At 40.1% G+C, this 72,089-nt stretch overlaps 1 protein-coding gene across 1 annotated transcript; it reads right to left on the reverse strand.

Annotated features, from left to right (window-relative positions):
* Positions 1-897: 897 nt before the first annotated feature.
* Positions 898-59,501, reverse strand: LOC124139625 (urea-proton symporter DUR3-like). Its single transcript, XM_046506853.2, has 7 exons — positions 58,492-59,501; positions 32,546-32,789; positions 21,080-21,196; positions 9,740-10,373; positions 6,731-6,896; positions 5,187-5,602; positions 898-4,472 (listed from the first exon to the last, which is right to left on the reverse strand). The coding sequence occupies exons 1-7, from the start codon at positions 58,623-58,625 to the stop codon at positions 3,811-3,813; spliced, it is 2,373 nt and encodes a 790-aa protein (XP_046362809.1). The 5' UTR covers positions 58,626-59,501; the 3' UTR covers positions 898-3,810.
* Between the last annotated feature and the right edge of the window lie 12,588 nt (positions 59,502-72,089).

Consider the following 72,089-nt stretch of genomic DNA (forward strand, 5'->3'; position numbering starts at 1 on the left):
ATTCGAACCCACAACCATAGGTTTCTGGCGTGCCCAAGGGACGCAACTCTGCACAGCGAAATGCGGCGCCTTAGACGACTGGGCCACCCCATCTTCGAGAGGCAAGAGAGTTAACTGACTATTAAAGTCCAGTGTCCACCCTTGCCGAACCAGGCTGGTATTATGGGGTTAAATATTGGATGGACTAACGAGTCTATGCATAGTCCACACAAAATCTCGCAATTCGTTGTCAACAGATATTTTCGAAACCTTTTCATGTTTTTAATCAAGGTGCTCGCGTGATTTGATGCACTTCGCGATGTAAGACCCGTTTTATCACAATATAGATCTTGATTACCGATCAGATCCTCTTGACTGGGCGCCGCCATTTAGTTTGAAACAAATGCAAATGGTGGAATCTGATTGGTTCATAGGAGAAGCTCAGAAGGGACATAACTCATAATAACCATTGGTGGCGCTACGATCGAGCCCAGGAATTCTAGCCAAGTTCGGCAAGGGTGGAAACTGGACTTTTAAAGTCAGTTAACTCTCTTTCCTCGGGAAGATGGGGCCACCCGTGCCCCCCGTTAGTTTTCGAACCGCTGTCTTATGACTGGAATCATGCAAAGTGCGGCGTTAAACCAAAAACAATGTTATAAAAAATAATTCTTTAACTTTCATGATTTTGTTGCTCCAAGTACATGAAGAGGAGGATATCACCATGTTCACTTTCTTCATTCTTGTCTTGAATTACCGATCCATTCTATCGATATACGGCACAATCATTTAGTATCTACTCTTTTAGAATAGTCATCAATAGCTTCTAAACAATAAAAACCGTATTTGTATCCAACAACTTTATTGCTAGATGTAATCAACAATTCTACTATACCATCAACATCAACAATGACGTCAGGAGACGCTTATTTGTACTTTATTTACCTAAACTAGTCATATGGGAAACAGTATTAAATAACATCACATTTGAACAACATTGCATATATCAACAGCAAACATTTGTTACAAAATCCTGTACCAGCGGGAACAGATATAATAAAATAACACCCTTCGAAGGAAGAGAGTCCGTCAATATCTGTGAACAAATTCCGAATCTAAAAATGCTTCCTTCGGTCTGCTGAAACCGATGCTCCATTACCGTCACGTACTATAGGGAAGAATTGCTCTCTCCCTTTTGGCCTAGAAGAAAACATGTCTGAAAGAGACTTGGTCACGGAGTCTAGAGTAAATGACCAATCGAATGTGGTATGAAGTGCTTTTCTCTAATGATCATCTCACACGCAATATACACATATGACCTTTAACAAGGACTTCAGAATAATAGTGTGTTAATTGCTTAGTTAATTGTAAATCCGTTTGGTAATATATAAAAGGGGCTTGGGCGCGTCTGTCCTGTTCGTTCCTACATATTGTTGCGTTTTAGTATAAACATACATACCGTTAACTTTAAACTAATTATCTGATGACATTAAGTAATTTTTCTCTCACTTATTGGCTGAGCAACTTTTTTGGAAACCACGTGACTGGAATTTGGCATACTCATTTTCACAATAATATTATATATTTTGTCTACAGACTTCCTCGAGCCGGGTTATATGGAATGAACATACATGTTTTTATAATAATAATTGATTTTTGCCAATAATATGTCTACAAAACTAAGTATTATATTTTGAACACGTTCTTCAGATGAGGTCAACTCGGGGAGAACAAGACAACGTGATATGCCGACATCGGTAATCTCCGGTAGCACTCGTTAACCTTCGGTGTGAATGATCTTCCGATAGGTTAATATGACTGAAGTTGGGTTTACTCTGTACGTATATCAAAATGCAAATTTAAATTGATATGCATAGTACGTTAAGTCCGGTAAAGAAAAGGACATTGCTTTTCTAGAAACATTTCATCGACAAGAATACCAAAATTGATGATGATGTTCACAAGTGCTACTGGGGATGATATATTCCAGGATAGTGCACAGTTTATATAGTAAGTTTCCTACTTATCAGTCAGTACTGAATGGAATCATCAACCTTTTCAAATATATTATGGACTAAGTTTGCACATCGTTCCAAAAAATCACCCTACTGCGTTTTTGTGTTGACGCAAGGCATTTTTAATTTGAAATTTGACATTCGGGGGAATCCTTACGAACATTATATCAATCTTGACGTCATGTATGTCAATAATGACGTAATTCACGAGGAGATTACCCCGCCACGTAGGTTAGTCTTATCCTGATTTTACGGGGATTCCACCATGATGATATTCATTTTTACCTTGACGTACGGCAAGTTCCTCCACATACGCTATTTCCAATTTTGACGTACGTGGTTCTCTATGAAGATATAAAAAAGAAAAAAAAATCTAACTTGACGTACAGTGTTTTTATCTTAATCTTATCAATTTTGGCTTGACGTATGATGTGTCTACCCCAACGTACTGCATTTCGGTCTTGTCGTACGGTGTCAACGTACCAGACTGTTTTAATACACTACCCTATCTCACCACACTTAAACCTTTACGTATGATGTGTAAACCCAAACGTACTGCATTTCGGTCTTGCCGTACGGTGTCAACGTACCAGACTGTTTTAATACACTACCCTATCTCACCACACTTATACCTTGACGTATGTGTCTACCCCAACGTACTGCATTTCGGTCTTGTCGTACGGTGTCAACGTACCAGACTGTTTTAATACACTACCCTATCTCACCACACTTAAACCTTTACGTATGATGTGTCAATCCCACGTACTGCATTTCGGTCTTGCCGTACGGTGTCAACGTACCAGACTGTTTTAATACACTACCCTATCTCACCACACTTATACCTTTACGTATGATGTGTCAACCCAAACGTACTGCATTTCGGTCTTGTCGTACGGTATCAACGTACCAGACTGTTTTAGTACACTACCCTATCTCACTACACTTAAACCTTTACGAATGATGTAAGGAAAACAATTACGACACCCTATGCACCGTTGATATGTCATGATGTGAACGTATGAAGCATAGATACATTCCCATGTATCTCATGTTAAAATGTTATGTAGATGAAATAGTAGTTCCTAGTTACACACAAACTGGGTACATCCAAATTACATCCATGATGGTCTAGAAATAAAAACCAATATCAAAATATGAACGTACGAAATAAGCTTTACAATAAAAATCCTTTCACAGTATCGTCCTCTAGGATGAAGATACACAATTACGCTATCAATGCGAAATTTCTAGTTTGATTGATTACTTGAAAGATCGCCAGAGATTCACATGAAATGGTTGAATATAACACTATGTCTACCGACTTACCTAACACACGCCAAGACACCTACATATTCACGTGTACGTTGATACGGACACATATCAACTTCATTGCTATGGAATACACTCGTATATTTAACCACGTGTACATTGCTAAACTACGATCTCATCTAGTGTTGTAGGGTACGTAAGCGTACTACCCTCAGCCTGTCATGACTAACCACTGTCTTGGTTGGAGATGGAGACCCCAGTGAATACAGTATTCATTTACACAAACAGGACAACCATTTTTTTTGGCATGCGCGATGCGCGATGACGTCACTTCCGGTGGCTGATGTCCGGTCTGGTGGCCATTTTGGTTTTTGGAGGACATTCAGTCACGTTCTTGATAACCGCTCCGCATCATATTTCATTGAAAACCATAACCCGCACTTACGAGAGAATTTGTGAGGTTGTTGTCCTACCTCCAAAATACAGCTAAGTCACAACCAAGAATCCGAACAAAACAATTAGCTATTGTCATGTTCCGTGGCGTACAGCTTCATACATGCGTAGGCTGGTCACTGTTCCCAACAATGTCGTAATCCTTCACAATAAGTTCATTGCATTCTGGTATAGGGCTCTTTATCACCTGCGTATCCATGCCCTTGTTTTTCCTACACTGCTTAATGATCCGTGAGATCTCCTCGGCTGGGGGTGCAACGATGACAATTATTGCCATGACGATGGCCCAGATTTGAGTGAATGTCACCCACATAGAAAACTGGGTAAAATCCATATTGGGAAAGCTAGCCATGATGCAAGGAATCACCAAAGCGAAAAGGGCAATGGCACAACTCCCAGCGATGTAGGCTGTGGTTTTGGCCGACTTGAACGCGCTGAACATCTGGTCGAAGGATGGTCTCCCTTGATACTCGTAGCCCTTCAAATCCTCACGGTAGTTCAACTCCCAGGGGTTCAAGGGGTTGTCGATGTCGTACATCTTGTACCATTCGTGATTCTCGTCCTCGGTGGACGAGATCTTGTGCGTCATCAGAGAGCCAAGGATGCAGACGATGAGGCTGACGCCGAAGCTGCTAGACGTCCCAGCGAGGATGGCGTAGTCTTGGACAGTGTTTAGGAGGAATTTGTTGAGACCCCCTTCATAGAAGGATGCTGCTATCAGTGTAGCGCTGATTCCACACACGAGCCCGCATAGACTGCCTAGGGAAAAGAAAATGGGAACTTCAGCGTCTGTGACGATATCGCATGACGATACATACATACATATTTTGTTGTGATGGTGAAACAAGTTTCTGGCAACAATCATCATATTATGGGAACATCTAGCACCATGTCGCAAGTGAATGAGTGAGTGAGTATAGTTTTACATCGCTTTTAGCAATATTCCAGCAATAATACGACGAGGAACACCAATGGGCTTCACACATTGTACCCCTGTGGAGAATCGAACCCAGGTCTTTGGCGAACGCTTTAACCACTAGGCTACCCCACCGCCCTTATGTCCAGGATATACACATATGACTCAGACCATGTTACTGTGTGTAAATTTGGTTACTACTCAAGTTACAAGGAATTTAAAAATTATGCTATAAGGTGAGTGAGTTAAAATTTAACGTCACATCGGTATTATTTCAGCCACATAGCGACTTATGCTATAAACTAACACTAGTATCCTACTTGGGCAAGTTACATTACGAAGACAACTCTTGGCTATTTCACCAATCAGTCATTTTGGTCGATTACATGAAGCTAGTTCATCGCCATGTGTGGTTCACGGTATATAATGGTCCAGCAGCTGTTTCAATTTGTTGAAATATGCACAAATAATTTAATATCTTTTTAAAATATCGTGATGCTTATTTCAAGATGACAAATATCGTAACGCTTATTTCAAGATGAAATGATCAATAATACCTGCAATAAGCCCTTTCCCCGTGGCCTTCACCCACAGAATGGACAGAAGGACTGGCGGGAAACACGGGATGGTTGCTATGGCGCCGGAATAGAAGATCCAGTTGAGATCCATGCCTGATTCGAACACAACCAGTCCCAGAGGGATAATGCCGATCGTGACCCAGACAATGCACATGTTCTTGAAGTTAATGAGGTAGTCCTGATATTCGCGGTACTTGCCGTGTGTTGGGCATTTATAACTCTCGGTCGCCGAGTAGGACTTTTTGCTACTGTATTTCTGCAAGTCCGTCACACAATGGTGGCAACGAGTGGCGTCAACGCATGCGCAGAAGTCCTCCCCGTCATTGTTCTGTTGGGTCACAGATTCACGTTTTACCCTTCCGCACAATATACAGTGCACACTTTTCAGGTTATATCTGTAATGTGTGATACAGGTAAATGAGAGTGACTATAATATTCAATTTTTTTTCTATAAACATGAATAAAATATATAATACATACGATATTGTATGCAATGCCACGTATGCTCAAGATTTATTTATTCAAAATAATATATAAAACGTTAACGCCAGAGAATAACAAGTCTCGATTATCCACCGAAACAGATTACATCGGCGTGAAAGACAAAACAGCGGTGAACTTTATATTAATAAATCACTGAAAGTCAGTAATGAAACCAGGGCCCACTTGCACAAAGCGATCTTAGCGCTAAGATGATCGTAACTCCCATACTTTAACATAGACTTACAATAGTCGTAGCACAAAGATCGCTTTGTGCAAGTGGGCCCCGGGCCCCGTTCCACAAAGCGATCTTAGGGCTAAGTTGATTGTAACTCACTAAGTAGGCGATCTTAAATTTTTGTTACGATCAGCCGCCCGTTCCACAAAGCAATCTTAACTAAGAGAGTTGTAAGTTAAGATCAAAATGCTAAGTTGCCCCGGACCAACTTAGGATTGCTAAAATCGATCTTAAATATTGTACCATAAAAACAAAGATGGCGATTTTTATTATGGTGTGCAAGGAAATGCGTCGTCTGCTAAACATGACCAAGGGAAAATTTCGTATCTTTATGGCTGAAGATTCCGATCTTTGTTAAGATCGGCTACTTAAGAACTTGTAAAGTTACAATCGCCCTAAGATCGCTTTGTGGAACGGTTGTAAACTTTAGCTAAGACAATTTTAGAATCGACGTGAGTCTCTAAGATTGATTGTAGTTATGATCGCTTTGTGCAAGTGGGCCCAGGTGTTCGCGAAAACACGTCGATTTAAAGTTTGTAGACGCATGACATACTACCATTGCTGTTTATGGCGTCATGCTATCAATCACTTGCGATAACGTCATAATTTGACGTCAGTTAGACTGATACATAGTACAGTCATGGAAGGAGATATAATGAAGGAAATAGTCCATTACTACAAGTACAAGAAAATATCCTCATCCCCATGTCACCTTAGGGACATCTGCAGTCGTAAACACGGCGGCCATACATGAGGGATGGAACTCGAGACAAAGTTTAATCTACGTGGACGATGTCGCACTGACCTGAAGGGGTTGATGTATGTCTGGTAGATGTCGTAGACGATGATGGAAGAGATAGCCATCACCTCTCCCGACCCCGTCGACATCAACGCCATTGCTCCCATAGTCAGGACAAGTATTCCTCCCGCCGACCCCAGAATCTTCTCCGCTATCAGGGGCGTCACCAGACCTGTAGATGACCATTTTTAGATAAATTATATCTTGGTTCTGAGAATACTGGACAGAATACTGAAATTAGGAAGTACTCGTATTGTTTACTTTTAGATAATACTAGTGTACATCTATCCGAAAATATGAAATGACAAAATGGAAGTCTTTGAAAGGCATTTAGAAGTGATACACATGAGGAAGAGAATTTATGGATTTCAACTTTTTTATTATGAGGAACATAAAGTTTCCTTCATCACCTAATGGAGTAAGCACGTAATCCGAAACGTTGTGTTCCTCAAAATAAGGGGGCACGGGTGGCCCAGTCGTCTAAGGCGCCGCGATTCGCTGTGCAGAGTTGCGTCCCTTGGGCACGCCAGAAACCTATGATTGTGGGTTCGAATCCCGGTTCGCCCCAATTATGTTTCTAGGTTTGTCAGCACCATACCCGTGCTCTTGGGTTTCACCGAAGTGTAAAACGTCTTAGATCTGCATCACTTCGGGCTCACCTCCCACATTAAGCTGACACGCCGTGATATAACTGGAATACTGTTAAAAGCGGCGTTAAACCCAACTCACTCACTCACTCCTCAAAATAAAGAAGTTGACATCCATAAATTCTCTTCTGATGTCAAAGCAGAGATGCATAGTACTTCGTGCTGTGTTTTCATAAATTGTTATATTTTGTTGAATTTCATAAATTTACAGTACCAAATACAATACTTTCATTTAACGCTCAAACATAAAGTATACTTAATTTTATTTTACATTCAACTATAGAGGGCAGGGCATGTATACACAAGTAAACTGTGGGCCAAAAAAAGCATACTCTTGAAAATTGGATTTGACCACATAACAAACTTTGCCAAAACATTACTTAGGTGAAAACAATCACGAAACATTGCAAAGTTGGGTCCAACACTATGATACTCGTATCAAATAAATCACCATCGAATAACCACTTCTTGATTGTTTAATGTTTAACCACTATCTAACATGGGTGAATAATTTCTTTTGCCTATCATTTTTTATAAAACCTGTCAAAATTACCACTTCTGAAAATTAAATTATGCTTGTTTAGGTTCTTTCTTGAACGATGTGCTATGTACATATTAATACGATTTTTTTGCAAATGAGAATTATGAGATTTGGAGGGATCGTGAATTCTAACTGAGAGCCAAGGATTACATGCTGTGTAGTAATATTTACTTTAAGTAAAGAGCTGATGTTCAACCAGTGTTGAAGGTAATTTTGCTGCAATCGCTGAATAGGTCAAACGTCTCTATCTTCTTGTCACAAAGATTACATTAATTACCCGTCTACGTATCATATTTATAAAATCTATTATTAGTTCACAGATGTTACAGCAGATGTAGAATTGTATACTTGAATTATTGGAGTACATAGCATCAGAAAGGAATGCTTATAAGAATTCGTTAAATTCTGCTGGAAAGTTTTGTTCCTTTAAGATATTTTCTCATGTTAATTTTGTATATATTTGTCCAGTAAAGAGTTTTAACGTATTGGGTACCGTTTGCGTAAAAACAAATCCTTAATCACATGGTGTAAACATATATACACAAATGTAGCTATTAATGTGGTTAAAATTGTTCAAATTAACATATTAACTTCAAATTAACTGTCTCGTTTTGTTGTTATTTGAAGACCTTCATAATGCTTGTCGAACAACTTTATATATCGACCAACCATTTCTAACACATTTTAAGAACAGCTTAAAGAGGCTGTTGTTCAAGTATTGGTAGTTATGCCTGGACATATTGTCAGCCAATTCTGAAAAGATTAGCCAATGTTGTTGACTGTCCAACTAAAAGTGCCAAAAATATTTCCAGAATCATAAAAAAAATTCTGTTAACAGGAGGGTCCATTGTACTATTCCGACGATAAGCGTTTATGAATCACCATCAAATAAAGAGGATCCCGGGTGTTCTCGAAAACTAAGTGTATCCTGCCCACCCGGTGGCACCCGTCATAAATACATGCAAACTTAAGGCAAATTCACGTTTATGGTAAAAGTCAAAGCAAGGAAGTGCTTCGGAAATAATTTTTGTTATTGATGCGTCAAATTTGTAAAATTTAATGTACCCCACACATCTATCATAAAAGGTTTTGAAAGCTTTACTGAGGCCTTGAAACCCTGACAAAACAACTTTTGAGCGAGATTCGTATGACGCTTTTTGAATTCGCCGTGGAAAGAGCATGGTCGATTGCTCTTTCTACGAAGATTTCAAAGAGCGCAGTAACAAAAGGCTGGAGCTGCAGGAATATTGCTTGACATAAAGGGAAAGTTGAAGTCATCTCTCCTTTCAGTCCAGTGGAGAGTTTTATGGAGACGTTATCAAAGAACCTAATAATTGATATATGTTGCTTTTAATACTTTTCCCCATAGTTGCCATATTGGGAATAGTCTCACTGTGACATCCGAGTGAGTGAGTGAGTATGGTTTTACGCCGCTTTTAGCAATATTCCAGCAAAATCACGGCGGGGGACACCAGAAATGGGCTTCACACATTGTACCCATGCCGGGAATCGAACCCGGGTCTTCGGCGTGACGAGCGAACGCTTTAACCACAACCCCACCGCCCCGTCCTGAATCAGCGACTGGAAAAAGCTCTCTAACATAATACCCTAAGCATCTAGCATCTGTGACATCCGAACCATCTAAGAATAGCCTTGTCTTGTGGTGGCCCAATAATATTACTATCCAGACTGAAAAGCCATTGCAGCCATCAAGTCCCCATTTCTACCCTTGTCTGCACAAAACCCAACATTTTCAAATTGGAATTTCACTGAACATTGTCCTGCGTTGTATTTCAATTTAATTTCATAATTGCACCATATTTTCACCTTCATCTATTTCTCCCGGAAGGAGCATGTGACTTCCGTTGGTGGAGCTGATGGCGAGGTAGGCCATCCCTGTCGTCGTCGCCATCGTTGAAGGGATGGAGAACCACATGAACCCTGCCAGGATGAAACCCCACACGCCCTGCACGGGCTTAGCCGCAATCCTGCTCTGCCAGGATGCCTGGTCGCAGTACGTGACAGCTGACGACACGAACACCTCGATGATGCCGTACAGGAACGCCGACATGGACCTGAAGGAGAGGTAGCCGTACTCGGTGTCGTCAGACGCCTTGATGCACGACACCGCCTCGTACATTTTCTCCACGTTGCCTACGCTATCAAACTGTGATTCCGAGTTGTGGAGGATCTTCACCACGAACACGATGAGAAGGATGAAGACGAGGCAGGCGTTGAAGTAGGAGACGTAGAAGGTGGTGCCAAGGCCGCCGATGAGGGAGTAGGAGCCGAAGAGAGTCGCCATGATGAGGACTGAGAACTCGTCCGAGGTGTTCTTCGTGAGGGACTGAATGACTGCCTGTCCAGCAAGGATGATGCCGATGGTGATGACGAGGTTGGTGAGGAGAGCAAACACGCAGAACACCTTGTGGGCCACGGAGCCGAACCGTGCGTGAATGATCTGCGAATCGAAACATAGATACTTTAGTATATGAAACATGTATTAATGTGAGACACGTCTCAAATAAGGCGACCATACTTGGAAACATTCTTTCGGATCAGGTTTAAAAAACAATTATTTGTTTACTGGATTTCATGAAAATAAAGGTACTGTGTGTTCCAAAATATTGTTTGGCTCTTTCTTTCAGAGGAAACATTATTCTATCCCGAATCAGTGAGTAAGTTAGGGGTTATGGCCGCTTTTTTGCAATATTTCAGCAATGTCATGACGGGGTACACCAGAAATTGGCTTCACACATTTTACTCAAGTGGGGAATCGAACCTGGGTCTTCGGCGTGACGAGCGAACGCTTTAACCACAACCCCACCGCCCCGTCCTGAATCAGTGACTGGAAAAAGCTCTCTAACAATAAGATAAAAGTGTACAAAGATCGATTTTGACGTTTCTTAAGACCATCCCCCATACATTTCGGGATCAGTTTAAAAAAATTCCCAACACGATATATGTAAATGTGTCCTGCTACAAATATCTTATAGCAGCTACAATAAGAAAACAGATCGTTACTTCATCTAGCCACATAGAACACGAGTCCGTTTAATTGTACGTGGCAACGAAGTGGTAACCACCGACTGCCTTCAAAGAGACTGGTATGACTTATGAATAATAGGAACTGCCATTTCGAAAGCCAAATCGATATTCACTTCAGAAAGCTAGAAAAATGTAATCTTTAAAATAGCATTCAAGAGTATTTTTCCAATTAATAACGGAGCAAAGGATACAAGGAATTGGACATCTAATTCAATAAACAATTGGATGGTTTCGGAACGTCCTTTTAAAGACTTATAAATAGTACGTAAACCCGACAAGTCAATAAGGCATTATACTGCTAAAGTGGCTTCAGAGTTTAAGTTACCTTCTCTTTTATCAAAAGAAGATAATGAATATGGACTAGGTGCGTTTCACTTTAAAAGCCTGTGATATTTTGTGGTTACCACGCCTAACGGTCATACTACCACGCATACTCTGATTTCTTAATTGATCCAAGATGAAATCAAAGATAAGGAACCGGCGCTTTCATAATGTAGATCTGCGTTAGTCTTGAGGCCATGTGGAATCTATGCTCAATCAAAGTTCATCAGTTATTAAGTCGAATCTTGACTACAGTGAATGGAGAATCTGAAAGCCATGGCGACAACCTGCGCCTATCCCTTCGCCATGGCGGTCGATAACTAACTTACCTCTTCCTTGCCATTGACGTGTCAACTCCCATTAATTGCAAACAATAAGAGGCATATTTCAAAGAAACTCCATACTGAAGTGAATGTGAAGTGGGCAGAGAAGATTGATTATCAAACCGTGTTTCCGATTTCTGTTTGCACTTTGCGCCCCGCAGACAAACAAACATGGCGTATTTGACGCCTGAACGAGATCTCGCGAGTTTTGGCACTTACTAGCATATTATACGGGTAATAAAGAGATGTGACGATCAATTCATACTGTCTATCAATTTGACGGCAAACAAAACTACTTTCCTGCTGGTCTATAATTAGGATACGGTGTTTCAACATCGAAGAACAAAGGTATCGATCTGAAAGTGATTTGTTCTAAGATTTCCTTTCCAGATTTATCGCCATGTTGTAAACCACTCACACCATGGCTGACTTTTCCAACCAACAGTAAATACCTGATTTTAAATGACACATTCATTGACATTTTGTTCCTTTTTTATTATTTTGCAAGAAGCGGTTTCAGATCGATAAGGAGGCTAAATGGGTCTTGTAACCTACATTATTTATTTAATCATCCAGTACCGACGATATGTATACGGGCTGTCCCGCCCTTGGTCATCATCAAGCGAAAACGCTCTTGCGAGTTTTTGAGGGCGCTGGGGTAGCCCAGGGGTTAAAACGTTTATTGTAAAAAAAACCCAGAACCTCCGGGTTCATTGGCCCAAACTCACATTTTGGTCAACTCGCAGGTTTTCAGTCTTACATCTGGTATGTTGCATTAACGATCCAGATTATATGATAAGCATTTGTTTGTGAATCACTATCAAATAGTGATGATACCAGGAGTTCCACGATGTTTGCAAACACACGCAAAGGCAAGGCAAATGTTCACCCGAACAAACACGGGACTATACACAAAGGTCTGGTGCAAACACGGGACTATGGTTTGGTGCTGATTTTATATCTTGATCTTGTAATTAGTTTAATATGTTAAACAGGAAATTATCTCAGGTGATCGTTTACAGATTCGAGTTAGCAAAAGTAGACTTGAAACACTTTATCGGGCAGTCAGTTGGTTTCTTTGTAACGTTCATCATAACCTGTCGAGATGGTTTTAACTCGAGGTCGATTGATAAACATCGACATGATTAAAGGATGTCACCGAGCTATACCTAAAGCCTGGACGATCTAAAGTAACACGTGACCTATATATGTGAACATGGAATTCCCTTTTTTGCACGGCACACCAGTGTTACAACTGCCACGTTAGACATGTCAGTAGAAAAAAACCCAAAAAACGTTGGTAACGTAGCCTCGTTTTTGGAATTAAGCAGCGTTTGGAATGGGTCCTCGATGATTACCTTTAAAAACAACAATAAAAAACGTAGGGTTACTCGATTTGTTAATATTGGAAACAAGGCAATGGCGGAGGTGCAAATGGGAAGTTTAAGGGAGACTATGCTTAAGCGAATTGGCAGTTCCAGTGTATATGTAAAAGTTACAGTCAATGTGTATAATGACTGAAATTACGCCAAAACAATTCAGTAACTTTACAATTATTTTTCCATTTATTATATTTTGATAACGAATTCCAACATCTTTTTGCTCTTTTTCATCACCCAGAGCCTGAAAATGATAGGTTAACAAAACAACGAAAGTCTGTGTATATTGAAAAAAATATGTTTTGGCTCCTAACCTTGGCAAACTTAGTCTATTGTGGTGTTTTTAAGCCTTTTTGAACTTCTTAATAACTTTCAGTCAATCTGACGGAATTTTTGTTGTTGAAATGATTGAAATATTTTTTGCGTTTTGCAAATTACCGAAGTAAAAATTTTAGTCATTTCACACATTGATTGAAGCATAGGTACACCAATCAGTAACCCTAATGGCACAGAAAAAGTCTCAGTTTCTCAAAAGTCAGTAACTCTAATTGACAAGAGGGCACTGCTGTCCAAGTCGTCTAAGGCGCCGAATTTGCTAAGCAGAGATGCGTCACTTGGGCACGCCAGTAACCTATAATCGTAGTTTCGAATCCCGGTTCGCCCCGATTATGTTTCTTTTTGTTTCTTGTTTAATGCCGCACTCATCCATATTCCAGCTATATGAAGACGGTCTGTAAATAATTGTGGACCTGACAATCCAGTGTTTAACACCATAAGCATCGATTTACACAATGGGAATACGATGACATGCATCACCAAAGTCAACCAGCCTGGCCACCCGATCCCTTTAGTCGCCGCTTACTACAAGCATGATATGCAGAAGACCAATTCTATTCCGGATCATCACGAGTACCAACTGCAATGTCGAGATTGAAACTAGCAGTGTCAGAACCGCGGAGACTATATTTTATTTTTTTGTAAACGTTTGATAATCACGACAATTACACTGGAATCGGTGTTTATTCCAATGGTGAAGGCAGATAAATGGTGTATGAGTTTACAACAGAAGCAGGACATGATGTATTCTTCATCTCGCTTGATAGATATCGTACGTCGGCGAATGTGGATTGATTCAGCAAGCCTTCTTTCCGTGATATCTTTGATGTTTCTTCTGCTGTTGCGGCCATGTCCCTGTGGAAGAAGTAGTTTGGGCTTACAACCACTGAACAACGGAGCAGACTTCAACCAGTTTTTAGTATTGCTGATTTGTGTTCTCAGATCTGTGTGGTTACAAAACCCGATGGCTCGGCAATATAGGGTTTCTTACAGTTATGCTGGCTGGTCCCTTGGGGTGGGGGGTTTGGTTGGGGTTTCAGTTGATGTCCCGGATGTTCTTCCTGGTGATGTAAGAGGACTTCTTGTACACAGTCTCTTCTGCATGAGATGATGATCTGAGAAGAGATGCGGTTGTGAGTGATCTAGTGTTGACTAGGATCTGGCATATATGTTTCTTGGCTTGAGGATAATTTTCATTTGGCTGGTTACTGAACGGGTGAACACCGGTTCATGATTTGAAATGTTGAGCTCCGTTTATTTCAGGCAAGTCGGTAATCGATGTGTTGATTCATTGCGTCAGTTTAAGATGCAACTGGCATTGTCATGACTCATGAAGATCGAGATAATCTTTTTCTTGACTTTGGGGTCATCTTAGTGAAAGTCACTCACTGGTCATATTTGGGTCTTGTTCTCCCCGGGCAAAAGGTGTTTCCTGTTCCACTTTGTGACATCAGATCTTTTGATTGGTAATAAACAAAGAAACCGGTAACTTTGTAACGCCGCATATCAATATTCCAGATATATTACTGCGGTCTGTAAATAATCTAGTCTGGATCAGAGACAATCCAGTGATTGACATCATGAGCATCGATCCACGCAATTGGGATACGATGACATGCATCAACCAAGTCAGCGAGCCTGACCACCCGATCCCGTTAGTCGCATCTCACGACAAGCATGGTCACCTTTTACGTCAAGGTTGCTGAAGACCTGCCCCTCCCCGGATCTTCAAGGATCTCAACTTTGTAAAGTAGTGCTTTGTGACAAAGGGTTCCCGTAGGTAAATTCTTACGCTTTATATTTTTTCTATCTTTAAGTAATTACTAAGCTTAAAGACAGAGGTCAAAGAAGCAATTTTCGTAAAACACTTCTCGGTTACTTTTTGCATATAAGGATGTTTTAGGAAGCATATCACACCTTGGGGAAATTGTGTCATCTCAACATAATACAGCACATGAAATGTCACTGCCTGTTGAGTTTCCTCGGCCACTACCAGACTTAAAGTGGATGATGAGTATGGTCTTTATAATGTCGAGTGCCATTTGAAAGGTTACTTAGCTTCATACATTCAGCTAACACTGCAGTGTCCATAGTCGACTGTGTGCCATTCGATCCTTTAGCTTATGTGGCTTCCTGGACGCTGCAATATTCCAGCTGTATGACGGCGGTGTGTAAATAATCGAGTCAGGACTACACAATCCAGTGAGTGGCATCATGCGCCTCGATGTCCGCAATTGGGATACGAAGACATGCATCATCCGAGTCAACGAGTTTGACCACCGAAATGAAATACTGTTTTTTCATCAGCCGTTTGCTTCATGAGGAGTGGCAGGTTGTCTGCATGCATTTAGTTCAAAGATTGATAGTATGTTTTGCCCGGTACTGTACAGTGTGAATGGATATGCATCCCTGTACAACACATCTCTGTGGTCGAGGAATCATATATTTCACAGCTATGCCATGAGCTCAATTATGTGTAGAAAAGATACGATTTTATCTCATTCCATTGCATATACGTTATGCTATAATCTTTACTGCATTCAGTTCCTCTGTACATTTAAGAGATAAACACATTGTTTTTTATATATAAATGTTACTGAGTAATTTTCCCCGTTGCGCGCTCTCTGCACGTGAACTAACATTAGGGATTGAGAAAAAAGATGTTGATCAAGAAAAGTATCCAAAACGCTATGAAAAGTCATTCAGATTTCCGAAACCCAATGCCATTTAACAGCGTTTTTCAACCAATCGGATACACGCACGCACGCACGCACGCACGCACGCACGCACGCACAAATTCATTATACAATCAAATCTACCGTCCACTCCACGAAAAACAAAACTCTGCAATAACCTGATGACGGATGACTCTTACGCAAGACTGATCCACCTCGGATCCAAATACAAAAAAAACATAAACCAGAAATGATTAACACAAAACATGATGCGTTAGAAATTAGGTGATAAAAAAGAATATTAACGATGATATCAATATGTTGGTGGGCATAGATGGAAGAGAAGGAACCGGTGCGTCACAAACCGGACCCACTGACCTGCCCGGTCAGTTGAGGGGTAGTGAAAGCGCCATCATAATGGCACATGTCAGGGCTGCCTCCTGACGCCTTGTTCACAATGGGGTAGAAGAAGTCATCATCGGAAGATTGCTAAAGTTCGTCTTTGATCTCATCAAGTGGGCGATTGACATGTGAAATACATTAGGTGCAAGAAATTCATCAGTACTTCTCGTTGTCTGACCAATGGAATATTTAAGCTTTGAAATGTCCTTGCCTTTTCCAGGTTCAGAGGTATGGTGCGATGCTGTTTAATGCAGTGTTCTTGGCTCATTCGGGAATTAAATCATTTGAATTGCCCAGGCTACTGCTGACTGCTTGAATACGGATTGAGTGAGTGAGTGAGTTTTGGATCTGTGACGTCTTTAGCAATATTCCAGCAATATCAGAGGCGTGGGACACCAGAAATGGCCTTCACATATTTGAGAAATCGATCACGGCCCATCGGAGTGGCGAATGGTCGCTTAATCAGTGGCTAGCTTACTGTCCCTTTATTAGTAGGATGTTCGCCAGATTTCACAATATATTGGGGACACTAAAAATGGCTTCATACTTTGTACCTATGCTAGGAGTCGAAAACATACAAGATAGATAGCAGGCTTGATTCAAGATCAGAATTTACGGGTATATGTTTCTGTGGCCTTTGTTTTGGGGGTATTTAAGAATAGGTTGTGAATAACATGCATATAGTGAGTGACAAACGTATGGGTTTCGGCATGCAATGACGATCCCATTGAAAAATTATATTTCGCAACAAAAGCCTTCTCTTTTAACCTTCTCATTTAGTCTGGTTCTTGGTTTTCTCTGCGCAACAACAACGTTTGACAATGACATATTACCTTCGAGATATGATATTTCGTCATATCACCAAATATACTGTGAAAAAGGTCAAAGGGCAAACAATGTCTCAGGGCAACCTTTAGAGTGAGTGAGTGAGTGAGTGTGGTTTTACGCCGCTTTAAGCAATATTCCAGCAATATCACGGCGAGGGACACCAGAAATAGGCTTCACACATTGTACCCATGTCGGGAATCGAACCCGGATCTTCGGCGTGACGAGCAAACGCTTTAACCACTAGGCTACCCGACCGCCCTGCAACCTTTAGAGTAACCCAAGCACCGGGTTGTCCTTTAAGAAAACAGCTTTCTGTGTCACTCAATTATGAAAAGGTGGAATCGATTAATTGTCCCGGTGCAGATGGAGTGTTTTGTACTGTGTTATGTTCAGTTTACAATACCCCGATGAACGGCAGTTGATCCGTGTCTCGCTGTTGTATACTCCAATACTCTTGTCACGAAAGTATTGACCCTCGATCAAAGTCTTCATTACCCTCGGTAAGCTCACCTTCTTGTAATTACATTCGTATGGATCCAGCTGTTTAAGTTAAAACCTCGTATAATCCGCAAATACTACTCAACGACACATCGGAACAGCGTGATGTGCTATCTTTTAATAGAGATAGAATTTTTTGTGTACAAAAAATATATATATTTTTTCGTTATATAGAGATATTCAAATTTGGCGATGCATTCCGATGTTTAACTTACTTAAGTGTTTTAATGTCAACTGAAGGACACAGCTGTATTCTCGACTGCAGATTCAAGTTATACTGACTGATGACACAGCTTCATCGATCTACATCTCCTCTTAGTTCATGTATAGGTATCTCAGGCGGTATTGTCTCGAGGGAGGTCGGGTATACAATAGCCTGGAACATCCACTCAGTGGACGATGTAAGAGGGACTTAGGGTACACTCGGTACAGATATGTGGTGAAGAGTAGAAGACACAGTAGTAATAAACAGAAAGTAAGTCTAGGATATACAGGAAATATAGAAGCGGGAGACATAGTATAGTGAGGTTGAGATATTGTACAGTTAGAGTGAGATAGAGTATATAGGTATGAGATATGGTACAGTTAGAGTGAGATATAGTATATAGGTATAAGAGATGTACAGTTAGAGTGAGATATAGTATATAGGTATGAGATATGGTACAGTTAGAGTGAGATAGTGTATATAGGTCTGTGATCTGGTACAGTTAGAGTGAGATATAGTATATAGGTATGAGATATGGTACAGTTAGAGTGAGATATAGTATATAGGTATAAGAGATGTACAGTTAGAGTGAGATATAGTATATAGGTATGAGATATGGTACAGTTAGAGTGAGATAGTGTATATAGGTCTGTGATATGGTACAGTTAGAGTGAGATATAGTATATAGGTATGAGATAAGGTACAGTTAGAGTGAGATAGTGTTTATAGGTATGTGATATGGTACAGTTAGTGTGAGATATAGTATATAGGTATGAGATATGGTACAGTTAGAGTGAGATAGAGTATATAGGTATGAGATATGGTACAGTAAGAGGGAGATAGAGTATATAGGTATGTGATATATCAATATGAAATCAATATTAATTTGTGTTATGCGTGAGTAACAGTATAATTGTGAGGTAAAATGCAGTCTGTGAGCAGATAGTTGGGTTAGTGTGAGATATGACGCTGTAGGTATGAGATATAGCACTGTGTGTGAGATTTAGTATGCTGCGACAAGTGTGAGATAGTACAGTTAGTGTGAGATATGGCGGTATAGGTATGAGATATAGCACTGTGTGTGAGATTTAGTATGCTGCGACAAGTGTGAGATAGTACATTAAGTATGATATATAACGCTGTAGGTATGAGATATAGCACTGTGTGTGAGATTTAGTATGCGGTTATAAGTGTGAGATAGTATATTAAGTATGATATATAGCACTATTGGTATGAGATATAGCACTGTGTGCGAGATTTAGTATGCTGCTATAAGTGTGAGATAGTACATTAAGCATGAGATAAAGCACTATTGGTATGGGATATAACACTGTGTGTGAGATTTAGTAAGCTGCTATAAGTGTGAGAGATTACAGTAAGTATGAGATATAACACTATGTGGGATTAAATATACTGTAATAAGTGTAGAGTTAGTGTGAGATATGACGCTATATGTATGAGATATAACACTGTATGTGCTTTGGTATGCTATTATAAGTGTACAGTTATTGTGAGATATGACGCTTCAGGTATAAAATATAACACTGTGTGTGATTTAGTATGCTATTATAAGTGTACAATTAGTGTGAGATATGACGCTTCAGGTATGAAATATAACACTGTGTGTGATTTAGTATGCTATTATAAGTGTGCAGTTAGTGTGAGATATGACGGTATAGGTATGAAATATAACACTGTGTGAGATTTAGTATGCTATTATAAGTGTGAGATAGTACAGTTAGTGTGAGATATGACGCTGTAGATATGAGATATAGCACTGTGTGTGAGATTAAGTATGCTATTATAAGTGTGAGATAGTACAGTTAGTATGAGATATGACGGTATAAGTATGAGATATAGCACTGTGTGAGATTTAGTATGCTATTATAAGTGTGAGATAGTACAGTTAGTATGAGATATGACGGTATAGGTATGAGATATAGCACTGTGTGAGATTTAGTATGCTATTATAAGTGTGAGATAGTACAGTTAGTGTGACATATGACGCTGTAGGTATGAGATATAGCACTGTGTGTGAGATTTAGTATGCTATTATAAGTGTGAGATAGTACAGTTAGTATGAGATATGACGCTGTAGGTATGAGATATAGCACTGTGTGTGAGATTTAGTATGCTATTATAAGTGTGAGATAGTACAGTTAGTGTGAGATATGGCGGTATAGGTATGAGATATAGCACTGTGTGTGAGATTTAGTATGCTATTATAAGTGTGAGATAGTACAGTTAGTATGAGATATGACGCTGTAGGTATGAGATATAGCATTGTGTGTGAGATTTAGTATGCTATTATAAGTGTGAGATAGTACAGTTAGTGTGAGATATGGCGGTATAGGTATGAGATATAGCACTGTGTGTGAGATTTAGTATGCTATTATAAGTGTGAGATAGTACAGTTAGTATGAGATATGACGCTGTAGGTATGAGATATAGCACTGTGTGTGAGATTTAGTATGCTACTATAAGTGTGAGATAGTACAGTTAGTATGAGATATGACGCTGTAGGTATGAGATATAGCACTGTGTGTGAGATTTAGTATGCTACTATAAGTGTGAGATAGTACAGTTAGTATGAGATATGACGCTGTAGGTATGAGATATAGCACTGTGTGTGAGATTTAGTATGCTACTATAAGTGTGAGATAGTACAGTTAGTATGAGATATGACGCTGTAGGTATGAGATATAGCACTGTGTGTGAGATTTAGTATGCTATTATAAGTGTGAGATAGTACAGTTAGTATGAGATATGACGCTGTAGGTATGAGATATAGCACTGTGTGTGAGATTTAGTATGCTACTATAAGTGTGAGATAGTACAGTTAGTGTGAGATATGGCGGTATAGGTATGAGATATAGCACTGTGTGTGAGATTTAGTATGCTATTATAAGTGTGAGATAGTACAGTTAGTATGAGATATGACGCTGTAGGTATGAGATATAGCACTGTGTGTGAGATTTAGTATGCTACTATAAGTGTGAGATATAACACTATGCGTGTGGGATATATCACTCAAAGTAAGATTTAGCATAGTATGTGTGAGCTTTAACACAGCAAGTGTAAGATATAACACTATAAGTGAGAGATATAGCACTATAAGTGAGATATATAACGCTATAAGTATAAATCATCACCTGCAAGTATGTCTTGGCTCCCGGTGCCCGTGTTTTGAACTGTACAGACAGCATAGGGAACACGAAGATATTCGCCATGATGCCAACAGCATACCAGAAAGGTCCCGCGATGCCATTCTGGAAGAGAAACAACGAGAGATAATTTATTCTGTGTATCTGCAAAGCATAATTAAATATGTGTGATACACTCCCAGGGTTAGTCCCTCTACAGACCCCAGTGTATATATTAACAACACAATTCACCTCACTTCCAGCGTGTACTCATACCCATTTCTTTGCATTTTTAAAATTATCTTACCAATTCTTGTAGAGAGTATGAACTGCTGGAAATACCACAGCGCTACTTCAGTAAAAAAGTACAGGATCTACCAAGACTTACACCAAGCGAAGTTGTATTGGATAGTCTAGATCTTATTACCATTCAGGCATACATTGATAAACAAGCTCTGCTCTTATTTGGTAAACTGTGTCGATCTAGCTGTGACTTCTATTTCAAACAACTATTTATTGGCAGACTTGGGCAATACAAATGTCAACCATATTTTGATAAAAGATGTTATAAATCTCCCTGTTTTAACATGCTGCGTATGTACATAAATACGATCTTTTCCATGTCTTGAATGATTATATAGCTAATTGTAATGTACCACTTAAATGTAAATGGACTAGTCTTGTGCATGAAAAGATAAGAAATGTAGACTCTGTTAGGCTTTTGAAACAAATGTGCGACAGACAGGACCTGTTAAGATATACTGGTATCAGATCAGAAGGTCAATACAGGATTTGGCAACTTTCTTTATGATTTCCTTCAAAGTTTTATGTTCTGTCTAATATCGTCAAAATAGGATGCTCTAAGATAGAATCGCGAGAAAGTCATTGCGGAACTGTTGCCAGTGACATAGTCAAACACATCTTTCTGTCATGTACTATTAATATGCAAGAAAGAAATGAAATGTTCGAAAATATCTTTAATATCACAGATGTGAATTCCTTTGTTGACCTTTGGTCGGATGATGATGATGTTATCATGTCTTTCCTCTTAGGCGGACTGCCTGATTGCATGAAAGACCTTGAGCTTGAGATATGGGGCGAAACTATGTTACTAGTCTCTCATTATGTTAACAAGTGGCAGCATTTGTTCATACCTCCTTCACTATAACTCCCCTTCACTATAACTCCCCGTGTTTTTCAGGTGAACAATTGATTTGCCTTTGCATGTGTTTGTGACGGATGCCGACGGTGGGGCAGGATACGCAAACGGTTTCGCGAACGCCTGGTAGCATCACTATTTGTTAGTGGTTCATTAACGCATGCTTGTGTTGTTGTCGGAATCGTATAATCGACTTTGTCGCTTTCAATTGTCAACTAAATTGTGAGATGTTATCCCATTTTATGACCTTTACACGGAGTTTTCACATCTCCTTACTCGCTGTCGCTTACTTTTCAATGAAACTTGTGTGCATTCGGTAGAGAAGGACATGCTTACCCTTTTCGCGAACACCTTGTGTCATCACGTTTTAAATTATTCAAAGATGAAATGGATGGGGTAGAAGTTATCACAACGTTGTCGACTCCCCAACTCAATGGTTAAATACGGTAAGCGAAATAAAGTCATCAGGGAAGCTTTTGCCATCCGACATTATGTAATGTCATTTCTCTAAATTCAAGTTAAACCAAACCGATTTCCAGGATCTACCATGATAAGACAGACACATGCCTAATATAAATGATTTTGTAAATAGTCATTCGCTTTTTATATAAACCGGCATTTAGTACTGTCGATTGGAAAAATTGGCATGTACCATCTTCTTAACTATTGCATGCGCACCCAAACAGATTAATTGCTCTGAAATGGAGTTGATATAATACAAATACTGGTCAGTGTGCCAGACATTTAACCCATAAACCCACCTCTTCCTTCATTGACTTACATTTGAACATCCCTACTTTATAACAGTAGTCATAACGCCGAAGGCTACGATGGAATAATCTTCAATATCTCCATTTAATTAAAAGACAAGGAGTTGCTTCGTGTTGGAAACCAAAAAAAAGAGTTCAACAGTTTTTTCAGAATACTTAACCCTAAATCGACACTTTATTCTGGTCTATTTTTTGTATTTGCCTTCTATTATGTTACATCTTCACTAAGGTAATAAGTCATTCATACAAATACCAGCCTGTCTTCCAATCAGACACCGAAAATACCAGCAAATTAATTGTAAATAGAGGTAATAAATTCGTAATTCACAAAATCATCAAGCGCGCCGTCATGTGCGATTCTCGTGATTGTCCCGACTGTCTGATACGGCGAAGAGGCTACAATGTCAGTGACAGCATCACGGCGTGGCGTTGTGGCAAGCGACACGGACACAATGAAGACGTTGATAAGTTGGCATTTTGAGTGGTCGAGCGATACGCGACTCAACTGATTATGGGGGGAACATTCTTCATCGATCCCGTCTGTCAATCTGGAGGTTCACACTACTGTCTGGCGTTAATTACGCTCTCATTTAACAGACAATTATCAGCGATCTGTGACGCACACTCACGTTCCACACTGTCCACGCTTCTGTGCCACTCATGCTTTCAGTGTGAATTACAAATAAACATGAAGAGCGATACGCGCTCTGACACGGCACTTTAAGACGAAAGGCTGTTTGTAGAAACAGCAACGGCGTCAGGCTTGGTTGTGTTTTTGTGTGGACATTTTTGCAATGAGATATTGAAATCAAGATCAAAGTCAACATTAGTTGTGAATTCAATTTTTAAACGCCGCCTTGATACAATTAGTAAGCTATAAAACGTTGGAACTATTTCATCTGTGTGATTTCATTTGTTACAGTTCAATCATTTAATGACGTGTCATTAAATAACGAAATCATGTTAAAGGCGTTTTTGCTCTCTTGACCAAATTTACAGTTCCAGCCTGACGCTGTTAGTGGTGGATATGGAACCATGCATCTAAGCAATGGTAATTAACACCCGCATCACTGGTTACGATTCCGGGGGAGAATACAGTTCAAAATCTTGTCTCTTGCGTACCAGTCAGTGCTCCCCACCATATGTACAAACTCTTAGTACTGGGTATCATCACCCTTTGCAATCTCATTAAAATCAGATCTTAGTTCTCGCTATCGCTAAACAAAGATCTGAGGACATCCCATTACGGGTCATGTCAGACCTACCTTGCGCGAATTTTGACCGACCAATGGAAGGACTGACAAGAAGTCGACATTAGCCAATCAGAGGGCCGACTTCTCGTGCTTTAGGGCACTCATTTCAAATTGGCGACTACGCTTCGAAACATTTTTTGACAAATTCTCGATTAAAAATTTGAAACCTGAACAAAAGAACATTCTGGAATGGCTAATATATGGTCTAGATTGTATGGATTCAGTCGTTAAACCCGTAACTATCGTTCGGAATACCCCGTGTTAAAGTTTTCGAGAGTGCATGATGAGAAATCACATTCCGACTGTCACTTTCATGATCTGGAAAGCGACGCTCTGATTGGTCGGAAGAAAGGTCATTCTGACGTGCCCCCTAATTGGATGTCCTCACATCTTTGTTTAGCGGTAGCGAGAACTAAGGTCTGATTTTAATGAGATTGCACCCTTTGAGAAGTTTTCGTTCAGCTGACAAGTTCCTCCTTGCTGTACCTCCCAACAAGTTAAAGACCATTGGTGACAGGTCTTTACAGCATTCTCCTGCAGGACTGTGGCATTCTCTCCCCATACACCCAAGATGCGCCCCTCCATTAACCGCCTTTAAATTCCAACTAATGACCCATCTATTTCAGCAATATTGATATTTATTGACAGTCTATTTGTATGAGCTTAGGGTATGTCCAGGAGGCGTGGAGTTAAAGCGCTTTACAAGTGGTCTCATTAATTAATAATCTTAATAATAATAATGATAATAATAATATAAATGGGAGGGCGGGGTTTGATTAACATTGGGGCTCTTCATGATGTAATTGTTTTGTGCACTTTTACACACATTTATTTGTCTGATGATCCTCTTGTGAAGCATGTCAAAACTCATGATGAAAACAAGGCATTCCACAGTTTTCGTAAACGAGCAAAGGATGTGGGACATAATCTCAATGTCAGTTTTCATTTTGCTGATGGCTCTGTACTGCAGGACGGTAGAGAAATGAGTGTCAACCAAGCGAGGTGCCATATCAAATTGGCCCAGGATCAGTTTTTCAAGGAGGGGCTATCTGAACGACTGCATCGAGTTCATGTGTAGTGTGTTGAGAAGGTAAACAAACCCTACAGAGTCCTTCGCTTGGATGAGGTCGGCTGGCCTGAAAAGTGAAACAGAAGGCTTTCTGTTTGCTGCTCAGGACCAGTCACTTCCCACTCGAAACCGTCAATGTGTGATTTTGCATCAAAGTGTATATATATGAAATGTAGATTATGCAATGAATTTAATGAGCTGTCCAACACATTGTCAGTGGATGCTCAGCTTTGGCACAAACACAGTGTCTTAAGCGACATGATGGAGTGGCTCGATCATTTTATTACCGTCTTCGCCATGCTTATGGTTTTGACACAGAGGTCCATCCAAGGTACGACCCAGAATATGTCGAGGGCGTCATGGAAAATGATAAATACAAAATTCTTTGGAATAGGCCCGTATACAGCCTCAGACGTATCCAGGCCAGCAAACCTGATCTTGTCCTTTTTGATAAATCCAATGAAATAATTAATATCACTGAATTTTCTGTCGCTTTCGAAATGTCACTCTTACATCCAAAATACAAAGTCGTCCGACTCCCCATTGTTCGCGGTGCCTTAGGTTTGGTACCTCCCAATCTGATGACTGACATTGGGGAGAGTTTCCAGGTTTGCTACCAGGAACACAGCCCTTCTGACAATCTGGGTAATGCAGAAGGCTGCAGTGTTGGGGAGTCTTCACATTCTCCGAAAGGTTCAGGGTGAATTCGACTAGGCAGCGCTTCCTGGGAGAAGTCCCATTCGCTGTCTGGGCTGCGTGTAGAGGGGGCAAGGGCCCTGAGCTGATGATGAGCCGAACCAGCCTGACTGTACCAGGATCCCCCCAACCCCCATAGCTTCATTTTTCATTTTAATCTGTACATACCAATAATAATTATTAAGACACGCATCAATAGAAAATTGCCAAATCATGCTTTGCCCATACATACGACGATGTTAATAAAGTACTATTTCATCTAGAGGCATATCCAAGAACACACACATCTCAAATTTGCTGTACGTATCTTGAGGGCTGTGCTGTGCATGTATGCTGAACTCGTTTTGGAACAACGACAATGGAATGGCTAATTAGAGTACAGTTATTATACAAAGTCAACATGTCCATGTTTGATAAGCTCGCTTGTCAAATCTCCGACATTAACACATGTTAATTTACAATCAAAGTAGTATGTAAAATCTGTTCATGTTAACGACGTCCTTAGATGAGAAGCATCATTTTAATTACCTATATATCATCTAACAAATGTGTTCTGTGTTCCCTTTTCGTGAACACCTTGTTTCATCACTGATGTTCAGTGATCCATTAGACCGCCTCCGTGGTCTAGTGGTAGAGCGTCCGCCCGGAGAGCGGAAGGTCTGGGGTTCGATCCCCGATCGCGTCATACCAAAAGACTTTAAAAGACGGTACTTGTTGTTACCATGTCTGGCGCTCGGCATGGTATCTCAGAGTGCGAGCACTATAAATCGGCATCAGTCCGGACTAGTACAACCAGCCACACACACATACACGTGCATGCACGTCGCTATATAAGTGCAATAATCTTGGACGCGACGTTAAACCCCTTTTCACCTCACCTCAGTAATCCGTTCATTTTTACCGCTAATTTCCCTTTTACGGCCAATGGAATCTGTTTCGTTCAAAAATCGAGACTGGTCATACTTTTGTATTGACGTTTTTATATTTAAGATGGGCAATAGTATTAAATACTTCGCAGTTTGATTGATACATTGATCTTCGTCAGGCCATGGTGACAACGCATAATAACTAAAATCGTTTGATGAAAAGGATGATTCAAATGGTGATGAATTTTTCAACTTATAAATATTCTCTCTCCTTATAATTTGTAGTTCTTCATTACAATCAATCTTAGTCTATAACTCTTTATTCTCACTATTAATATCGTAATATTCATGAAATACCTAAACCCTAAACCCAAAACGGACGCAAAACACGAAAAGAAATTGTATTAATTTTTGGTGTGTTTTCACTGGCAGTAAACTATCCTTATTCAGTTCGTAAAGTCACTATGAATTTATATCAGACAATTAGCAAGCATTTCTGATGTGAATATCATCCGAGGATTGTCAGCAATTCCCTTACCGCCCCACGTTCCTGTAATCCGCAATATGAATCTTGGCAATAACAGAACACGGCGCATCATGACAATTACAGAGGGAAACGGCACCTGTGGTTACGACAAAAAGCTGCGTCGAGATAAAGGTGAAGATAACCAGGAATTATCCGAAATTTGCTCCCTCAATGGCGCAGCCGGCTTGGCAAGACGTGCCGAGATTGCACAATGTGAGGACCTAATGTTCAGGTACATTGGGTGCAATTGGGGGCAACCAGATTAGGCGCGATATGGAACATCGTGATGAGGGTCATACGGGTTAATGCATTTGATAACATCCAGATTGTGCTGATGAAGATGTTGTGGGTCAATTATTTTGTAAGAATGGCTGTGTCGGGCTGGGGGAAACTTTACTGGTGTCAGAATACCTTTGGTTGCGTTGATGTCATCGGTTTGGTCCTCTGTTTAAGTTGTCACCAGAAGAGTTGATGAAGAAGATGAGGATGTGATCATACAAAAAACGTTAGGTTTAAGGATAAAATGATGAATTATTTTTATAATGCCAAGAATCGAATCGATTTTAAACATTCTAAATTTAATGGATGGCGTTATCAAAATGTACGGGTGGGTGAACAATATTGGAATGACAATAATTACCAAAGTATATATTTGTTTTAGACGATGTCTGATACGATTGTTGTACGAATGATTATGAGAGTTCGTGATGAACATTGTGGATCATCGTCGTATTGGACGATAATCCGACAGTTCTTGCAATTTGTGTTTGTGGAATAGCAATTCATGATTACCCTTAATGGATTGCAAATGCAAAATATATTTATATCTGCCATGAAGAATATGCCAACATTACATAAATCAAGGGAAATGATCGAAATACGCATCGTACCCTGAACTTGTAGGAAAACATATCGCCAAAGTTTGGTAAAAAAACATGAAGTACACAATTTTAAATCTTTGGTTGATTGAAACTCATGTTCCGTAATATGATTGGAACATTGCCAAAAGCGGCGAAAAACGCTATTAACTAACTTAAAAGGGACTTTCTACAAGTTAAAATCTCCGGGATTTGAGTGAAAAGGGAGTTAGTTCCAGGTAGTCTAAAATAAAAGCCATATTTCTGACTTGTATCAATCCTTCTGGTCTCTAAATGTCTTCACGCATTGGATAATAACCATTCCACTAATGGTACAGAGTCAGGACTGAAGGCAAAGCTATGGCACATCTCATTTTGAGAAATATTGCCATGTGTTCGATTTATGAAAGGTATACTTTTATCAAGATATCGAGTTGAACAAAGGTGGCTCCCGAAGAACGGGCAAATCTGTTACTCGGCAATACGACCTAAAGCGATGTAATGAAAACTACTACAAGTGTCTAAAAAAGCCGATAACACGTCACAGAAATCAGGAATTCCCCTTCACGGCATGCTCGTGCAAAACGTGATCCGAACCAGTGAACGTTGTGATTCGAACATGCTCATGCTTATTCAATTTATGGCGCATGGACCTTGTACAATTGTGTATTTGTAGAAGCTTAGAGCGGTCATTTCCTCAAGTGATAGCTAAGGAATGTGAGAAATCTTTTAGGTCTGTTTCATTGGCAGGCGCAATTAATCATGATTAGTCGAACGAAAGCGAGGCTGGTTGGGCCTCAATTGCCACACTGAGTGGGCTTAATTCTCCCAAGCTTCTCGGACAGTGTGCAGAGTGCATGATTAGCTAAAGTCGCTTTCCTTATTAGCTGCTAGCGTCTATAATAGAATACTATGGTTTTACCTGGAGGTGCGGGGATGTAAATTGTGAGGCATCAGTGACATATTTGCGACAGAATTACAGAAATCGATAGAAGTAGTTCAATAATGATCAGTTTTGTGGTATATTTAACGAGATGTGCACGCTGTAGATTTCCTTCGGAGTCTAGGTGTGTTTTTCTGGTGTCATTTTTAAGGCATGTAATATTTGATTTTTAAATTGCCACATTGAGGTCGAATGTACTTTAGGCGTTCAACATAGGGTGAAATCTTGTTAACTTTTGGTGACAACGCCCGTCGATGATATACAGAGAAGTCATACATTAAACTACGTTTATAACGAACTGACGGATATGACGAACTTTTTGTTTTTGTCCCGGCCATTGCTGTATATCTGCTGTATATATGCTTATAACGAACTCCGGTTATAACGACCTAATATTAGTGGCCCATTTGAGTTCGTTATAACCGTAGTTAACTTAATTTGGAAACAGTGAGTATTTTGGGTTTAACGACCCTTTAAACAATATTTTAGTTACATCACAGTATTCCTGATACAGGAGGAAAGTAGTTTCGCGAACACCTGGTGTCATCACTGATTGATAGTAATTCATAAACACATCCTGATTATACAGTCGGAATCGTCCAATGAACTACTTTTAGCAGTGAATTCTTTAGCTTATGGAAAGGGATGTATCGCTTGATAACTCTGAACTCCTTCTGGCTCCTATAACATTTAATACACACCATTCAACATGACATTACACAGCTATGTACGCGTGTCCACATCGGCGAGAGGGACACACAGACAGACTCCCTACGTCACATACAAAGTTAGTTCACACAACTCGTGATATCGGTAGTTGCGTATCTGAGGTATGTTGACATCGCATCGTTTACAATCTTGGTGAAACGTACGAGCATGTATGGCGCTGACAAAACTAGAAACATAATCAGGTCGAACCTGGATGCGAACATAGGTTTCTGGCATGAAAATGCACGGCGAAACATAACGCCTTTGACGACAAGTACAACATTGGGCCCAAACGGTACCAAAATGTACCATTGTGATCAAAATGATCCAAACGGTACCACGCAGTGTTAAACGATATATCGAATTAAAAGAGTTCGTGTTAACGAGGTTTCCCTGTACTTCAAACTTGTTTAATGCCACGCAGGTGGTGTTTGAATCAATTTCGTCGTGAATGGATCGTGAATTTAAAGTTAACACAAGATTGTTGGAAATATTGATCATTAAACGTGAACGCCATTAAATACAATTTGAAGATGAGCAAAGAATGATAAGAGGAATTTAAAACTTCACAGGAACAATCAATACCCGCATGTTTCTGTATAACTGACAAAATTGCATCGAAATAATAAAATCTAGGAATGAAGTAATAAAACTAGATAACAAAAAGTTAGTCTACAGTAAACTACGGTTATAACGAACACGCTTATAACGAACTGACGGATATAACGAACTTACTTTTTGGTCCCGACTATATGCTGTAGTTATGCTGTATATATGCTTATAACGAACTACGGTTATAACGAACTAAAATTAGTAGTCCCTTTGAGTTCGTTATAACCGTAGTTTACTGTAATTCTTTTTTTTTTAGAATAATGTAAAACGTAACTGGAATTTGAGCAATATGCTGTTTCTGGTTGGGTGACGACATGATTATGGATATAACTCCGTGGTATGTTTAAATACTAAGTCGGGGCCTCATATACTAGTGGCTGATAGCATGAACAACAATGACACACATCCAGGTCACATAGTGTAACCATTTCACTAGAGATAATCATTGAATTTTCGCATCTTCACCCCAAGGACATACCGTAAATATATTTGTTGCAGTCAGCTTGTTATTCAACTATGCACAAAACAATATTCCAACTGTATGACAGCGGCGTATAACAACTGAGTCTTGATTTTACAGTGATTGACATAACGATATATATCACGATGCTGAACATGACATCATCACTATTCGATAGTCATTGATACACACACACTTACAATTATGATTATGGTAAACTTATGAGATCCTCATCATTGGGCTTCCCTCCCATATTAATCTCACCCGCCGTGATATAACGGTATACTATTCAAAGCGGCGGTATACTCACTCACTCACTCTTATGCTTTTGGTAACGATTTTGTTGCTTTTCGTAACTCCATGATCCCTTTAACAATATTATCCTCACTTCACCTATCACTATGTTAGTTTTATTTGAACTGAAGAGGCGGTCGGGTAGCCTAGTGGTTAAAACGTTCGCTCGTCACGGTGAGGACCCGGGTTCGATTCCCGACATGGGTACAATATGTGTTGGTTTCTGGTGTCCCCCGTCGTGATATTGCTGGAATATTGCTAAAAGCGGCGTAAAACAATACTTACGCACTATTTCAACTGAAATCTGAACCAGATTAGTAATTGAAAAACTAAAGGTAGGGTGTATTGTGAAGAACAATTTATGTGTTTGGCCTCACGTTTTTTTACTTCGACATGTGTCGGTTTTGTTTTGTTTCAACAAGGATGAAGATAAATCGCGATGCCTGGAGACGACGATGAATACAGACATTCCAAATGCTAATGAGTGTTTGTTTATAATTTACCGTTAAGACCCCATAAACAAATGTGAAAACTGTAAAGAGAGACAAGGCAATGCACCGAGTGGCATGAAATGCTTCGGTCACCATCTGTGTGATAGGTACATGTACACAGTAACTAGAGTGAGTGAATGAGTTTGGTTTAACGCCGCTTTTTAACAGTATTCCAGTTATATCACGGCGTGTCAGCTTAATGTGGGAGGAAAGCCCGAAGTGATGCAGGTCTCAGACGTTTACCACTTCGGTGAAACCCAAGAGCACAGGCATGGTGCTGACAACCTAGAAACATGATCAACCCGGTAAGAACAGATCTCCAGCAACCCAATCTTGCCGTAAGAGGCGACGATGCTTGTCGCATGATGAGACGACTAACGGGATCGGGTGGTCAGGTTCGCTGACTTGGTTAATGCATTGGTCTTATCCCAAATTGTGTAGATCGATGCTCATAATGTCCATGACTGGATTCTCTCTGGTCCAGACTCGATTATTTATAGACCGCCGTCATATAGCTGGAATAGTGCTGAGTGCGGCGTTAAAAACAAAAATATAATCGGTGCGAACCGGGATTCGAATCTACGATTATAAGTTTCTGGCGTGCCCAAGGGAAGCAACTCTGCACAGCAAATTGCGACACCTTAGATGACTCGGGCACCCGTGCACCCATGTAAATTAGAGCTAACTTGCACCATGAGATAGTGAATCACATAATGTATAACATTCTTAATCAAAGAGAAAACGTACTTAAATTGGATATAACCAAATTACCTTTGTGGCCAATGTTGCGCTGTGCAAAATATCCCCAGGCCAGAAAAGCTGAGAGGCGACGGTGACGGCAGTGAGGCTTAGGGAAACGTTGCCACCGGCGTCAAACGTTGTGTCGAGGTTGTGCTCATCGTGAAACACGTATTTCCTTACTGCGTTATGGATGAGTGCGAGGATGATGGAAAAACCGCCAAAGCCGAGGAGCATCAGAAGCGCCGTGTCATGCTTCTCCAGAACAGCCTTCACCCTGCAACACAAGGGAGATAACTGTCATTGACGAAAATAATGAAGATGTAAAATCTTGGTGTTGCCATGATTATGTCAACATATTTGCAATGTGCCCATGACCTTTAACCTTTTACTTCATGTACCATAGTGTCATTCTCCTCCTTCTTCTACTACTACTACTACTACTGTACTACTACTACTGCTGCTGCTGCTGCTGCTGCTGCTCCTGCTGCTGCTACTACTACTACTACCACTAACAGCACTACTCCAACTATAGCTACTACTTTTACAACTACTACTACTTCTTTTACTACCACTGCCACCACTACTATTACAACTTCTACTACTTCTACTACTACCACTACCACTACTACTACAACCACTACTACCGCTACCTCTGCTACTACTACTACTACTACTACTACTACTACTACCACTAACAGCACTACTCCAACTATAGCTACTACTTTTACAACTACTACTACTTCTTTTACTACCACAGCCACCACTACTATTACAACTTCTACTACTTCTACTACTACCACTACCACTACTACTACAACCACTACTACCGCTACCTCTGCTACTACTACTACTACTACTACTACTATTACTACTACTACTCCCCTCACCACAACTACTACTACTGCTTCTACATCACTACTTCTTCTACTACTACTACTACTACTGCTACTACTACTACTACTACCACTACTACCACTACTACTACTACTACTACTGCTGCTGCTGCTGCTGCTGCTACTACTACTACTACCACTAACAGCACTACTCCAACTATAGCTACTACTTTTACAACTACTACTACTTCTTTTACTACCACTGCCACCACTACTATTACAACTTCTACTACTTCTACTACTACCACTACCACTACTACTACAACCACTACTACCGCTACCTCTGCTACTACTACTACTACTACTACTACTACTATTACTACTACTACTCCCCTCACCACAACTACTACTACTGCTTCTACATCACTACTTCTTCTACTACTACTACTACTGCTACTACTACTACTACCACTACTACCACTACTACTACTACTACTGCTGCTGCTGCTGCTGCTACTACTACTACTACCACTAACAGCACTACTCCAACTATAGCTACTACTTTTACAACTACTACTACTTCTTTTACTACCACTGCCACCACTACTATTACAACTTCTACTACTTCTACTACTACCACTACCACTACTACTACAACCACTACTACCGCTACCTCTGCTACTACTACTACTACTACTACTACTACTACTATTACTACTACTACTATTACTACTATTACTACTACTACTCCCCTCACCACAACTACTACTACTGCTTCTACATCACTACGTCTTCTACTACTACTACTACTACTACTACTACTACAACTACTACTACTATTACTACTACTACTTCTACCACCACCACCACTACTACTACTACTACTACTATTACAGCTGCTGCTGCTACTACAACGACCACTACTCCACTCACCATAACAACTAGCACTACTACTATTACTACTACTACCACTACTACCACCACCACCACTACTACTACTATTATTACAACTACTACTACATCTTTTATTACCACTGCCACCACTACTATTACAACCTCTTCTACTACTACTGCCACTACTACTACTACAGACATAGCTACTACTGTACTACTACTACTACTACTACTACTACTACAGAGACATAGCTACTACTGTACTACTACTACTACTACTACTACTACTACAGAGACTACTACCACCTCACCATCCACTGCATACACTACCGTTACCTAATTGGTCACAATCACTAAATATAAAAAATCCAAAATCTGCTGCATAGTATAAATATTATATTTCTGTTCGGTCTTGTTACCCCAGGACATTTCACAGACATCGTTATCCACATACCTACATATTGGCCGCTGTACCGTCAGCATTACATAGCGTTATGCGTTACCGCAGAGTCACCTCGCAAATGTATTCAACCTTTATTCAATCCACTTTACAGTCCAAGATTCAATTTAAAGGATTACTGTTAGGTCTCCTGTTGAGGTACACACCAGTAAACACAGTGTTTTGACATTATTTAAACTTATCTAGTTTAAACATAACTCATTAATCGAATTGTAAAACCATAATAAATTGGAATCCCCCTCCCAGAGGTCTGTCTGGTGTATAATGAAAATAACGTCGGTCCTTACATGATCGGCATGGGTGGACACGACCCAAACTCGTAAATAACGGTACTTTAACACTGTCAATGAGGCATTCTGTTCAAAGCCTACGTTGCCATTACTCGGGACAAATATTGTGTTTGTTTGTTTGTTGTTTAACGCCGAATTCCCCATTATTCCAGCTATATGACGGCGGTGTGTAAATAATCGCATCTGGACCAGACACTCCAGTGATTTACATCATGAGCATCGATCCACGCAATTAGGATACGATGACATGCTTCAACCATGTCAGCGAGCCTGACCACCCGATCCCGTTAGTCGCCTCTTACGACAAAGCATGGGTTGCTGAAGTCCTATTCTACCTCGGATCTTCACGGGTCCGGTAAAAATATAACTTATTGGCTAGTCTCCATGCTCAGTAGCGTCAAACAAGTGTCATAATTGTGCTTTTGCAAAGCTCTGGATAAGCTTTCGTTTATTTGGGTATTTTACCCATGATTTTGTTCTTTATTGAGTATCCACAATTCTTAGTGCGTATTCAATTTTATTCCACGTTTCTTTCAATTTAGGTATTTCAACTTGAAAACCTGTTTCGTAACATTCCCTGTAAATACTTTAAAACCAAATGAATAGTAGTTTACCCCTATTTTACTGAATGTAACTGTCAGTAAATGAACTCGCGATCGGCTGATACGCAATAGTTTATCTGACAGTTGTAATATACCCATGTTTTATTTCGATTCCGTTTTTATAGTTTTTGTTGCGTATTTAATACCCTAGGGTTTTGTCTGCGTATTTCACTTTATTTAATGCGTATATTACGCAAATACGCAGCATATCTAAATACGCAGCTATACTATGGGTAGAAGGCAATCTACTAGGATAATAATAACTTCAATACGACTATTACATTGTGTTATTAAGATGCAATGTACAGTAAATTACGGTTATAACGAACTCAAAGGGACCACTAAGTTTAGTTCGTAATAACCGAAGTTCGTTATAAGCATAAGGCATTTATACACAAAATGGCGGTGACCAAAAACACAGTTCGTTATATCCGTCAGTTCGTTATAAACGTGTTCGTTATAAACGTAGTTTGCTGTACTTGTATAACAAAGCGTACTGTACTTGTCGCTAGTGTGTCATTTAAAAGCAATATAAACTGCAGGGCAAAGAAGATTTGACCAAAAACTTAAACACATTTATCGAAACGTTCCTAGGCTGAAAACAGTTGCTTAATCATTGCAAAATTAGGGATGAAATACCACAATCATACCCCTATCAAATCCAACAGCAGCAAGTTCTTGTATGTTTCATTTTTAGCCACATCAAACATGGGTCAATACTTTATTTCCCCCGTCAGTTTATTAGATCAACGCCTACAACACGACGACATTGTGATACATCAATAGAATGAATGTAAATAGGGTGTTCAGGCCTGGTGACTTGGTTCATTGCGTGTCCTTGCAAAAAGAAGACTATATATTAATATAGTCAGTATCAACATATAATATAATTATATTAATAGTTAATAGTCAGTATCAACATATAATATAATATATTAAGGCATCATATTAAACATAATTTAGTTTTAATTGTCATAACTGTTCTATATGGATGGTATTGCATGACAACAGTTATCCCTCATTGTTAAAATTGTGCGGTGTCCTATCAATCTATATAAATGCACCGCGATTGTTAGTATTACGCTGCGAAGGTTAATGTTATTAAAACACTTATTTTACCCGTCATTGTGCGATTGCAGTCTAGTGAAGCACAATGGACGACAGTGTAAACATGTGCATGTCACGATAAGAGTTAAATACATTCCGCCGTCAGCTGTCTATGTGAGGCCAATATATTAATTTACTTCATCAATGTCAAATGGGATTTAAAATGTCAAACTGCCGTTAGAAGTATCAATTACGTAAAAATCGGACGAAATGACAGCCTCTGAACGCACACTTCTCACATCAACTAAATCTGTATTATCAAAAGGATAAATTTGAAAAGGAGTTCGCCTGTTTCATTGACGACGCAATCTCCCTCTTAAACACCAAAGCAATCAAGGCTTCATGAATATGTTCAAGGCAAACGTCTGTGTTTAGTTCTGTTTTATTTCATTATAAATAGTCCGGGGGAACACTGTTCGGTGTAGCTGTATGGGACAATCAAGTCATAGTACAAAGCAGGCTAAGAAACGCGCATCTAATTCTTCTCTCTACCGCTCGTATCATTGACTTTTTACAGGTGTGATACAATCGATTTTGTGTACCGTCTGAAAAGGGCAATTTTAGAATAATATCAGATCCAATTAAATTAATTTTCCTATCGGTGAAACACAATATGTGAGAATCCCCACGGCAGTAGTGAAATTGGCTGGCGTTGATGGCTATATTTAAATGAGGATCTTGTCCCCTGGTCATATCCCTGGTGTGGCGGATGGCATTAACATCAAAGAGGCCGATACATGTGACAATCATTTGTCAATTTCAAATAATGCTTGAATTTTAAGATAGCACTGAATCAAAAATTGCGGTCGTCCTTTTCGATCCGGTTAAGACCTTTGCTATCCGATTTGCTCCTATAAACTCAACTGGCTGTGTTCGACCCATTATCGGAAATCCTGCCACTGTTAGTTGTGGAATGGTCTTGCCTTTTCCTGTCATCTGGTGGTAACTGTGCAGTCTTGGTTTGATTAACTGCTTTAACGCTCTTGTTACTCAAGATCTGACGTTAACAACATCTCGCGGTGATTGAGAATTAACGCTAAAATAACTCCAACGGAAAAGGGCCATTTCAGAAACAAATTTGACAATTCTTTTGTTGGCATGTTTTAGCGTCGTTCCCGTGGTACCGCTGTCACCAGTAGACTAAATGAAGCTTTAAATACGCGTTAGCTTTGCCCTGTCAAACTGCGGGTAATTCACTTGCCTGCCATTGTCCGTATGATGGCGGCACTTGAGAGAGGTCGGCGAGAACGCCACATCAGTGGTTACGTGCAACGCTGTCCTGTTGAGGCTTCTTGTAAGGTCCTGCAGACTCGCTCTCACAGGAAGGAACACAACCGTCATTTGAAGAGAGCCGGCCGTCGAGTGTTTAAACGACGCAGTGAAAATTACGTGATCAAATATTTGATAAAGTGAAAACCTTAGAAAATGGTTATTGATTGATTGCCGCGACAGTTCCGTATAAATAGTTACACAGTCTCAGAATGAACTATGCTCCGTCTGTGAAGTATGAGCTAAACTGGTAATTTATAAAAACGACGTTAAAGTATAAACTAATACTCATCATTGGTGGTAGTGCAGGTTTTGAAGAACTGGTAATAGGATTGCAAATTGTTGGAACATAAACTAATATCTTCTCTAAAACGTATTACATTTTAGAATATATTTTTTGTCTACATAATGTCACATTTTGGTAAAAAAAAAATACTTTGTCGGAATAGCGTCACAGTTAGTATAAAATAAAACTTTGTCTAAACTGTGTCACATTGCAGCTTGAATATATACATAACAGTCACTGAAACATTACAACAAAAGGTCCAAAAACGCATTTGGTACCTGTATCAAATACATCACCATCGAAAAAATAATTTCTTGTTTGTTCAGTTTAGCACCATCAAACATGGGTGTATCCTTTCTTTTTCCTGTCAATACGTTTTAACATTTCAGCGCAAACTGATGGCTTGTCTAAATAGAGTTTCAGTTGTGGAATAAATGTTTCTATATTTTAAATGTTGTCATAGTTTCAGCGTAAAATGATACCCTGTCTAAATAGTATAACAATGTTTGCATGACCTCATACGTAGTCTAAACAACGTTTACCTTCAGCATTAACCAATATAGGCCAAGTTACACCATCGAAATTATGTTTTACATCTATCCGACCCAATGTCTAAAATGTTTGGCCTATAACCCATAGAAGCTTGGTTTTGATTTATACCTATCAAAAAACGTTTTTTACAATCTCAAGTTGACATTGAATAACATACTTCATCACTAACGGTAATTGTTCAGTACACACAGCACCAACACGTCTGTTTAAATATATTACACGCACCTTTATACCGCTGCAAATATCAGATAGAGAAAAAAGTAGTTAACCAAACAACTGAACTGTATTTTTATGTGAAACGGAAAGGAAGTTAAGAAGCCCAGACACGTTTGTTTAACACGGGAGCAAAAAATGCAGAAGCCTAAAAAACGACTGTCAAGAGTTAAATTGAACAAGTTCTGCATTTTCCGCTGTTTGAGTTAGCTTTTCCATCACCCCGAGTTTAACAGTGAAATCACATGCCTCAGTGTTTGTCTATATTGACTAATCAACCACATAACCCAGTTTGTATTCAATTTCGTTCGACAAGCTTTCATGAACAACCTCGGTCTGTTTGTACAAAACGTCGCGCCACTGTCCTACAGTAGGCGGATAGCTATTTAAAGGTTTTAATCTGTTTTGTAGCGAGAAAAAGTCAGTTTTAAACGCAATATCAGTACTTTCTCATTTGAAGATGATAAAGCATGCTTATATTTATGATTTATGCTGATGTTAAGATCTTATTGATTTTTTTAGTTTTCTGCATGTGGTGGTGGAATTGGGTTTAACGTCGCGTCCAAGATTATTGCACTTATATAGCGACATGCATGCACGTGTATGTGTGTGTGTGGCTGCTTGTACTAGTCCGGACTGATGCCGATTTATAGTGCTAGCTCACTGAGATACCATGCCGCAGTTTAACATGAATACCCCACTCAGACACAGTATACTGACTCCGAGCCGACCAGTCCTTGTTTTAGCCCCTTAATGCCGAGCGCCAGACAGGGTAACAACAAGTACAATCTTTTAACGTCTTTTTGTATGACGCGGCCCGGGATCGAACCCTGTACCTTCCGCTCTCCGGGCGGACGCTCTACCACAAGACCACGGAGGTTTTCTGCATGTATTTATTCAGATGATAGATTAGAAAATTTTCCATGATGGAATTTATTCTTCGTAAAAATTATAGGAATCTCCTTAAAATTCACATTTAAAAGATGCATAGATGCACTGCGATTACTGCTTTCCTTTTACTTCCTTATTATATAACCTTTGCTGCATTAAAGTTAATCGAAATAATTTATATTTAACTGACACAAAATATGATATTATTTTTGTAAAGAAAATGTCAAATCGTTTTATGCAATGTCATAAAGTGAGGATTGATTTGCTACAGGTAGTTATTATGAAAATAGAACTATGTCATAATAAAAGTTCATTTCAATTTTAAATGTTTTTACATTCCTAGAACCATAACTTTGAATTCCAGCGAATGTTGAATTAAGTCAGTATTACTATCTTAAGATATTTGAAAGTCGCATAATCTTGTTCACAGCTATATCATATACTTGGAAGGTATCCACCGGTTTTTATGATACCTTGTTATTATATTGCATATAAAAGTCTATTGAACAATTGCATCATAACCTTTGACCTAATCTTTTATTGTAGGTAGTGTTAAGAACATCCCCAATAGCCAGTCAGACAATAGACAAATGCATCATACACTTTTGAACCATGCTGGTATTGTAAAGGGTCTTTAGACCTTTCCTTAATAGCGTCAGATATTAAACAATTGCATCATACAATTTGACCATGGCTGGAATTGTAGATGGTCTTTATGCCTTTCCTTAATAGCGTCACATATAAAACAATTGCATCAAAACCTTTTCACCGACGACTGTATTGCATATAGTCATAGACCTTCAGTTATAGCGAATAGGATTTAAACAATTGCATCATACACTTTGACCCAAGCTGTTATTGTAGATGGTCCTCAGACATTTCCTTAATAGAGTCAGATATTAAACACATGCATCATACACTTTGACCCAAGCTGTTATTGTAGATGGTCCTCAGACATTTCCTTAATAGAGTCAGATATTAAACACATGCATCATGCACTTTGACCCAAGCTGTTATTGTAGATGGTCCTCAGACATTTCCTTAATAGAGTCAGATATTAAACACATGCATCATGCACTTTGACCCAAGCTGTTATTGTAGATGGTCCTCAGACATTTCCTTAATAGAGTCAGATATTAAACACATGTATCATACACTTTGACCCAAGCTGTTATTGTAGATGGTCCTCAGACATTTCCTTAATAGATCAGATATCAAACACATGCATCATGCACTTTGACCAAAGCTGTTATTGTAGATGGTCCTCAGACATTTCCTTAATAGATCAGATATCAAACACATGCATCATGCACTTTGACCAAAGCTGTTATTGTAGATGGTCCTCAGCCATTTCCTTAATAGATCAGATATCAAACACATGCATCATGCACTTTGACCAAAGCTGTTATTGTAGATGGTCCTCAGACATTTCCTTAATAGATCAGATATCAAACACATGCATCATGCACTTTGACCAAAGCTGTTATTGTAGATGGTCCTCAGACATTTCCTTAATAGATCAGATTTTAAACACATGCATCATGCACTTTGACCAAAGCTGTTATTGTAGATGGTCCTCAGACATTTCCTTAATAGAGTCAGATATTAAACACATGCATCATACACTTTGACCCAAGCTGTTTTTGTAGAAGGTCTTTTGAAGCGCTTATAGATAGTCAGATGATAGTCAACGAACTATTTGCATCATTAACTTTAGATAGGAATACGTTAATGTCATTTACACATAAATACAACAGAAAACGCATCAATGATTACCCTTAATTGGATAACGCCACTTTTACAAGTAATTTGTGCTAAGTCAGATGAAATGAGACAATTAACGCCATGATAACGTTTTTCGAGCTGATGGTGTGTTAATACGCCCTAAGCAAAACGCACGCTAAAGATAAATGAGTTTCTACTGACAAAATGTCTTGTCAAGAAACAATTTCACAGCTAGACAATAAAGCACATGACACCTCCCACAGAGCAAATGCTCAACATGATGAAAAAAGGTACTTAATAACAATAAATGTGGCTGCCTCTTGGGTAAAAAATAAAAATAAATCACATTTGATCGTTAAGAAAAAATATGTTTACACCATGTCATGTAAAATCAATTGTAGTGCAACAATATTGAAAGACTAAGGCCACTTTGATTTGACTAAACTTTAAACAATGCCCAATTTCGCTTTGAAATCTCATTGCGAGCAGCTAAACCCATGTGCTTCAAAAACCACTCGACGTTACACGGTTCCGATAATGATGCGTGCCTCTATTTGTGAAGCTGGAATATCCCTATTAGCCAGGCATGAATAAGACGCACAGTTATAATAAGGAACATTATATCGCCAAACAATCATATTAAGTTATGACACCCACAAAGCTGGGCTTCTGAAGACACAGCGTTCAATTTCCAAAGATGGCAGCGTCCCAAATTAGGTGACAAAGTTATCACAAATTAATTTGTTGAAGGTGAGAGGGGTTTATCTTCTGGCAAAGCCGCTGGCGCTTTGGAGTGCGTCTACGAGGTACTACAACCATTCTGAGCCTATTATAAACCTTCCGCACCTCTTGTTGGTTTCGTGAGTGACGTCGCCTAGCGCCATCGTAAGGGTCTAAACGTTATTGGTGGGTCAACATCCGCAATGCGACCATGTGCCCAGTTTCGATAAGCCGTAGCTCAGGGGTCGAGCGGACCGGCGATGGCAAATCAGTTCCGATTGCCAAAGTTATAGCCCTCTTTGTGATTTAAAAGCCTATCACTATAATTGGTTATTAACGTATTGAATTTCAAATCGGTGAATAAATCTTCAAAGGGAGTCTCTACGACTTTATTTGTCAACGATGGATACTTTATGGAATGGGGACGGCAACAGGTTTATGTAGATAAGAGGGTAAAGCTCGTTAGCATTCAAACTACGAGGAAATTACTTCGTTTTTGTCAAACAGTCTTTAATCAAATAGAGCAATCGTCTCTATTCTTTGCTTTGTGTTATTTTCAACAACACTTTCTTGTAAGAACCGCATGAATCCAAAGAGGTAAAAAGGCACTTCCTAGGGTCTCAGAGAGCCGGAATGTATGCCATGGCGTTCTCTTGGAGGCTAAATATACACAGTTCTCTGGGTAATGACATTTATTCGTCTCTAGATAGCCTCTGTGACACTATGCCTACACATTGACGTCGGCGATGCCAGTTTCTACACTTTAGGGTGAGCGATATTATCACTTTATATCCAACATAATGCTAACATATACATTTCTGTGTGTAATAAAATTGGTCGTTGTCAGATAGCTGTCATCTTCTTTGGCTCAATCTTGAAATCCTGATTTAATATGGGAATTATTGAAGTTATGATCACGTGTGATTAACTCGGTTTCAAATGAAGTTATGTCTGGCTTGAGGAGGTGGGATGATAATAAGAAATTGATTAAAGTTTTGAAAAAGTAAGTGGTAGTTATGTTAACTCACCTGGCCAGATGGAAATATTTCACTTGAAAGTTTCCATAGGTGATTGCAATTAAATTGGGCTTCGTTTTTAACATTTTCCTGGTTGTCATGGTGACAGGGTTTGGGATAAAGCAGATTACATTATAGCTCATGGTTGATGATAAAGCTGAACTAAAAGTTGATTTAAGACAGCTTGCCATACCTTATCTGAGTCGTCCTCCCTTCACATTACCGAGTGAGTGAGTGAGTTGGGTTTTTAACGCCGCTTTTAACAGTATTCCAGTCACATCGCGGCGTGTCAGCTTAATGTGGGAGGAAAGCCCGAAGTGATGCAGGTCTCAGACGTTTACCACTTCGGTGAAACCCACGAGCCCGGGTATGGTGCTGACAAACCTAGAAACATAATCGGGGCGAACCGGGATTCGAACCCACAATCATAGGTTTCTGGCGTGCCCAAGGGACGCAACTCTGCACAGCGAATCGCGGCGCCTTAGACGACTGGGCCACCCGTGCCCCCCTCACATTACCGAAGGGCGGTGGGGAATAAAGTAGTTAAAGGGTTCGATTCTCCACATGGGTACAATGTGTGAGTGCCATTTCTGGTGTCCCCCGTCGTGACCGATCGGAGCCATAATCTTAGCGATAATCAACCTATCGTTTCTGGTGTCGATACAACGCAGGACTGATGCCCATCATTGATCGCATTTCAAACGTGTTTATTCATGTTGAGTGTAGGCATGCCCTGGTTACAAAACCACCATGTTGTGTCATAATGGGTATCGTAATGGGTACAATGGTGTGCCACCGTAACCAGAGTGTGGTGAGTGAGTGAGTGAGTGAGTGAGTGAGTGAGTGAGTCTGGTATTCCAGTTATTTCACGGCGTGTCAGCTAAATGTGGGAGGAAAGCCCGAAATGATGCAGATCTAAGACATTTACCACTTCGGTGAAACCCACGAGCACGGGTATGGTGCTAACAACCTAGAAACATAATCGGGGCGAACCGGGATTCGAACCCACAAATATAGGTTTCTGGCGTGCCTAAGGGACGCAACTCTGCAGAGTGTGGTGGGATAAAACATTCGAATCCCTACATGGGGAAGATGCGTGAAGCCATTTATTGGAGGCCCCCTCTATGATGTTTCGGAAATACTGCTTAAAGCGGCGTAAAACAACACTCAACCATGGTTCCCAGATGGCATCGCCTGTTTCTCATGCAATCAATCACTGGATTGTCTGATCGTACAACGAAAAACTACCTTCACGTACACATTTGCATAAGAAAGCAGTCTAGCATCAGAAAGGACATGCCACTCTTAAGTTTATACAAGCCTTATGTTCTAAAAAAAACTGGTAGCACGAGAGCCAATTCGTCTAAATGCCTCAATTTTCTATGCAGAGTCGCGTCCCTTGGGCACACCAGAAACTTATGATCTATAAATCCCAGTTCGCCCCGATTGTTTCTAGGATGTCAGGATGGGTTTCACAAATGGTAAACGTCTAACACCTGTATAACTTCGGGCTTTCCTGGGGGCACGGGTGGCCCAGTCGTCTAAGGCGCTGCGATTCGCTGTGCGAAGTTGCGTCCCTTGGGCACGCAAGAAACCTATGATTGTGGGTTCGAATCCCGATTCGCCCCGATCTAGGTTTGTCAGCACCATACCCGTGCTAGTGGGTTTCACCGAAGTGGTAACCGTTTGAGACCTGCATCACTTCAGGCTTTTCTCCCACATTAAGCTGACACGCCGTGATATAACTGGCATACTGTTAAAAGCGGCGTTAAACACAACTCACTCACTCACGCGGGCTTTCCTTCCGCATTAAGCTCACATTCCGAGATATAACTGGAATATTGCAAAAGCGGCGTTAAACCCAACTCACTCACTTTATAGAAAGCTTCGACTGAAGACAATATCGACCATCCATATAGAAAAGAACGTGTGACCTATTACACTGGAAAAGACGTATAAAACAAGAAGCTTAACCCTAGTAGCCATCCCGTTTCCAGAGAGCTCTTGTGCGGATGACACTAATTCCGAACAATCTGGGTTTAATGTCTGTGGTTGTTATCGACGCTGTTGCTAATATTTCCTTCATTTACCATCTGTACTAGGTTTTCATTTCCGGCAGAGGAAACTAGTGCACCCTAAAACATCAATGCAATCTACCCAACACTTAACGACAACATATAACAACATATAAAGTACAGAGAGTCTGTAGAAGGATCTGACCATGTTATGAGAACGTGTTTAAAAAACGTTGTAGAACGTAAAATGAGTAATTGTGAAGATGTCGGTTAATGCTGTCTTCAACATTGCATCATGGTTTATAACATTGTACACCAGAGGCGAAAATGACATACCTTTTTCCTTTGGATACTTTGTCGATGTGGCTAGTTTTTCATTTGAAACAAATTAGTGTGACACAGATTTGTGATCTGATGCTTTAATTGGGGCTGAATCTTTCGCCATCAAATTTGTTGTCAAATTCCAAAGGACAGATAATATTCAGACACGGATATCTGCCGAAATCCACAGGTGTAAAAGGCAAACTAGTGATGAAATTACATGTTTATTTGGTTTGTTGTTTAACGCCTCACTCAGCAATAGTCCAGCTATAAGACGGCGGTCTGTATAGAATCGAGTCTGGACCAGACAATCCAGTGATTGACATCATGAGCATCGATCCACGCAACTGGGATACGATGACATGCATCAACCAAGTCAGCGAGCCTGACCAACGGACCCCGTTAGTAGCCTCTTACGACAAGCATATCCGCTTTTTACGCCAAGCATGGGTTGCTGATACCTATTTTACCCCGGATCGTCATGTGAAACTATCACAGTGAATACGCCAGGTGTTCGCGACAAGAATAACAATACCCTGCTCTAAGGGTAGCAACCGCAACTCGCGCAATTTTTATTTAATAAGTAAGTGTTAGGTGTGAAAACCATGTAATGGTCATAGTATGGGAAGCATTGCGCATTATGTTGAAAAGCTACGTGTTCTTTTTAGTAAATATCTGTGAACCACAACCATAACGTTTCTGGACTGTAAGACATAACTCCAGCTTGATAACGGTGTAAGAATCTACATGGAAACGTCGCTATATGCCGAAACCAGAGGTTGCTATCCATAAAGTTGTACGTATCTCTTACTTACTCACCAACTTCTAGAATGCCGATAAAACAGTTTTTGGAATGACGTAACCAGCTAACCTTTGATGGTGATACCGTGATTGCAATTGGTAAGAGACCCGTGAAGATTCCGTGATGGAATGGGTCTTCAGCAACCCATGCTTGCCGTAAAAGGTGACTATGCTTGTCGTAAGAGGCGACTAACGGGATCGGTTGGTCAGGCTCGCTGACTTGGTTGATGCATGTCATCGATCCCAATTGCGTGGATTGATGCTCATGATATTAACCACTGGATTGTCTGGCCCAGACTCGATTATTTACAGACCGCCGTCATATAGCTGGAATACTGCTGAGTGCGGCGTTAAACAACAACCCAACAACCAACAAAAGCAAATGGTAAGAAAATATTTTTCTTGACACTTGTGTATTTGCTCTGCTTCTCTGCACCAGCCTGCATTCATCCCGGTATTCAGTTGCTGACTAATAACATCCCCCATGGATGCAAAAGATTCCCGACAGACTTGCATTTGTTCTGGATTCAAACGGAAGAGCAACTTTTACTTGATGTATAATGGGGTTTGGTTGTGATTATTGCTGAAAGAGGTAGTGGAGGTCGTTCACTCCCTGTGTTTTGGTACACTATGGCGATATTAGAGCAGACAAAAAATGACTTGGAGAATCGAAACATATAAACCAGGTTGTGGAATTGCCTTGCCGATACTCAACACGTGGGAGGTAGGCCAAAGTGACAGGTTGTTAAGGGTTGGCGGAGTGGTTAAAGCGTTCGCTCGTCACGCCGAAGACCGGGTTCGATTCCCCGCATGGGAACATTTCTGGTATCCACCGCCGTGATATTGCTGGAATATTCCTAAAGGCGGCATAAAACCATACTTACTCTAGTCGTTGGCGTTTACCTCCTGGTACGGGGATGGTGTTGACAAACCAAGGATCATAATCAGGGCGATTCTGGGATTCGAACCCGAGATAATGATATTAAATCACTGAATGGCTGCGCCTTAGACGCCTGGGCCAAATGCGTTCCCTTTACAATTCTAATACCTAGAACCATGATGTTATAACATGCAATCTCATATCAATTCTATTCAAATAAATTATTTTAAAAAATACGGATGATAATTATCCTGACACTTTTATGTAACTTTTTAAAATTAATATTTACGAAGGGAAATTACTGACAGTTACTCTTTTTAGGCAATATGGTAATATTTTCATACCTGACAAAGATAAACAGATAATAATGTACAAAGGCCATGAGACTATTTACTTACCGGCATTCTTTCGTTTAACACAACATCCACAGCGAAAGTCTGTCGCCATCAATAAACCACACATACGATTCAGATAAATAGTTCTCCCTGTCTTCCGTGCATTGCGAATCAACACATTTTCTTGCGGTGAAAACATTTTTTGGGGAGCTGGTGATTGTTTATTTCAGGGAGATAGTGATTGCTTAACCCCGAGAACATTCAACTCGGGACTACTGGTCTATGAGATGCAGAGGTAGCAGTTGTTAGGGGAGTATTACCTTACAAGTTTCGTGTCATTGTATTGATAAATGACCAACAGTTGTCTACCAAGAAGGACCCCGTCGGCAAGAAAGAAGCGCTGGTGTCGTTTCCGTGTAATGGGGAAATGCCGATAGGGCTCAACTATAACAACATCCAACTAGATTTAAAAGATCGCAGCCCCAAATCATTAGTTGCAATTTAACTGTTGCATCAATTATAATCTAAAAAGCATTTTGTGTACGACGTAAACGAACCTTTGGAAAAGGCAAGTGTCCGGTGACGAATAAAAAATATACTTTGATTGGAAATGGTGTGGTTTGTACACAAGAATCAGTAGAAGTGGTGTATTCGTTTCCCAGCTGTCGTGAAAATGAACAAAATTTTGTGTTCTTTTCTTCATACGTTCTTTGGGGGGCACGGATGGCCCAGCCATCTGACGCGCCGCAATCCGTTGCGCAGAGTTGCGTCCCTTGGGCACGCCAGGAGCCTATGATCAAGGGTTTGAATCCCGGTTCGTCCCCGATGTTTCTAGGTTTGTCATCACTATACCCTTGCTCGTGGGTTTTGCTAAAGTGGTAAACGTCTAAGACCAGCATCACTTCAGGCTTTCCTCCCACATTAAGCTGACACGCTGTGTTATAACTGGAACACTTTTCCAAGCGGAGTGAAACGCAGCTCACTGACTCATAAGATTTTCGGTAATAGTTTTGCAGAATAGTCAAAAATGAACATGCTTAAAGGACGACAAAACAGAATCGATTCGAGTTAACAAAGAGTTAATCTATGTTAACGTTGTAGCAGTGATCACAAATCTGTGTAATCAGTTGTGTTACAAGCAGAAGCACGGTTCAACACGTGACCAAGAATTGAGATACCATTGAAATTTCCAATGTCTCATTCCCATGGAAGACGAAATTCCATATTTCAGACACACTCCTGATTACCCGCAAGCTAAGTCTATACAGCTTTTAATGAAAGCAGCTTTCGGAAAAGAAAAAGTCATTTAAGGAATAATTCTATCGACAGGGCACCAAGTCCAGATGTCGTAAAACTCTTTTGACTGAGTGTTTTTTGTTCTAATCCAAAAGTGCATGTATCAATTTATTTGATGAATTTGAAAGATTATTTCTCTTATTGGGGTATGATTGAATGATCTGAGGAGGTTGTTTATTTCCAGTGTAAGTGAGTGAGTATGGATTTACGCCGCTTTAGCAATATTCCAGCATGTCACGGCGGACACCAGAAATGGGTGTCGGCACCGATGTCGGGAATCGAACCCGGGTCTTCGGCGTGACGAGCGAACGCTTTAACCACTAGGCTATCCGACCGCCCCATTTCCAGTGTTTGGTACATCACGAGTATTATGGTTAGACAAACCAATGACATTACAACATGCAAGGCCTCAGTAAAGCTTTCAAAACGTTTCATGGTAGACACGTGGAGGACATTTCCAAATTTGACGCATCAGTGACCAAAATGATGTCCGATGCAATTCCCTATTTTGGCTGGTACCATATGTTCCCATGTTTTTTTAGGTGAACAATTGACTTGCCTTTGCATGTGTTTGTGACAGGATGCGCTCACCTTTTCGCGAACACCTGGCATCATTACTATTAGATAGTGATTTATAAACACAGGCTCATGATATAGTCGGAATTGTACAATCGACTCTGCTTTATGCAGATATTTCTATAGGACATGAAAAGGGTTTTGTTGCTTTATTTAGAGAATAAAACCATATGAAGATCGGATTGATGTCTATTGTCTTTCCTCCTGGAGCCCGACGGCATCCATACTCAACAGCCGGGATGATGAATCGAGTGAGTGAGTGAGTTTCATGCTGCTTTGAACATCATTCCAGTTACATCACGGCATGTAATGTGGGAGGAAAGCCTGATATGATGCAGGTCTTGGATGATCAACAATTTGGTGAAACCAACAAGCACGATGGCTGTTTCTATAGACAGGTGTGTTTGAAACCATTGTGTGTTTTGAATTAATTGTTTCAAGTCCTCAATGCAATGTGGCCGTAACATATATGTGTTAAATTAACACCAGCATTAATCATGTATATTCCCCTAATGGAAAAGAGCCAACGTGGTGTCGACAAACACAGACACTTTATGAAGACGACTCTGAGGCAACTCGACCCACTTATATAACCCCCATGCCGCATTCGTCAATATTCCATCTATATGACTGCACTTTGTTAATAGTCTAAGAGTCTGGATCAGACAAGCCAGTGATTGACATCATGAGCATCGATCCACGCAATTGAGATACGATGACATGCATCAACAAAGTCAACGAACTTGACCGCCCGATCCCGTTAGTCGCCTTTTACGACAAGCATAGTTGCCTCTTACGGCAAAATTAGGTTGGAAGACCTATTCTAACCCAGATCTTCACCGGTTAACAATGTTTCTAGGTTTGCCAGCACCATACCCGTGCACGTGGGTTTCACCAAAGTGGTAATCCAAACCACCTAGCCTGACCTCCCGATCCATTTATTCGGCTGTCACCATAAGCATAGTTTGCATAGGACCTACATTAAAACGTCGCTAACCTGTGAAGATCTGGGGTAGAATAGGTCTTCAGCAACCAATGCTTGCAGTAAAAGGCGACTATGCTTGTCGTAGGAGGCGACTAACGGGATCGGGTGGTCAGGCTCGCTGACTTGGTTGATGCATGTCATCGTATCCCAATTGCGTGGATCGATGCTCATGATGTCAATCATAATGTGCCCAGGTCATTCACAACCGAATAACCATTTCCTGCTCGTTTCATTTTCAGCCACATCAAACATGGGTGTATACTTTCTCTTACCCGGCAGTTACGTCAAAATTCTAGAGATTCAAGTTTACAATTTGTCCATTAAATATGAAAACGATGATCCAACATCACACCGGGTGGTTGCATGCAGTGCCCTCATATGTAACCACGGTGATGATCACGTCACGGAGAATGGCCAGAAAGGTATGGTAGAAACAGTGCATCCGGCGATGCGTTTAAGTCACGCAACATTCGTTTAGGTCATCGGTTGCCAAATCATCCACGAATTGTTAATCAGATATGTAGAATATCTTGTTTTGAGATGTTCCCTTGGGCATGGATTTCATTTAAGGGCAAATTATTTACGACCACGCTTATTTCACTGGCAGCTCTTTCTAGCGGTACTATTTCATTATGGTGACCAGAATCTAAAGTTGATGGAGTGAGTGAGTGAGTGTGGTTTTACGCCGCTTTAAGCAATATTCCAGCAATATCATGGCGGGAGACACCAGAAATGGGCTTCACGTATTGTACCCATGTCTTCGGCGTGACGAGCGAACGGTTTAACCACTAGGCTACCCGACCGCCACCAGAAATGGGCCTCAGGCATTGTACCCATGTCGGGAATCGAGCCCATGTCTTCGGCGTGACGCGCGAACGCTTTAACCACAAGGCTTCCCGACCGAACGCTTTAACCACTAGGCTACCTATCCGCCCTAAAGTTGATGGACAAAGTGACATGATATCATAGGATACTTGCCTGTAATTATTACTCCTTATATCCTAGTACGTTTCAAAGTATTATTGCTCGAATATCTCATCATATTGATATATATTTTGATATTTCAAGATATGTACTATTTAATATCTTGAAATACATTGAGCACTTGGTAATCCAGTATCGTACCAATGACTGAAATTATCATACATATATACGCTTTGGCTTCTTTGCAATAACCAAAACCTACTTCACTGTACAGTTATTAAAAAATTATGTTATCGCATAAAGAGCGAAAAGTATTTTAACTCCACCTCACCCCCATCCACAACACGCCTTTCTCCTCTCCGTTGTAACCAACCCCAACTCGATCTGCCTCGAGGCTGGTTGTAAGAATACGGTTTACAGATAATAATGTTAAAAATATAACTATGTCGACAGCAATACAAGAAATAAAGTCTCTACAATATAATAAAAAAAGATTTATTTAAAAAAATTTAAAATGTGTCACGAATGCAAAGCCACGGCTGTTAATATACAATGACGCTAAGCATTTGAACAGCACCATGATAAGATGCTACACCAGATAATGCCAAATCTTTATGACTTAATTACGAAATAAATTGTACAGTGATTATTGTTCCTGAAACAACATGGAATTAAACCAGGTAGGTGTCACTTAAACAGAATGACTGTCATAAACTATTCATCTCTTCCGATTGGCACCTTGGTGGTTCCTGTGTCCTTGGTCAGGTCTCACGCAACACCTGTACCATAGGCCAGCGACCCAACACATTGTCTGCAGACAGGTTTGGCGTGCCCATTGCTGTTCATTAATATTGTACATTTTTATTACGCGTATTTCACAGGCTTTAATTGTTGCGGACTGAAAAATGTTTTGAAGAAGAATAGAGGCCTATTTGATATGTAGATTAAATTGGAATGAACCCCTCTTTTCTAATTGTTGGATTCGTGGGTCGAATGCATGAAAGGAAAAGAACTGCACGAATTTATACGCTGTTCCATATTCCTTGAATTTGGTTCAGTAGAGTGAGTGAGTTGGGTTTAACGCCGCTTTTAACAGTATTCCAGTTATATCACGGCGTGTCAGCTTAATGTGGGAGGAAAGCCCGAAGTGATGCAGGTCTTAAACGTTTACCACTTCGATGAAACCCACGAGCACGGGTATAGTGTTGGCAGACCTTGCAACATAATCGGGGTGAACCGGGATTCGAAACCACAATCATAGGTTTCTGGCGTGTCCAAGGGACGCAACTCTGCACAGCGAATTGCGGCGCCTTAGACGACTGGGCCATCCGTGCCCCCTGTTTCAGTTGAATAGAAAAGTGACGATGAAATTTTGTGAACTTTTTTTATTGTACTTTTTATCATATGGATCATATCAATTCATCTGTATCTAAAACATCTACAACAGATTTTGTTTAGTTGTAGATATTTTGGATACAGATGGATTGTTACCATTCAAAATGGATTCTTTCCTATCATCTTAACAAAATTAGCTTCTTCTAGAAATCGAAACATAAACTGGAGGACATTGATTTAGAAAAAGGTCTGACTATATGTGACCGCCTCCGTGGTCTAGTGGTAGAGCGTCCGCCCGGAGAGCGGAAGGTCCGGGGTTCGATCCCCGGTCGCGTCATAACAAAAGACATTAAAAGATGGTACTTGTTGTTACCCTGTCTGGCGCTCGGCGTAAATGGGCTAAAACAAGGACTAACCGGCTCGGAGTCAGTATACTGTGTCTGAGTGGGGTATTCATGTTAAACTGCGACATGGTATCTCAGTGAGCTAGCACTATAAATCGGCATCAGTCCGGATTAGTACAAGCAGCCACATAAACACACACAAGTATTAAGTGCAATAATCTTGGACGCGACGTTAAACCCAATATATCACCTCACCTTACTATATGATAATTTAATAGTTAATTAATAATGTTGCGACATATAAACCGAGGTATAGCGTTTTCAGTGAGACATATAGCAGTACTTGCTGCTACAACAGCTATTTGTAACTGTGGTATGTTCTGGGTTGATTGCCAGCTGAGAACACAAAGAAGAGTTTTAGGGAGCAAACGTGACACTTTTAAGGTGGAATGAAACGGCAGAAAAGACCACCACAACTTCACGAGGACAATGATGGCGTATGCTTGCAATCCGATTGAGAAATGCATTGCTATCTTGGGAATCGGTTGTAACAGTAACGGAAATGGCTTCCTATTATCGTCTGGAGGACAAACTGAAGGTGCTATCTAAATGCACGGACATTTTAAATATCAGCTGTCACTAGTGTCCCTTCAGGTCATTTTGGCAACGACCACTGTGACACTCCGGACAAATTACTCGTTAGTCCACAGTATTTATACCTTCGCTGGATGTAATGTCAACAATTGCAGGCAGAGTAATAGCCCTGACGAGTCCACTGCTTCTGCATCAGTGCCGTGGAACAAAGTTCTGTTGTGCCATTGTTGGGCTGTTATGGCCATATATTTAGGTTGATTCTGTAGAATGGTTGTGTAGAGTAGCAATAAGGAGACTACGTGGACGACAACGAGAATGAGACTCCAGACTTGGATTTCCTGATATACGCCTCAGGATGGTGTCATTGCAACTGTGTCGTTCTGTATAGTGTTATAGTTAGACGACATGGTGGCAGTTTTCATTAACTTGAAATCGCATCAAGTCGATTTTTTTCAGATCGAGGGAAATATGTCGAGCTATTTGGAGTTCGAGACCAGCGGAGTAGTGAAAGTGGCTTAACACTGGTGTCATCACTGATTTTCAGTGATTCATTAATATTATTTTCAATGCAATTTTTCATTCAAGCCAAGTGGATTCTGTATCGACGGATAATCGAGACTGGTTATTCTCTGGCGTTGACGTTTTATATCAAATTAATTATATACTTTGTGTCACATGACACAGTATCTACACCATACGGCATCGGGATGCCACTCATGCATTTTACTATACATTGTATACTTACTTTATATACATCGAATTTGAAGTACAACTTTAACGGTTTTAAACGAAACAAGAAATGAAATGATCGAAAATATTCAATTTCAAGGTTTAACGTGAGCAGATAGACACACCATGATATTTTCCACGAATTTCAGACGTCAGAGAAAGCATCGTGTTACTATGACAGTTTTGTTTTTACAAAATGAGGTTTCAAAGATCATTCAGGAACATGAGTATGATTTGTTTGTTGTTTAACGTCGCACTCAGCAGTATTCCAGCTATATCACGACACTCTGTAAATAATCGAGTCTGGATCAGACAATCTAGTGATTGACATCATGAGCATCGATCTACACAATTGGGATGCGATGACATGCATCAACCAAGTCAGCGAGCCTGACCACCCGATCCCGTTAGTCGCCTCTTACGACAAGCATGGTCGCCTTTTACGGCAAGCATGGGTTGCTGACGACCTATTCTACCCCGGATCTTCACGGGTCTCCTGAGTATGAAAGGCACAAGGGTTTAAGGGATGTTTTTGTTGTTGCACAAAAATACATTTTCTCGCTTCACTAAATCAAATGTTCTGCAAATATATGTTATTTGCTGAGGTCGAATCACATGATCATCCCCCAATGTGTTTATGGCAATGTGTACATTTCTACTTTGAAAGTTCTTGACAAAACATATCCTGACAAAAGAGAACAAAGAAGACGTTTGACATTGTAATCCAATTCAGTCAAACCGGAATTATCTAAACACTGTGCCAGCCTTTGAAGCATCCCCACTCTTTCCTTGACAAGGATGCTGCAGACGGGATTACGGCATTGAGAGCCATTAAACTGAAAGGTCAAACCGACAGAGTTTCAAATACGTATCTGTGTCACCAACATGGACGAATCTCTGTAAATCCATACCCGTAGTATTCAGGAACGTAAAAAAATCTTTTATTTGCCTTAAAGTGTGGTTCTAAGGCGCATTGGTGTTACACTTGCAGTATCAACACTAACACCACCTTCCCTGTGTGGACACCTCTGTCGCGAACTCCTGGAGTCACTCCTGATTTTCAGTGTACATTCATATAATTTTCACTGCTTTTTTGCCCTTTAAGCTACATTGAATCTGTTTCGGCGGATAATCTAAACTGACTTTTCTCCTGTATTGGCGTTTTACATTAAACAAAAGTATTCAAGTAATTATTTTGATAAAAAATAATAAATAATGACACAGCTTACATACATACTACTCTTTTGATAGGGGTATTTAATATATTTTTATGATACACACAAATGATTCTCATAATGTCAAATGTATATTTAAATATCTGATTGTTATCTTATTTTAAAAGTTGAGAAGTGTATACTCGATGCTAGAAATGTCCACAAATAAAGTTTCTGGGTGAACAAGATTTTGTTTAATTGGTGGTATCGTTTACCCATGCGATGGGTTAGTTTATAGCTGTGTCTTCATAATGCATAGATTCCGTGTGCAATCCATGCTTTAGCGATGCGACAGTCGTACAATTAAAAAATAATTTAACAGTGTCCGGCTTCGCAGGCGTGCCTTTTTGTAAGATAAGGATAAGTTTAAAAGTACACAGGTGATTTTCAGCAGCTGTCATGGAAACGGAATAAAATTGCTTAAAGAAACTTTGGAAATAAGGAAACACATTGGAATTGCTCCGAAGCACCGTATTTCGCCGGATAGGTCGAACACGCGACTCCCAGTTGCCATAAAAATGACAATGAACAAGTTACATCTTACAGCAAACTGCTCTTAAGGGGATGGTATTGCAGCGCTGAGATGTAATAGTTTTTCGGTATGGCGGGCGTGGATACTGCATTGAAGATATCGTGATATGTTTTCTCCTGGTAAAACGGTGGCGGAACACTCGTGTGTCGCGCTTCATTACATATGTAATCACATATGCGTGTGTTCACGCTAATGTATGTACACAGAAATGCTGTAAATCAAGCCACACGCTCTCTCGGTTGTAACGCACAGATATTAGCCTTTGGAAAAAGTATGTAATATCCCAAGTGTGAGAGCGCCATCGCAACCATTGAATACGCTTCGAGTTATCCGTAGTACGAGACAAAAGAGTATGGACGTTACAACAGTGCCGATTACGATCCTGTAAGGGTTTTACAGATACATGGTCCTGAACGATATATCGAGATATTGAACTTCGAGTTAACGGGTTTTCACTGTAAATATATGTGACAATGCTTGAATCCTTGTCCACTGACGGAACACCTTTATTTAGTGGGGTTTTCGTATACCGCATCTATATAGCATGTATCGCTACGATTGTTCTTTTATTTAGAATTATATTTCAGGTAATGTAATGGGGATTCAAACTCGAGTCTTCGGCAAGACAGGCGAACATTGTCACCACTAGGCTACCCACGTGAGTTTTCTTCTTTCTAACAGACCATATACCTGATGTGCACAGTTGTAACTGATAATATGGAAGATGATGCGAGTAAATTTTCATATATGCTGTCAGATAAAACACAGACCCGAGAATTACAACAAAGATTATGCTTAATGAAATTGTAAGATTGGATTCTGCGCGGTCATGAAGTAATCAACTGCTTCACTTAAACATATGCTGGAAGTAAAGATTATATACCACCCTTGCATGAATAATAAATACCGGTAGTCGTCACCAGAGAATATCCAGTCTCATTATCTGCCGAAACAGATTATATTGGACGTTAAAGGCAAAATAGGAAAGAATATAATGGATCACTGAAAAAATATACCATTTCTTTCATTGACCGTTATTAACAATATCTCTAAATTTAGTTTGTCTGTCTACCATTAAACTCCTCGTAATCCAACACACCGGCATTCTCCCCTTTGTACACCTTAAAACAACCTCCCTGCTACAAGCTAAACGAACGATGGCCGCCTCTGACTTGTTCTAATCAGAGTATGAAACTGCAGCGACAGCTCATTATACGATCACTAAACGTACCACTTCAGTCATTAACCCTGAATCGAATCTTTATCTTTAGCCTCAACTAGCTTCACTACTACATTCACTTTAAGTAACGACCCTAAACTAGGACAAAAAACTACTTTATGAAATTTGCTCATTATTGAAGGAGTAAAATAATAATCGAAGTTTCTATTTTATTTGTTATGCTTTCTTAAAAAGGTAGCCAGCGTACAGTGCAGCCTTTATTGACTGTTTAATAGAGTCGTTGCTTGTAAATTGCCAAGTGATTAAATTAGAGGCAAAACCTCCCGTTAACAGAGCGAAGAAAGATCTCCCATCATTTAACGTTTATCGCTTTTCGGTTACATTTCACGTGTCCGTCTTCATGGGTAATGGGCAAAGTCCTGGTAATTTGTGATGACTATCTTAGTCTCTTGACTGGAGACTATCAACCTGTCTTGGCCTTCCCGTCCCCACGCTATGTCCTGCACGTGGATCCAGGCGCTATGCTATCTGAATGGCTGATAGAATTGTAACGGGACACCATTCATTTATGCTATCAAATGCTCTCATTATAGATAATGTGAAAAAAGTGGAAATCTAGTTTCCGATTTACTGTCGAAAAGGGTTTTATATTAACTATGCTGTATATATTTTATAAATTCTAGTTTTCAAGTCGTTTATTTGCGAGTTTCCTCTGACCTAATTTCAGGGGAAAAAATCTTGTTAAAACATTTCTGACATGAAAGGTCACGCAAGCCGAAAATTGACGTCATTATTTTGACAGCTATGAGACAATGAATTCGTTGTTTCGTAAAGAAATGAGTCAGAGTTGAATTGCGATAGACCTGAGAAATGTTTACCACAGGGCTACCGAATACCTCATGCTCGGGTTTGAAAACATCAAAGCCACGCAACAAAGTAAACATATGCATAACACTGATAAACTTCTTATTTCACAAAAAAACGAGTAAAAAACAACAGACATTACGAGTAACTTGAACAGCATGAGTGAAAAAGTTAAAAGTTGAAAAAAACTCACCCTTCCGATTTAACAGTTTCCTTCAACTTGACTGGGCACGCTTTTTCCGTGGCGTTACCTGCTGCGGTAGCTAAAGGTAAAATGAGCAGAATACCTAAAAGTTTGATAAGTACTCGTAGATCAACGTGAGCCATTCTCTGCACTTGCTCGTACGACCAGTTCTCCGTAATCAGTTAAGGAAGTTGGACCTTGGAGATGGTCTTCCAGCAACTAGTTCACAGTCTTAGCTTTCGGCGAGATACCGTCAAAGGCTTCGTTCATTGGCCGTTTCTTTCTTGCTAGTTATGCGGGATTTTATGTCTACTCACACTCGCTTCAAGCCAGATTTAATCCACTTCTATGCATTCAGACTGCTAAACAGTTGATCAAGTCATTTTTACAACATGTTGCACGAATGGAAAAAAAATAATAAAATTTTCAGAACACTCTTCTGTGCATGAAGTGGTCTTTCTGAAAGTTCAAGCGTAAAATCGAAGGTTGTAATGTAGGACTCCTGTCGGATTTACTGTTGTGCTATTGAACTTAGACGTGCATCTATCTAGGTTAACGGCAATCACATAGGTCGAACATGACACTTTGGCTTCGGATCGGGTACAGGTATCAGAACGTCCCTTGAGCGTATCATATGATCCGAACGTTCATGCCCTACTCCCAGAGAAAGTCGTATCGGTGAATCATCCATTTACAGTTTCACATAGAACTGTGAATTGGCCCCACTCTTCTAATACGACACTCTTGCGTTAAGGGTATATCCTTCGTTGATAATGACGAGCACTTGTTTCTCAGTGGTAGTCTTTGTTCAGACGGTTAACAACACTGCTGACAAGTCAATTAACAGAGTCCCATCATTTCGGAGAGAACTGACACCTGATGCACGCTGGACAGTGGTCAGTGGAACCCGGCGGTCTGTTTGATGTTGCGTTAATGGCAGAGTTCCTGGTGAGTGATGTTCCGTTCCGCCCCTCTGTCCTCCAAAACGACACCCGCTCGCCTTGTCGCCACTGTTGTAGCATTACACCAATCAATTCTTAATTCATTCACTGTCGCGCGGGCCAATCAATTCCCATACTAATTATTCCCGTGGCATTCTGAACTACGAGAGAAAGGCTTGCTAGAACGATATGTTCTACAAGGAAAAAGGGAAGTTTTACATCACAGTCTCGATTTATAACAAGCAGAGTAAGAGGACTCTAATCTAGAGATACTGTTTCTCTTATATTCACGTCGACCAGGACGAACTCGCGGGGCGGTGGTAGAGAGAACGCTCTCTTGTGATGGCAACAAACGATTTGCTTGTGAAAAACACACTCCCCGCTGGGACGAGGAACTTGTGCTGTTGGATAGCAGTTGGCAATATTACTGGTTCCCTTTCCACCTTTAGTTCTATACACCCCCCGGCATAGCTCCTCTTGTGATTCTACAATACAAGAATGCACTAAGCGATACCTTAAACCACATTTAACCTTGTACTGCATTTTCATTAAGAGCTAAATAATTAATTTTTATTGTCACATACGTTGAAGACTAATGATGGTTTGTGATGTTCATTGATATAGAATTACATTCGTGATCCTCTTAAACATTTGCTTCTTCTGTAGTGGTACAGGAAATCATCAAATATTGAAATTAAAAAATGCATTAGGATATTTATAATATTTTCTGAGTAAGTTTAGCATTCGTCATCTTGTAGAAAGGACGCTCCTCGCGGTGTTTCAACGTAGGTTAACATTGGCACGAAACACCATTGTAACCTTATGAAATTTAACATTGATTGAGAACACATGGGTCTCGAAGTTTATATTGTGAATCAGATTTATAGTGACGTTTGCTCCTATGGTCAGCGGGGCGGTGGGGTACGTAGCCTAGTGGTTAAAGCGTTCGCTCGTCACGCCGAAGACATGGGTACAATGTGTGAAGCCCATTTCTGGTGTCCCCCGCCGTGCTATTGCTGGAATATTGCTAAAAGCGGCGTAAAATCATACTCACTCACTCCTATGGTCCGCTTACCGGTAAGACAACACTTGATGGCGTTGAATATCTGTCTTTGCAATATACGTATGTGTCATCGGACCAGGTATTAGTTTTGATGACCATTGTGATACATTAGATGAACAATCTGGACAGGAAGGTGAAAAAACCCTTAAACTTATATGACATTACACTATTTGTTTTTGTTCTGAAAAAAATGTTATCTCAATAGGTTTCTATGTCTGCTTTTTCGGGCTAGTCAGCCTTAAAGTTCAAGATGTGGATCGATGCTCATGATGTCAATCACTGGATTATCTGGTCCATACCTGATTATTTACAGATCGCTGTCATATAGCTGGAAAATTGCTGAGTGCGGCGTTAAACAACAAACAAACAAAACAGTTCAAGGTAGTGTATGCACATATTGTGAACATGTTTGCAGTCGGCATTATAAAAAAGAAAGAGCTTTTGTTTTATTCCACAACACAGTAAACTACGGTTATAACGAACTCAAAGGGACCACAAATTTTAGTTCGTTAAAACCGTAGGTCGTTATAAGAATATATGAAGCATATATACAGCAAAATGCCAGGGACCAAAACTATGCTCGTTATATCCGTCAGTTCGTTATAAGCGGGTATGTTATAAACGTAGTTTACTGTACATTGTTTAGTATAGGTACCTAAAAAAGATGTTTAGTATAGGTACCTAAAAAAGATGTTAACTCAGGGATTCAGATTTGGAAACGGTACGATTGTATCGAACAATACATAAGAAAATAAAGATGTATTGAATCAAAGATAAATATCAAATGACACGTGATGGTAAATCGGACTTTCTTTGACAATCTTACAGGCAAGACAACACTAGTTTGAGGTGTTGATGTCTGCCCGCTCAAGCACACAGCCTCTTGGTGTTTAGCATGGTCAAACATACATTGTAGGTGAGGTGAGGTGAAATTGGGTTTAACGTCGCGTCTAAGATTATTGCACTTATATAGCGGCGTGCATGCACGTGTGTATGTGTGTGTGTGCTTGTGCTAGTCCGGACTGATGCCGATTTATAGTGCTAGCTCACTGAGATACCATGCCGCACTTTAACATGAATACTCCACTCAGACACAGAATACTGATTCCGAGCCGACCAGTCCTTGTTTTAGCCCCTTTATGCCGAGCGTCAGATAGGGTAACAAGAAGTACCATCTTTTAACGTCTTTTGGTATGACGCGGTCGGGGATCGAACCCCGGACCTTCCGCTCTCCGGGCGGACGCTCTACCGCTAGACCACGGAGGCGGTCCACATACATTGTAATTTCATGGTGTATGAAAATAGGAACAAATCGCATCTGCTTTCATTGATCGGCTTACGGCTGTTACTTTTACTAGTAAATAAAAGCGACACAACCCTTTCTATAAGAAAGCCCACCCTTAAGGCTGTATAATAAACTGTCAGCTCAGTTCAGTTAATTTCTCAGAAAAAAACACCAACTGTGGTACATGAGAAACATTATGATATAAATTCATAATATAATAAAAATATCAATATCAAGATGACAGGAGAATTATGCAAATACACGTAGGGATCAAAGATTACAGACAGTTTATTTAGGCATCAAGGCCCATAGCACAATGCAGATTTGATATTAACATTTGTCACGTGATGTACATGTTAGATTTTAAATCTAGTTACACATTTCTCATTATAAAGACATGTTTTAAGAATACAGAAACAGCATGGATCATATCACGATTTTCAGAGTTTAGCAGATTTATCATTAACTGACGGTCTTTAAAAATACCTTACAACATTGGGAGAAATGAATACCTTAAAAGGGAATACGGATCAAAGGTTACAATGAAATATGATAAAAATAAAGTAACAAGAATCTCATACACGTTTTCTAACAGCTTAAAAATGTCTAAAGATGGTATTGATGAATCTGGACAAGTTTTTCCTATCAAGAGGCTGTAAACGCAAGGCAATGACGATTCCAGCTCGAGACTATTGCCCAGAACCACTCGTATACCGAGTATGTTCGAATTGTTTTATGCCATGTACACGTATTTAGGGGGAGACACACACAGAGAATGTAAATTAGCGAGTGATTGTGACTTTGTCTCCGCGTTGAAGAGTATTTTTGTGATATCGCAGCGTGTCAGCTTGATGTGGGGAAATGCCTGAGGTGATGGTGTTAGACGTTCACCACTTTGGTGAAGCTCACAAGCACAGGTACAGACTGGTGTGTTAGAAACAAGAACCGAATTTGATTAATTGTTTCAAGTCTTCATTGCATCGTGGCCGTAACATCTATGTGTTAAACTAACACCAGCATTAATTATGTATATCTACATGATGTTATTGTGTTTAGGAAGAAAGAGCGTTTATCAGAACAGTATGATCAGGTTTGTGCGGGCTGTGTGGTATATAGCGTTTGGGTCAAAAGTCTCTCCGTTACTCGGTATTCTCTTGGTACAATCTCCGTTACTCTGTATTCTCTTGGTATAATGGGCTCTCTGTTACTCTGTATTCTCTTGGGGGGCGGTCGGGTAGCCTAGTGGTTAAAGCGTTCGCTCGGCACGCCGAAGACCCGGGTTCGATTCCCGACATGGGTACAATGTGTGAAGCCCATTTCTCTTGTCCCCCGCTGTGATATTTCTGGAATATTACTAAAAGCGGCGTAAAACCATACTCACTCACTCACTGTATTCTCTTGGTATAATGAGCTCTCCGTTACACGGTATTCTCTAGGTATAATGATCTCTCCGTTACACGGTATTCCCTAGGTATAATGATCTCTCCGTTACACGGTATTCTCTTGGTATAATGAGCTCTCTGTTACTCTGTATTCTCTTGGTATAATGATCTCTCCGTTACACGGTATTCCCTAGGTATAATGAGCTCTCCGTTACACGGTATTCTCTTGGTATAATGAGCTCTCCGTTACTCGGTATTCTCTAGGTATAATGATCTCTCCGTTACACGGTATTCCCTAGGTATAATGACCTCTCCGTTAGTCGTCGGTATTCTCTTGGTATAATGAGCTCTCCGTTACACGGTATTCCCTAGGTATAATGAGCTCCCCGTTACTCGGTATTCCCTAGGTATAATGAGCTCTCCGTTACATGGTATTCCCTTGGTATAATGACCTCTCCGTTACTCGGTATTCTCTAGGTGTAATGAGCTGTCCGTTACTCGGTATTCTCTTGGTATAATGAGCTCTCCGTTACACGGTATTCCCTAGGTATAATGAGCTCTCCGTTACTCGGTATTCTCTTGGTATAATGAGCTCTCCGTTACACGGTATTCCCTAGGTATAATGAGCTCCCCGTTACTCGGTATTCCCTAGGTATAATGAGCTCTCCGTTACATGGTATTCCCTTGGTATAATGACCTCTCCGTTACTCGGTATTCTCTAGGTGTAATGAGCTGTCCGTTACTCGGTATTCTCTTGGTTTAATGAGTTCTCCGTTACACGGTATTCCCTAGGTATAATGAGCTCTCCGTTACTCGGTATTCTCTTGGTATAATGAGCTCTCCTTTACACGGTATTCCCTAGGTATACTTAGCTCTCCGTTACTCGGTATTCTCTTGGTATAATGAGATCTCCGTTACACGGTATTCCCTAGGTATAATGAGCTCCCCGTTACTCGGTATTCCCTAGGTATAATGAGCTCTCCGTTACATGGTATTCCCTTGGTATAATGACCTCTCCGTTACTCGGTATTCTCTAGGTGTAATGAGCTGTCCGTTACTCGGTATTCTCTTGGTATAATGAGCTCTCCGTTACACGGTATTCCCTAGGTATAATGAGCTCCCCGTTACTCGGTATTCTCTTGGTATAATGAGCTCTCCTTTACACGGTATTCCCTAGGTATACTTAGCTCTCCGTTACTCGGTATTCTCTTGGTATAATGAGATCTCCGTTACACGGTATTCCCTAGGTATAAAGACCTCTCCGTTACTCGGTATTCTCTTGGTATAATGAGCTCTCCATTACACGGTATTCTCTAGGTTTAATGACCTCTCTGGTCCGTTACACGGTATTCTCAAGGTATAATGAGCTCTCTGTTACTTTGTATTCTCTAGGTATAATGAGCTCGCCATTACACAGTGTGCTCTAAACTTTCTCTTGGCATAATAACATTATGTATATGTAACTCTATAACTCTATACAGAACGACACTACATTAAAGGCGAAAAGTGTATAGCTACGCATATCCTCTACTACCGGTGACACACGCCACTCACACAATTTGCATACAAAGTATCTTTTAAATTATTTTTTTTTGTTGCCTTGACACCAAACATCAGTACTACTGTCATGCGACGGCAGCTCGCAAACAAACAAACAAACAACCAAGTGATGGTCACGAAAATCTAGTCACACGATAGCACATTTACTGATACGAATTGTAGAAGTTAAAAGGCATAATAATAATCTTGAGAACCAAGACTTCCTACAGTGGGATGTCACGGTTAAAGCCATTGGGATCTCGGAAATGTAGGCTGACAGAACCCGTAGGTTCTTCTTGTTGACTTACTTCGCCATATACAGCAGTATTCAGATATATCTCGTTCGTCTGTAAATAATCGTGTCTAGGCCAGTGGTTGACATTAAGAGCAACGCCCCCAGCCGCCGAGGTACGATGACGTGCAATCCATCCAGTTACTGCGTCTGACCAGCCTGTCCAATGTAGTAGAGAGAGAGAGAGAGAGACCAGACAATCCAGTGGTTGATATTATGAGCAACTATCCACACCGTCGGGTGCGTTGACACGCCTTTAACCAAGTCACCAAATCTGCTCCCCCACCCCACCCCCGCCGATCCATGAACCTGCCTCTAACGACCAGCATAGGTGGCTAGTGACCAAAACTATAACCCGGAATCCCCAAGTTTAACAAAAAAGACCTTTTGACTTTGAATTGAGGTGCGTGTATTCATCTTACATTACAAAGCTTGGTTTGAAGAGTGATTACTAGAAGTAAAACGTACCCATATCTAACATCTAACTAAACCCGCATCATCTAGTCTGACACTGGTGGTCACATCTACAGAATCCACCAGAGCCTAAATGATGAATCTCCGCGTTTTACTCTAAAACAAACACAATAATTTAAGGGACTGACATGAGCAATTTTGAAGTGAAATCTTGCGTACAGGGGATTAGTCTATATCATTAGCTAATATTACTAAAACTGTAGCCATCCCTTAGAACAAGTCTACTCTACCATTAACGGAACCATTTGAAGGGGATTACCGCATTGCCAAAAGGCAATCTGAGAGATTTAGGTTTTTATCATCTAGAATAAATTATCATTTCTAAGTAAGCCTGATAACTGAGCAAGCATTTTTAGACAAGAGAGTGCACTGGACAAAATATCATCCATTCCAAAAAATCCAAAACTTGGAAATACCACCATTCCAATTGGAAATATGACCATTCCAATATTTGGAAAGGTCATATTTCCAAGCTTGGATTTGTTTGGAAATGTTTGGAAATGTTTGGAAATGTTTGGAAATGTTTGGATACAACATGTCATAATCATATCTGTTAAAGTTTTACAACTTTTGACCTTATGTGAGATTAGTAATGACATGAAAGTAAATAATTAAGAGTATTTTGGCACTATGTACCACGAAAAGACCAAATCATGAGCAAATTCAACTAAAAGAAATTCTGTCATTTAAAGTGGCTACTCTTTATATTTAATTTCTTAACTTCCTTGTGTATAATCATATGACATTGACTTTAAACTTTGAACAATTAAACAAATATTTTGTTTTCCCATACCGCCTTACGGTTGTCTTAGAACAAAGACCGTTTCGAGAATATAGAGGGCCTCATTATTATAATTTGAACTAATATACATATGTACATAATAGTACTAGGTATAAATGAATTTTGATAAGTGTTCGTACAAGAATATGAACTTCGAATTATCTCGGAATTATGCGCAACACATAGGGCTGAAAATGTTATAATTGTTCTGGAACTATCTGACGGTAATTCAAAACAGGGAACAAGATTTCGTCAAATGAATCATCTAGCCAGGAATGCAACGATTTAAATGCTGACGAAATGAATAAACATATCTGGAACAGAGTAGACTGTTCTAGGGACAATTATATGCTACGTCTATTGCCAATGAAGTTTATAACCCCATGTTATAGCATTTGTTTCATATAACAGATAGAAACCAAATAAATGGGACAATTAGTTGTTATGAATTAGCTTTACCTCTGTGACATATCACACAACTAAATGTGAATATGTTTATCAATTAATCAATTACAGTAATTAACCTAGCGTCCTTATTTATACATAATTTAATTTCGTATTGGGGTACAATATATAATACACATATACACGGAATGATTTCTTATTTTGTCAATTTAATCATAAACCAAATCATACAAATCAAAGTTTGAAAGTAGTGACTAACTTTATGATCAAGGGTATAAATACTCAATTGTATCTATTAATCCTAATAGCATAACAATAAACCCTGTGTAAATACTAAGCATTTTTAGATACATCCGGATCTACGACCGCAGCCATATAATCAATCAAGGAAAGTATATCAGATTGAATTACAAATGTGCTATCACTTAAACAAAATTTTCCGTTATCCACGTGAGCCTAAACCTGGGAGAAATAAAGTTCTGTTCTCTTCTGAAGACGCCGTCATGATTAGTTGGCGCCAGTCTAGACTGTCCAATCAACGTGAATATACAAACCGTGATGCTACTTGACCAGTTGATGACACCTGTCAAACTCAAAGTGCCCCTGGTCCTCCACCCACCATATGTAATACTTTAGCGCACTTGATCATGTTGATTGTTTAATGTGCAGTTATATCACTGTTAGGCTGAGTGATGAGAGAATACATTTTGTTGTTTTTGTTAACGATCGTTTCCATTTTCAACGTGGTAACCTTATAAGTGACTAACTTTTTTATCATGATGAAATAAAACATATTAAAATAATCAGAGAGACTGACGATCGCATTTTTCGCATAAATGTCATGCTCGCATTAATTTCATGATTTACTGAAGATAGATTTGAACATTTCTGAGCAACGATCATGTTTGGGTAAGGGAAGTAATCTTGTCTCCGCTTGCAATTGGATTCAGTTCCGAGATCGCAGCTTGACTGTTCGGTACGGCCGAAAGGCGGCATCCATGTTGTTCACGCTCCGCTGATCACGGGGCCTCATTTGTCTGTATTCTGCTTATGAGCCGGGATGCGCATGAAACACGGGTGTCAAAACGAATATATTTGCCAATTATACGTACGGTCAATTAGCCAGTCCAAGAGACAATACCCTGGTTCTACCACCTTTAGTCTGATCTCCCGTCATAAAACCACGATGTCTATTTACCTGGAGCCTCCGACAGCTCCTTCTACCTTTTATGGCATATTTCAAAATTCCAAACTTGTCCTGTTTTGTATATATATATATATATTATTATGTTAATATGGACAATGGTAAAATTCATAATCACAGTTCAAGGGCTGTTCACAAATTATGTAAATCTGCTTCTTGATGAATGAAGCATGGTAATAAATGTATGCATCTGAGTCATTTGTTCTGTATTCTTTGATGAGAATGAGTTTCCTTATATTAATGATGATTACTCTCACAGAATATTTGATAAGAGGATAGGACTTACAGTTGAGAATAGTTATGCAAAAGTATAGGCGGTCTGTGCACATGTGGTAAAACTGATATGTCATTGACATGATAATCTACACTTAGTCTTAGTCTCTCATTATATGACATAAATACACGTATATAAGGACGCCCGACTTGTTCACGAAGCGTAATTTCAGGTTATCTGAAATCTGTCGGTTTGGAATTATTATTCTTTGTTTGTAATAATGATAACAAAAACATGTTTTGTATTCTATTGAAGCATTCATAAATAATTCAGTGTTCGTTTCCCGCGGTTAAAGAGTTTAAACTGATTGCAAACTGATTTTAAAATATATGGTTCTGACTGTAGTACGTCCTGGTGTCATAATATTATGTCGTAAACATGTTAAATAAAACATTTTTGATAACTTCCTGAATTCTAATTGTTCAATGAACAGAATTATTCACAGCTCTGGCCTGAGACAACAATCAATTAGATCTTACTAAAGATTGTCCATTCTATGATCTTAGGCACATGTCGGCGCACTTACATGTGGGCCGTCTAGACGACCGTCTGTTTTGTCATTAAATGGCAGCTGCCATCCAGCCGAATATCAGGCTCTCAAACTAATTACACGCACCAAACATGGCACCTCCTACACCTCACTTCAGGCCTTAACAGGAGAAATGCCACTAAGTCTACGCAGGGAACAGCTAAGCTTAAATTTCTGGGCCGCGTCCCAATCAAACCCTCTCATCCAAAACCTAATTAACCAAAACATTAGCCCAAGAAACCAAGCTCTAGCTCGCAAACACCCCTTACTCACCCCAATCTCCCAAAGAATAACTAACTACCTCAATGAACACCAAACTCAAAATCTTAAACAAAACTGCACAAAATCAAATATCTTCACCCCTAAACTCAAAATACCCCAAATAGACACAACGCTAACTAACCAAATAAATAAACAAACCGACCCAAACATAGCTAAAACCACCACACTTTCATACATACACGAAAATTGGCCAAATTGGTGTCACATATACACTGACGGATCCTCAGACCCGATCTCCAACCACACAGGTTTCGGAGTCCATACCACACAACCAGTTATATCCGCACATTCTTACCGACTCCCTAACAACCAATCTATATTCACGGCCGAACTTATGGGCATGGCCTCAGCCCTGCATAACCAACAATCAAAAAAAAAAGAAAAGAAATCCTAATTCTCACTACAAACCAACCTCAATCTAAATAAGGTTCCTACTCTAGATGAAATACTAAACCCTCAGAATAAACTAGAAAACTTCAAGGCCCTAGGCGTATTCCTAATCAAAACAGGCCTAATTACGCGCATCTAAAAACTAATTAATCTACCAATCCAAAATCCAATAAACATACAAACACCCACCTCACCCGCTCCCTTAGTTCCTTCCTCCACCCACCTCGGCATTTATTCCAAATTTTAAAATTTCAAAAAATCGATATAAGCAACCCCTAAAAGCCCCCTCTTGTGCTGCACACACCACTTTCACCCTTCTCGGAACACACTAAATGGTCTGGCCAGGCCCGTGTGCGAAATACGCTGCAGTCGGAAAGCGCACGTTAAATCTTCTATATCAGTCAGTCAGTCCAGCCGAATACTTAATCTTGAGACCTATTAGGGTCTTGTCGAGTCAAGTGCGGGTCTCTCTCTCACCTTAGGGACTGAGACTGTAAAAGCCCCTCGCTACACAGACAAGTAGTGAATGTTTGAGATAAATATAGTATTATATAGTTTAAACTCAATAAATAACTGTTGTTATTGTTCAAATTACACTGATAAAACATATTTTAACTTTTTCCTTCTAACCATATTTCCAAACAATTCCAAACCATTCCAAACCATTCCAAGCCATTCCAAACATTTCCAGTTTTGGAAATATGCTTGGAAATGTTGCCATTCCAATTTTGGATTTTTTGGAAAGATCGATCTTTCCAAGCTTTGGAAATGTTGGAATGAGCGATCTTTCCAAAGAAATCCAACGATCATTCCAAATTGGAATGGACGCTATTTGGTCTTGTGGTGGTTTGTCTAATTTGGTGGAATCATTTAGTCTTCAAATTCCATAAGTTGTCACTTAGATCAGACTTGGGCTGTTCATATATCAACCGTTCAAACATTAAAATTAAAACAATATCTATAACATGGTACTTTTGGGCTCCATTCTATAATACTCTAACCTGTTATAGGAAAATGTAACACCCACACTATAACGGAGTATAATAATTATTCTCCATATCATATATGGGCACTATAGTTAGAGCTAGATACTATGAAAGTCCATTCTATAACTAGGTACCATAACCCTCGATACTACATGGAGGTGATGTGATTAATTATTCTCAATGCAATGACTCGGTATTATAATTAAATTAGCCATGCTTAACTTTGTACTTTACTTTCCCATGACCTTTACTGTGACGGTCCATATTATAGCTGATGACTATAAGTATTCAGTATAATTGGGTATCATTATATCCTTGCTATTTAATGCGCAACAAATAGGTTGTTTAATTGTCTACGCTATAACGACCACTACAAACCGCCTCTGTGGTCTAGTAGTAGAGCGTCCGCCTGGGGAGTTGAAGGTCGGCGTTCGACCCCTCGCAGCGTCATACTAAAAGATGTTAAAAGATGGTACTTGTTGTTACCCTGGCTGGCGATCGGCATTAAAGAGCTAAAACAAGGACTGGTCAGCTCGGAGTCAGTATACTGTGTCTGAGTGGGGTATTCATGTTAAACAGCGGCATGGTATCTCAGTGGGCTAGCACTCTAAAATCGGCATCAGTCCGGACGAGTACAAGCAGCCACATACACACGTGCATCCACGTTGCTATATAAGTACAATACTCTTGGATGCGACGTTAAAGCCTATTTCACCTCACCACAACTACGATTACAAACAATGTGTGTATATACACTGTGATAGCCTCAGTCAGTGCATGCTTCAAGCGCTAACATTATCACCCCGATAATGGATCAGTGTGCACTCGATTTTGATTCTCAGCTCCCTGGGGAGTATACAATCAAAGTTGCCTTGTCAGGCCTAGAAGGTCATGTGACACATCCTACCGGGTACCCTTTTCTACTGCTGGGTGAAGAGAGGAACATTTTGAAAAAAAGGTACTTGCCTAAGGAGACACCACATGTGCTGCGCGTGCTTCATTGTAGAGCAGGAAAAAACACCAGGAGACAATATAATCTACCTGTGCAAAAGGATAACGCCACCACAATAACTCATAAAAGTACAATAACTCATACCTCTCTAGGGGCGGTGGGGTAGCCTAGTGGTTAAAGCGTTGGCTTGAAAACGTCGAAGACCCGGGTTCGATTCCCCACATGGATACAATGTGTGAAGCCAATTTCCCGGTGTTCTCTGCTGTGATATTGCTGGAATATTGCTAAAAGCAGCGTAAAAGCATACTCACTCACTCATACCTCTCTATGTCGGAACTGGATACATCTTCGTAAGAAGATACTGCAATACCCATGCTATTAATGGCTTCTTATAAAATAGGACCGCCTCCGTGGTCTAGTGGTAGAGCGTCCGCCCGGCAAGCGGAAGGTCCGGAATTCGATCCCCGGTCGCGTCATACCAAAAGACGTTAAAAGATGGTACTTGTTGTTACCCTGTCTGGCGCTCGGCATTAAGGGGCTAAAACAAGGACTGGTCGGCTCGGAGTCAGTATACTGTGTCTGGGTGGGGTATTCAAGTTAAACTGCGGCATGGTATCTCAGTGAACTAGCACTATAAATCGGCATCAGTCCGGTCTAGTACAAGCAGCCACACACACACGTGCATGCACGTCGCTATATAAGTGCAATAATCTTGGACGCGACGTTAAACACCATTTCACCTCACCTCATCATGTGCCACATGTTAATAGAAGCAAGTATATCCACTTTGAAGACATTAAATGGAACAAGACAAACGGACAAGGACAT

Source organism: Haliotis rufescens, unplaced genomic scaffold, assembly GCF_023055435.1.
Source record: "Haliotis rufescens isolate VD_foot unplaced genomic scaffold, xgHalRufe1.0.p SCAF_7, whole genome shotgun sequence".
NCBI lineage: Eukaryota > Metazoa > Mollusca > Gastropoda > Lepetellida > Haliotidae > Haliotis > Haliotis rufescens.

Coding starts and splice junctions, on each gene's coding strand:
- LOC124139625 (XM_046506853.2), bottom strand. CDS start 58,625: ATGGCTCACGTTGATCTACGAGTACTTATCAAACTTTTAGGTATTCTG. Junction 6,897..9,739: donor TCCGGGAGAAATAGATGAAG/GTGAAAATATGG, acceptor GGTCATCTACAG/GTCTGGTGACGCCCCTGATA. Junction 5,603..6,730: donor ACATACATCAACCCCTTCAG/GTCAGTGCGACA, acceptor CACACATTACAG/ATATAACCTGAAAAGTGTGC.